The following is a 72,089-nucleotide window of genomic DNA, read 5'->3' as shown; positions in this document are numbered from 1 at the left end:
AAAAAAAAATCCTATAATAGGTTTTTTTTAATATATACAACACGACACGCCTTATAAAAGCTTAGAAGTAAAAAAAGAGTACTATTACGGGACTTGCCCGTTCTTACGTCCCTATGTGTTTTAATATTTAACCTATACTTATATTCGTCCCGTAATACCTATACACGTTTTTTTATAATCCTTATTTATACCTATACCTAACCTATTCTGTTTCTATATCTAAATGTCTTTATATTAATTATATATAATTACGCGTACATAGCCTTCTTTAATTACTACGCCGTTTAGTATATTGTATTCTAGCTTATACCTACTTCCGTAACAGTTTACCCTTATATTTTCTATTCCTTTAGTATACTAAATTATAAAATAGTATTCTATAAGTATCTCTACCTATCTAACCTATCTATAATTAAGTTCTTTTATTATTAGGAACTCCACTAGGTTTTTATAATCTATCTTAATTATAAATAGTTTTCCTATTCTTTAAATACTATAATTATACCTAATACCTCCTTATTATAGATGTTATAGTTTAGTTCTAGTAGTGTTATCTTTTAACTATAGTATATTATTAGGTGCTATATATTATAATATTTCTATAGTAAGTATACTCCTAATATAAAGTCTAATATATCCGTTTCTATAACCGCTTCTAATATTAGTTAATAGATTTTAAAAATTAGTTCTTAGATAAATAACTCCTTAAGTTCCTTAAATAACTTCTTTTATTTATTTCCCTATATCTATAGTTCCTCCTTTTTAGTAAGCCTAGTAAATGGTTTAATATTCTTTAACTACTATGCTATAAACCTTCTATAGTAGTTGCAACCCCCTAAAAATAACCTTAACTGCGTTATATTCTCTAGTTCTTACTAACTTACTATAGCTTTAATCTTCTTTAGGTCTATACTAATATAACCTAGTTTAATAATAAATTTAATAAAATCGGTCTTCCTAATAAAGAACTTATATTTTTTAATTACTACTAGTATCTGTTCTTTTTATAGTCTCTTTAAGACCTATTTAATGTGTTCTTTATACTCTTCCTTAGTTATTAAGTAGATAATAATATCGTTAAGGTATACTATAATAAACTTATTAAGGTGTTCTCCTAATACACTATTAATTTGTTTTTAAAACGTTACTAGTGTATTTATTAACCTAAACTGCATTACTAATAGTTTATATAGTCCTTCTTTTAACCTAAAGGCTGCTTTCTATTTATTGCCTTTCTTAATTCTAATGTAATAGTACGCCTATCTTAGATCTATCTTTATAAAGATTTACGCATTATCTATCTAATTCTAAATTTCGCTAATTAAGGGTAAAGAATACCTATTCTTTTAAGTAATGTTAACTATCTATAGTTAATATATAGCCTAAGTTTTCCGTTCTTCTTTAGTACGAACAATACTAGATATCCTACTAATAACTATAATAGTCTAATATATCCCTTTTATAAGTTCTCTTAGGTAATCTCTTTAAGTGCTCTTAACTCCTCTTAGGTAAGCTTATAGGTTAAAAAGAATTTTAGACTTATTCCTAGTTCTAACTCTATTTTATAGTCCTATACTATATAATCTGCCAGCTTTTTACTTTTTAGGCTCTATAGTTTCTTGCCACACTTATAGTATCTTTTTAGTATATAACTTAAGCCTCGCTTAGTCTCTTTATATATTACTCCGATTTAATACTATACTAACTTAGTCTATTATTATATTTTATGTTATTATATATCTCTAATATCGACCTACCCTATAATTTAATTAATCTTTAAATTATATTCCTGTAATCAAGGTATGCCTAATACTACCTTATCCTATCCCAATTGTAGGATATTAAAAGACATCTTAACTTGTCTCCCTTTAATAGTTATTTAAATAGGTCCTATTTTAAGGTTAATAATACCTCCTCTATAGGCTATTAGATCTCCTAAAATTATAACTAATAAATAAGGTTATTCCTTCTATCTATAAGGTAATCTTATTTTTTTTACTACTACTAGTAAGATATAGTTCCGCATTACTTTACTATCTATTAGTACTTTAAACTGCTAATTTTACTAATTAACTTATAAATTTAGGTATTGTCCTTAAATTCCTTTAAAGGTCTAAGGCTTTACTACTAGTTCCCTTTAGTCCCATAGGCCTTTACTTTTCCTAACTATTAGCTGTTTAATCCTTATATACTTAGCTTACTCTTTAGCTAATACCTAGTTCGCTTTTTGTCCTCTATATACTATAGACACGTATTCTCTAGGTATTCCTACTACTATTATCTATCTAACTATTCTTCTATAAGAAATCTTTTTAGTTAAAGTATTAAGTCTCCTAACTCCTAAACTTCTACTAGATGCCATCTATGCATATACTTAATATTTTTATACTATTACTTATCTGGCGCCTAATATATCCTTATAGGGTACTTCCGATTTTTCTCTTTTAGGTTTTTATATATTTTGTATATATTATCTATATATAATCTATGCCAATATATAATATACTAGGTGCTTTAGGTTAACTCTTAACTTATTTTTATCTTTAAGTTTAAACCTCTACCGTGTTAATCTAAATGTTATAACTTTGTTTATAAGTACTAAGATATATTTCTTACTTCTTTAGTCCTCTAATTATTCCTTTAGATCCTTTAATGTTATAATTAAGGCTCTCTTAATATAAGTTATAGCCTTCTCTATAATAGGGTAGTCCTAGATAACTCTTTCATCCAACTATATATAGAAATCTTCTTACTTATCGTTATATTATTACCTATATCACTTTTAGTACAGCTATTAGAGTATATACGGCTTATCCGTAAGGAAGTATCTTTTTATTACTATATTATAATAGCCTTTTATATATTATTCCTTAAACCTAGTTAGAATTCCTAAATCCTCTTTATTTTCTAGTTTAGTAAGCCACTTAGCTCTTAGCATACCTGCCCTAGGCCTATTAGTAATTCTTTATATAGGTGCTCTATCCCTTATACAACCTAGTATACTAGTCCTTTAATCTAGTTTTTGTTCTTACTATATAAGGATTCTCTATCTAAATTCCTCTTTAGTTTCTTTTGGTTTTCGCCTTATAAGTAGATCCTTAAAGTCTTCTTACTTCTTAATCTTAGTTTATTTAATAGTCTTTATTTATATCTAAAAATCTTAGTCCTATAGAATTCTTAATCCTAAGCTTGCTTCTGTCTTAAGCTTAGCTCTAGCCTTAGTCTAACTAGGCTTCTTTAGTATTCTTATCTCGTTTTAAGAGTCTTAAATCTTACTTATCTTGTCTTAATAGTCTTATACCTTTAGGAAACTTCGTCCTAAGCTTATTTATATATTACTAAACTAAGTTATTACTTTGCTCTATTGGTTATCGTCTATTATAGGTCCTTAAGCTTATCTTATCCCGTCTTAGAAACCTTAAGCGTCCTATATCCTATCTTAAGAATCTTAAGCTTATAGCCTTTTGCCTTTATTAAGTACTAAAGTAGTTCGCTATCCTACTTCTCTTACGTCTTATAAAGCGATAGATATTATATCTAGTGGGGTCTTAATCCCTACTAATATTCCCTATTTTATAGTAGAATTATTCTTTACCTCTTATATAATATCTCTAAAATCTATATACTCCTAGTAAGCTGCCTTTATTACCTTATTATTACTAAATATTTTACTTATATTTTACTTATCGTCCTTAATATCCAATCTATAAACTAGTTTGTTAGTTCCTTTAAACTTTAATAATTTTAGCTCCTATAGCTAATAGCTTACGCCATACTTAGCGTCCTTATAAATTTAGTATATGTTATTATAACAAAACGTAAAGCTTTTAGTTAAACATTCTTTTGTTCCTCGCAGTATACTATTATCCCTTTATATATATATATCTTCTACTAGTCTCATTCCTTTTACTACGTAGTAACTCTAACTACTTCTATAGTCTTTAATATAATAACCCTATTTTCCGTAATTTATATAAACTCCTTCTTTAAACCATTTTTCTTACTATAAAGTCCGCCTAAACGTCTTCTACTATTAAGATCCTTAATTTAGCCTCTGCTCCTTAGACCTTTAATTACTTAATTCTTATCCTCTAGGTTTCTATAGTTGTTTATTCCATTTTCTATTTTCTTTAATACTACTTAGGTCTATTAGCTCTACGCCATACTATAGTTTCTAACTTTAACTTTATTATTATATGCCTTGCGCCTTATATAACTATAAAACCCTATCCTAACCCTTCTTAGTCTACTCTCTTTGGTAGATCCTATTATTAATCTTAATTACTTAATTAATTAAATCCTTAAGAGTATCCGTATCTTCTATTAGGATAATTATATCTTAGACTTTTACTATAAGTCCCTATTTATACTATGCTATAAGCGCCTTATTATTCCATTTAACTTATATTACTAATATTTAAAACTATATTATATATTTAATTGCTAAAGTTCTTTATACTAGGTTTTAAAGTTTTTATTCTACCGTTATAGTTGCCTTTAGGTCCCTAATTATCTGCGTTAAGCATTTTATAAACCCGTTCTAACTTAAGAATATATATCGTACCTCCTAGTTAGTGGTTGTTATACTATACTCCTATACCTCTATAAGGTAAGGCTTAAACCACTTAAGTACTCTTCCTATTAAGAATAATCCTATATAAGCGACTTAATCTATAGGCGTTCCTAGTTTAACTTCTTCCTATATAACCTTAAAGTGCATTTATATAAGGAATCCTTTAAGTTTTAACTTCTACCCTAAGAATCGCTTAATTAAGGGTAACTTAACCTTAGCTACTCCAATCCCATTAATTCTTTCTTTAAATATCCTATTATGGCCGTTGAAACCGGACTCTGCACCTGTACGAGGTGACGGCTACGAACCTGCTGGTCTTCGGATTCAGCAGAGCCAACGCAGAGACGTTCGTACGACAGCGCAGCGTCGGCGCTGCGACGTCGTGGTGGTGGTGCGAAATTTTTTTTCCTGCTGGGAGGGTGAGCCCCAGCGGAGGGCTACGAACACGACTACCACGATTTCACGTACACGTCGAGCACACTCGAACCACGGCATTTATATACGGCAGCGACCCTCTTTTTCTTATGCGGTATAACAGTATACATACCGTACGGCACCTATACGCAGCTAAACCGTACCTCGCAGGCGGAAGGCCTGAGCCTCTTCCACTCGCCTCTACCCCTTTACACCTTAATCCACCCAGCGATCTTTGGGCCTTAACCGCAGAAGGTATGTAACCCGTCCAACTAGGGACGAAGCCACTAGGAAGCTAGGTAGAGGCCTAGAGTAGGAAGATAGAAAGGAATAAGGGATATATAAGGATGGGGCGGTAGGAGGAGCAGGAGGACTATAGGCGAGATACACGTACAGGGCAGTAAGAAGGAGCAAGGGTAGGACAACTTAACTTTACGGTATTTATAAACTTAAATGGAAGCATGGTACGAAAGGTAGACAGGGCAAGATAGGCAATTAGGGACCACGTCCCAGAACGGTGACCTAACGGTATTTTTCCTCCCGTTGACGTAGTACGGGCATGCTACCTGGAGGGGTTCATGCTGTATTACCTCTTACGTCTCCCTTGGAGGTTTTTTGTACCTAAAACTCAACGGCAATATATAGTCTGCATGGACTCAGAAGAGGACCGCATCGGACTTTAAATAAGAATCAATAATAATAAATATCCTATTATTATCTATTAATTAATTAACTATTTCCTATAGCTATCTAACGGTAACTAGCTAAGAGTTAGTGTTTACTATACTAGTATCATTACCTAATCCTAAGGTAGTCGCTGCCGTTAACGCTATTGTAGCTACTACTTTTAGTGGCATATTATTTAACTTTATTAATACTGTAACCTTAGTAGTAAATATATAACGAAGCCTTGTAGTAGGAACTATAGTAGACTTATTAATAGGCCGGGTATATAGGTAAATAAGAAGTTAATAACGTAATAATAATTAGTGGAGTAGTTGCCTAATAGATTAACTCTAATTATATTTTAAGATTTACTATAAGGAGAGAACTATCTAAGTAGGGACTATAGTCCTTTAAATACACAACCGTACTTCTAAGAAATCCTCCTTATATATAATATACGCGTGGTACATAAGGTACGTAAGTTCCTCCCGTTCCTCTTGTTTAATATATAGCATATTATATAACCTTAGCTACTATTCCTCGTTATATAGCTTAACCGGTTCCATCCTAGACTATACCTATATTAACCAACTAGCTTCTTCTAACTCCTCTCCTAGTAGTTATAACATTGTACTTAAAGCGTCCGTAATACTATAACTAAAGTATTTCTAGTACTGCCTTATCTCGTCCTAATAGTAGGATATTAAAAGACATTTTAATTAGTCTCCCTTTAATAGTTATCTAAATAGGTCCTATTTTAAGGTTAATAATACCTTCTCTATAGGCTATTAGATTTTCTAGAATTATAACTAACGGATATAGGTGCCTTTTCTACCTATATAGTAGTCCTATCCTTTTAACTACTGCTAATAATATATTATTGGGGAAATATTCGCAGGCTAAGATTTAAGTAGACTTTATTTAGCGCGTTTCGCGTATTAATACACAATTAACCAACTTAATATATTTAAAGGTTAAATAATACGTAGTTAGCCAATTTAATAACTTTAAAAGTTAACTATATATTCCTTAATATGTAATTTAGGTAATATAATATATTATTTTTAAGTTATATGCCAATTACCTAAATTAACTTTTACTGTTTTCTTAGCCTATAGTATACTAGCTTATAATATATTTAACTGTTATATATAATCTTATACAATCTTATATAGTTTTGTTACTTAAAGGCTCTATATAAAGCCTTATATAAAGCTCTATATAAAGCTCTATATTAGGTCCCCGCTATATTTCCAATAGTCTCTATATATACCTTTGCCCTTTTTTACCCTTCCTTTTTTATATCCTTTTTGCTTAGGGAAGTATTAAAACGGTAGCTAGTAGAGGACTATTACTAGAACTAGATAACTGTCGCTACCGCTAGACAATCGTTGCCAGAACTAAACAATCGTCGCTAAAACTAGACGACTATTACTAGAACTAGACGACCGTTGCTAGAGCTAGACAATAACAACTAGCCAGTAAATACTATAAACGATTTAATTAATTAATTAAATTAAGGTAGTATAGATAGGTAGGCAAATATAGATAAATAGGTAAATATAGATAGGTAAGTAAATATAGATAGGTAAGTAAATATAGATTGGTAAGCAAATATAGATTGGTAAGCAAATATAGATAGGCAAAAAGATGCTAATAGGTAGGTAGATATAAATAAGTAGTATATTCTTTCTTCCCGTTTTCCTACCTTTTTTCCTTACGCAACGTCTTGACCTTATTATATAGTTTATGTATATAGCTTAATAATATCTACCTCGTTATATATTATTGTTACTTATACTTACTCTATAACAGTAGGTTGCGCATAGGCTACGCGTAGGCTGCGTGTCAAAAAACACGACATAGGCTAGTCGGTCGAGTTGCTAAATGCCCTTAACTACGCGCCAATTGCGCTAACGACCGGCCATTAAGGCCATGAATAAAGGATAATATTTTGCCAATGATAGTTCCTTATTGCTCTATTGTCTATTAGTACTTTAAACTATTAATCTTACTACTTAACTTATAAATTTAGGTATTGTTTTTAAATTCCTTTAAGGGTCTAAGGCTCTACTACTAGCTCCCTTAGGTCCTATAGGCCTCTTATTTTCCTAACTATTAGCTACTAGATCCTATTTATATTTAGTCCGTTTTTAATTAATACTTAGTTTATTTCTTTTCCTTAATATACTATAGACACGTATTCTCTAGGCATTCCTACTACTATTATCCACCTAAGTATTCTTCTATAAGAAATCTTCCTAGTTAAAGGGTTAATTCTCCTTTCCCTTAGATTTCTACTAGATGCTAGCTATATATATACTTAGCATTCCTATATTATTGTTTATTTAGCGCCTAATATATATTTATAGGGTACTTCTTATTCTTTATCTTTAGTGCTTAGTATATACTATACTAGTTATCTATATATGCGATCTATGCCAATATATTATATACTAGACGCTTTAGGTTAACTCTTAGTTTATTTTTATTCTTAAGTTTAAACCTCTATCTAGTTAATCTATATATTAGTTCCTTATTTACTAGCACTAAAATTTACCTTTTACTTCTCTAGTCCTATAATCTTTCTTCTGGATTTCTAAACATTATAATTAATGCTCCTTTAATATAACTTATGCGTCTTTTAGCAATTATTTAGTCTTAGATAACTTTTTTATTTAGCTATATATAGAAATCTTCCTATTTGTTGTTATATCGCTATCTAGATCACTTTTAGTACAATTTTATAAGCGTATACGATATATCTATAAGAAAGTATCTTATTATTGCTATATTATAATAGCCCTTTAAATGCCGTTTTTTCAATCTAGTTAAAATCTCTAAGTCCTCTTCTTATTCTAGTTCTTTAAGTCACTTTACTCTTAGCGTGCCTGCCTTAGGCCTATTAATAATTTTATATAAAGGCGTTTTGTCCCTTAATCTACTCAGCATTTTTAATCTATAGTAACCCCTTTATTCTTGCCATGCTTTAATTTAATTCTTAAATTATATTTAGTCTTTTTCTAGTTTATATCTAGCTATCAAATTCTTTAGATCCTTAAACTTTATAATTTTAGTATTACTTACTTAACCCTAAGTCTAAAAACTTTATTTACCTTTTCCTGGAGTTTCTATCCCTATATTAGATTTTAAATCTTTCTTATTTTCTGCTTTAATCTATCTTCTTAAATAGCTTATTTACGTCCTTATCCTTTCTATAGAATCTTATATTTCTCTTATCTTATTTTAAGAATATTAAGTCTTTCTATCTACTCAGCGGCCTCGCCCTTTAGCTATATCCTCTATTTCTATAGGGATTAATACCTACTCTAAATTTAGGTTCTTATCTCTTTTCTATAAAAGTCTCTCTTATACTTCTAGTATGGGGAATTATTATCCTATACTTATTTATTTGTCTTTAAACTAAGCTTATTGGACTTACAAGGGGATATCACGTAGCTACGGTTCGTAGATAGTATGATGGTTGTTGTTCTTATTTTCATAGATAGGGGTAAGAGTCGAGGAACTTAAGGTTCCTCGCTACGGTAGTGCCGCGGCAATACGTGACGGCAACTTGCCTCACGTGACGGCAATTTGCCTTATATAGCGGTAATTTACCCTATTCCCAACACTAGCAACTCTTCTTTTTGTGGTTACTATTTATATATATATAAATAGACAGGATGCAACGATACTAGATAGTGTATAATAAGACCAAATACTATGCGATAATGCAGCAGTTAGCGAAAACGGGTAGGCCGCCAAGGCGCTAGCAGTAAGCAAGCCAATGGCGATTTTCCATCCCGGGGATGGAAAATCCTGATTGGCTGGATTAAGTTAGGGTCTGCAGAATATTATGCTCCAAAAAGTCTTAGTAAGAGAATCTAACTAATCAGACAACTTTAACCACTAGTTAAAGTTCCTAGACATCTCAAGACCTTATATAACTAAGAAATTTCTAGGGACTCTCTTTTAACCTAACCTTTAACTCATACACGTAGAGTATTTATATTAATAAACGTCTCTAGTGCCTTATTTAGGTTCGCCTTTATTATTATATCTGCCGGGTTATCTTAGCCATTAATCTATTAAATCTTAAAGAGTTTTTAACGCTTATAGGATTGCCGAAGTGCTATAATATTAATTATAAGGCGCTTCTCTTTTGTGGTACCAAGCTTAACTAAACACTTGTAGAGGGAATATAAGTTAGTGTATACGATTATAGGAATAACGGAAAGTTTGAGTTAATCTGTAATTATCTTTAGGGTAGTTCCAATTGCAATTGCTATATTAACTCCGCTAACTATTCTATATATCTCTAATGCCAAAACACTTTGGGTAACGCGCTTACTCTTAGTTGAGCTCTAATAGATAAGATTGCTATGGATTATAAAGTTATTCTCTCTAGTAAATTCGTTTGTGATAATAATCTTATATCCTAACTAGGAGCTAAAATCTTTATTATTTANNAACGATCTATTAANAAATATAAAGAGCTTAGCGGTAGGAAGATTAATAGGCACGTAGAGTAGTCCCCAATTAAGATAGTTTATTTGCTAGAAAAGACGCTTATTTAGGGTAAGGATATTATCCTTAGTTAGTTCCTGGTATTAGGCGGCAATAAAGAGATTAAATAAAGCCTTGGGTTAATAGATAGAAGCAATATAAGCTCCGCAAGCGCGTTGCTCTACGTATCCTTGCTTTAGAGAATTAGCGTTAATAACGTCGATCTTCTTACCTTAACCCTTTTAGCGTAGAGCAATAGAATCCTCGTTTAGGGAGAGGATGCATCTATTAAAGAGTAATAGTGTTGTTAAACTAAGCTTTTCCTTTAGCTTTGCTATAAGATTTGCTTTTACTAGCTCGTCTTCTTTAAGAGCTAAGAATTAGTCGTCTCCTAAGATAATTATATTGTTAGTTTGTATGCCGACAATTCTAAATGGAGTTTCTATAGTTATAATAAGGAAGTAGGGATTAAATGTAGAAGTAGTTATTAAAAGCTTTTCTTTATGGTGCTTGCTATAGGTAGCCCACCAATAAGTTCCTGCTTTTGTAATTCTATATAGTGGCTTAAGCACAACCATAATTGTATCTTCGGGATATTAGTGGCGAATTTACTCTAGAAGGTATGCTAGTATCAAGCACTAAAGGCGCATCTCTGATTGGGTATAGGCCTAAGTAATATCTCGTAAATAAACTACCATTCTGTTTTTCATTAAGGAGGAAGCTAGTGCAACAATAACTCGCTAACTAGCTCGTTATATCGTAGGAGATTGCGTAAGAATTACCTCCTTACTATTATTGTTATAACCTTAGATGACAAGCCTTGATTTCTTAAATGGGGCGTTAGTAGCTTTACCCTTAATCTTGTTAACTATTCTTAACTTAAAGATGCGAATTCTATTAAACTTAGTAGGGTTATACTTCTCGAATTTAAAGACTCCTCTTATAATAAGACCGTCGATCTCCTGCTTGTCGGATGCTTAGAAAGGAGCTCTTAGGGTTATAATACGACTTTCCTTTTGGAGCTGTTTTGCGAGCTTAAAGTTAGCCTTCTCTTTAGCTGTTATAAAGGCTATTAATAACTCAACTTTATTCTTAATGGCGGCAATAAATTGTTCTTTAAAATTAATAAGGTATTAGTGATTTTATAATCCCTTCGGGCGACCTCTACCGCGTCGTAGTTATGGCGTATCTACTATAATTGTATTAGGATTATAGTCGCCTTCTAGAGCATGTTGGTTGTGGTTCTCTTCTAAGGCATCTTCTAGGGTATCCTGTAAAGGCTTAGAATTGTCATCTTTATAGTAAGGCTTAATAACAGTTAAACGGAATTAGGTAGGTCCGTAAGGCATCTAAATAGTGCAAGTTTAACTATTAATTGTAATAAGTTAATATGGGCCTAACTATCCTCCCCTTTCACGTTATACACGTACTTTAGACTAGAGTGGTAGATTAAGCGCAGTTAAGGTATTTGGGCCATTTCTTATTCTTAGTACGTTATTAACCTGGCGTGTGGCATAGAGGCGTTATACCTCCTTTATTACCTTACGAATCGCCTTAGCTCGTTATATAATAGAGGGAGATAGTGGAGAATCGTTAGTTATTCGTGGGTAGGCGCTAAAGACTAGTAATGTAGGTACAAGTCCATCCGGGCTAGCGGAATTGTTAATAGCTTTAACAGCTATTTGCAAGGTAAGTTCTTCGCTAGCGTCCTTTAGTTTTAAAGAAATAATCTTATATGCGCGGCATAATGGCGTGTGATATCGCTTTACTTTTTTAATACTATTATATGCCTTAATAGGGACTTCCTTAACCTTAATTGCTATTGCCTTTATTTATTGTCGGAACTCTATAGATAAGAAGTTCTTTCCTATGTTGTGGATGATTTAATTAGGGGGTCCTAGGTAGATATTAATCTAGCATAACTGAAGGGTATCCCATGTATTCCTAGCTGATATATCCTTTAAGAATCGTGCGGCTTAGAAGGAGGTTAAGAAGTTAACAACTTAGAGTACTGGCTTGCCGCTAAGGTATATAACGTCGACGATAATATAGAAGTTAAAGTCGTAGTTATCTTTAAGGGTAAACTTAAATCGGCTAGGGGACCTCTGGTTTATTTGGTAGTGGTAGCAGTATTTTATAAGATGCTTAATTGCCTTAACCTTAACTTTATAGCCTACTCGCTAAAGAACCCTAAGTAATTGGTAAACTAATAGGTGACCAAAACGACGGTGTAGTTGGCGTAACTCTAACTTAGTTAAATAGCTTTAAGCAACACTCTTTTCTGGTTATTAAAGGAGCAGCTAAGGGTAACCCTACTTACGTATAATAGGCACCTAATTATCTCCCTGCACGAGTATATTCTTAAGGTTATTAAGCTTAACGCCCAGTTTATTTATATCTCTAATGCAAAATAGAAATGGGGTGTTTGTGGGAACAACGTAAAAAGTAATATACCCTAAAGGGGTTTAAACCCTAATTGTGCTAAGAGAGATTATAGTACCTTTGCTAAAACAAATCGTGTGTTAGCCTGCCGTTAAATAGTTAATCTAAACAGAGCTATTAAGCTGCTAAAGGGCTTGAACTTAAGGTTCTCCTACTATAGATACTCCTGCGGCTCTAGTATCCGGCATAATACTATAGAAGACATTCGCCGAGTATTTGTTGTTAAAGAAAAACGCGGAGCTCTTCTTTAGCTCGTTAAAGATATCTAACTTTATAATAAAATAGAGCGTAGATTAGTTATTAAGAACAGCAACGGTTTATGTGCCATTTACCTTACTATACTCAGTAAAGTATTGGTTAGGTAAGTAGTCCTCAATTTCTATATCTATAAGGAGCTGTTCGGTCTTATTAACCTTACCCTTAAGGTCTTCTACGCCTTTGTATTAAACTAGGAAGCTTTAAAAGTAGGCTGTAGTAACCTTACGATTTCTAACATTTCTTATACTTTAACGGAACTTGTTATATGCCTCTTTTTGCTTATTAAGGGAGTGTCTAGTTAACTAGCAATTTAGCTTCTTACAAATATAGTACTTCTTTTAGCAATTACTTCGAAATAAACCTCTATAAGGACCTCTATAATTACCTTATAGTCGACATTAATTATACCCTTTGCCGTATTCCCTACTACGGCCGCCATATATTTAATTAGTCTAGTTATAATCGTATTAGTTGGGAACGCTTGGTTGGGTAGGGCTTTTAATATAGAGCTGTTGAGATTCTTATGTTCGCATTGCAGTACCTACGGCGGAGCGTAGCTTGGTATATACTCCTTTAAACGTGTCTATAGGTTTATATAGCGCTAAGTTGCACTTAGGAACGCTACGGCATGCTAAGATAACCTAGTCCCTTAGGCTGTTCTTATTTTGGTAAGTTTTGGTAAGTCCGCGTTAGATTTTCTAGAGTTTATTAAAGAGTAGTTAAAGGCACTCTAGGCGAGTTATTATTGGGTTAAAAGCGATAACTTTCTAGAATATAGTCTCCCGCTATTTGGATATATAGAGTTAGCGGTTCTTATTAGTTTTAAAGTGGGCTTTAGTAAGCTAAAGCATTATATTAAAGCTATAGTTTTTACCTATAATATAGTCGTAATAGAACGTCGCCGCCCGTCCCTTTAATATAATAGAGAAAGTATAATAGAACTAGTGGCGTTAAATTCTGACCTTGTTACAGCAGTTATAAAAGACCTATAGTTTTGCTTTAAGCATATTATACAATTCTCCTTTAAACTTCTTCTCTTTGTTTAAATATACCTTTATTAAATTTATAACTTCTCAAAATAGAGGCTTATTGGTTGGCTGGGATAGAGGAGTTAAAGGTAGTAAAAATAGAGGAAAAGTACCTCTAGGTGGTAGAGTACCTCTAGGTGGGAGAGTAGTATTCTAGGGGTTTCGTTCCGAATTAAAGTTGCCTTCTAAAGAATATAGATTGGTTTTAGGTTTTTATAGTTAATATATAATCTTAGCTTCCGTCTATACTGGTTCTTCTATACTAGTAAGAACGGCGTAAATATTACTAGTAATTAGGTTACCGTCCTTAGTAATATACACCCTATTCCTTTGGAGGGAGTCTTAAAAATTCTAAATAATATTAATATTGCTAAGTGCCTAGGTGTCGGCGGTCTATCCTATAAAATCCTCCCTAGAGTATTCCCATAACTATAAATTGGCGTAGTAGCTATCTTGGTAGAATAAAATATGGTATAGGAGAAAGCTATTAACTTATTTTACGGTATAGGTTATTATATTAAAGGTAAATGCGTCCTAATCTTTATTAATAAGTTTCGCGTATATAGCTACCCCTAGTAATAAGGAGTCTCTCTAGTTGTTTAGAGTGGCCATAGTTATATCTTCGGAGGAAGGGAATATTAGTGGTATAGGGATTGTCGTTTAGTACGCGTTTGTAATATATATTTGCGATTATAGGGCTTAAAACCAGTTCTAGCCTTAAATCGCGAAGACTCGTAAAGCGTATTATTCTACGTGATAGACGCAAGAATCTATAATCTAGGGAAGGCTTAGGACTAGTTCTAGCCTTTAGATCCTTGGATTTATAGAAGAGTTCTATTTAAGGTTTAGGACCAGTTCTGACCTTAAAAAACAGCTTCCCTTAGCACAAGTAGCACTGGTACAGTGGCTCGTCTCTTCTTAGTAAATACCTAGCTGTTCTGTGGCATAACTGTAAAGTTAACCACTAATTAGTATTGGACTTATAAGGGGATATCACGTAGCTACGGTTCGTAGATAGTATGATGGTTGTTGTTCTTATTTTTATAGATAGGGGTAAGGGTCGAGGAACTTAAGGTTCCTCGCTACGGTAGTGCCGCGGCGACACGTGACGGCAACTTGCCTTACGTGACGGCAATTTGCCTTACATGGCGGCAATTTGCCCTATTCCCAACAAAGCTAGTACTCTTTTTTATTAGTTATCGTCCGTTATAGGCTCTTAAGCTATCTCGTCTTAAGAATCTTAGAGTTTTGGCCTTTTACCTTTATTAAATGCCAAAGTAACTTACTATCCTACTTTTCTTACGTCTTATAAAGCGATAGATACCGTATCTAATAGAGTTTTAACGCCTATTGCAAATCCCTTCTCTATAGTAGATTTAACCTCTACCTTTATTATTATGTCCTTAAGATCTACGTACTCCTAGTAAGTTACCTTTTTTTTAAATCGTCGCTACTAATAGTCTAATCGTCTTAATCCTTAGATTATATTACTTGGTAAAACTGGTATATAAAAACTTTCTCTGCTAACTACTAGCTAAATATACCATCTTAGTCCTAATTTAGTTTATAGAGTTAATATTAATCTTTATCTAACTCTTTTATGCTTTAGAGTCCTTTTAACTTAGGCTTTTATAGCTAATAGCTTACGCTATACTTAGCGTCTTTATAAACTTAGTATATGTTATTGTATTAAAACGCAAAACTTCTAATTAAATACTCTTTTGTTTCTTGTAGTATATTATCGTCCCTTTATATATATATATATTGTCTACTAGTCTAGTTCCCTTTACTATGTGGTTATTTTAACCACCTTTATAGTCTTTAGCGAAATAACCTTATTTTCCGCAATTTTTATAAGCTTTCTTTTTATACTACTTTTCTTGCTATAGAGTCCGCCTAAACGTCTTCTATTACTAAAATCCCTGGTTTAGCCTTTACTTCTTAAACCTTTAATTATTTAATTTTTGTTCTTTAGATTTTTATAGATTTTTATTTTATTATCTTACTTCTCTAATACTACTTAGGTCTTTTAACTCTGCGCTATACTATAGTTTAAACATCTATTATATCTTCTTTATATGCACTGGTCCTATCTATATTCTACTTAACTTCTTACTTTAATATAGCCGGTTATTAACCTTAATCGCTTACTTAATTAGTTCTCTTATATTGCTTAGGTTATATATTAGTATTATTATAGCCTAGACCTTAGCCTTTAGACCTTATCTATACTATACTATTAGCGCTCCTTAGCTCTACATAGTTTACGCTATTAGTATTTAGAACTGCGTTATATAGTCTTATTGCTAACCCCCTTCTATATAAGTTAATATAGCTTCCCTTTAGCTGTTACTATTAATTTTAGGTCTCTATATATTTATATAAGTCTACTAGTGAATACTTCTTAGCTTATAAATATATACTATACTTCTAGGTTAGTAGTTGCTAGTCTATTAGCTTATATCTCTATTAAATAGGGTTAAAACTACTTTAATGCCCTACCTATTAAGAATAGTCCTATATACGCTACTTAGTCTACTAATTTTACTAGTTTAGTTCCTTTATATTAAATCTTCAATTTTATTTACGCAAGGAATTCCTTAAGCTTATACTTTTCTCCTAAGAATCTTTTAATTAATAGTATCTTAATCCTTTCTTTTTTTTTATCCTAGAGCTACTATAGCAGTACTATATTATTAGCGTTATTCTACTCTATAACACTCCTAAGCTAATTTATTATAACTACTGCTAAGTTATTGTCCCGCATGCTAGTATCTCCTCTAAATCCTAAAGTAGTTACTACTATAAATGGCGTTATAACTAGTGCTTTAGGCAGCATGTTATTTAACTTCCTTTACTATAACCTTAGTAGTAAATATAGAATAAAGCCTTATAGGAAATACCACGGTAGACTTATTAATAGGCTAGGTATATAGGTATATAATAGTTAACAATATAAATATAACTAGTAGAGTAGGTTATCTAATAGAGTAACTCTAATTATATTCTAAGATTTACTATAAAGAAGAGAACTATCTAGGTAGGGACTATAGTCCTTTAAGTATTTAATACTACGTCTACGAAATATACTAAGTACGCTGTATGTTAGTATATCCTATATTTCTATATTCCCATATTCCTATATTTCTATATTCCCATATTCCTATATTTTTATATTCCTATATTCCTATATTTCTATATTTCCATATTCCTATATTTTTATATTCCCATATTCCTATATTTTTATATTCCTATATTTCTATATTTCTATATTTCCATATTCCTATATTTCTATATTCCCATATTCCTATATTTTTATATTCCCATATTTCTATATTTTTATATTCTAAACTTATAATATAACTAGCTATATAACTTAGCTACCCCTTATTTTATAACTTAATTAGTTCTAGCGCCTTCTGTACTATATCTTCTTAGTAGTTATACTACTGCTAATATAAGGTCCGTAATAAGGGTTAGCTAAAGTAGAAGTTAAAACTTAGTATTTATTATAGAATAAAGTATAAAGGATAGTATAGCTTTTTTTACTAATTAGCTAGCCTAGATTAATATATAATATATTAATCCCTTTTAATCCTAAACAGGAGTCTTTCTCTAAAGTTTTTCTTTTTCTAACTCTATGCCGTCCTCTTAAATTAATAGAATCTTATCTAATTTTACCTTTATCTAGTAGTCTTTAGTAAAATAGTCCTTTTAGCTATATAAAAAGCAAGCTCCTTAATTACTAAGAGTCTATTTATAGGGGTCGCTATATATAGGCTAAGTATACACTAGGCCTATAGTAGGACTAGCTATATAGCTAGCTACTAGATTAATAATAAGCTATATACCTAGTACTATAAAAGTTATAGATTATACTAGGGCACTATAGGCTGTTTTTAAAGTGCTTATAATTTAACTTAAAGAGTTTCTAGATTTATACCGCTTAGCTTATACCTTAATTTAATAAAGGCCTTAATTAATAGCTAGGTAGTAGTCCGTAAGTACCTTTAGCGTCTATATAGTAGTAAAAACTAGTAGTATAGCGCGCTATAGGTTTAGGGTAAGCTTATTAAAGAGGTTTAGTATTAGGTCTTTATAGGGAATTTAGACTTAGCTAGCTAGATATAAAAAGTAGGTCTAAAAGGCCAAAAAGATCTCTGTTATTTTTATATTTAGGCTTTTATAATTAAAATAGGCGTTTTATACCTTAAAGGGGTCTTTATTATTACAGACGCTTTAAGTATAATATTACGACTACTTGGAGAAGAGTTAGAAGAAGCTAGTTAGTTAATATAGGCACGGTCTAGAATGGAGCCGATAGAGCTATATAATGAGGAATAGTAACTAAGGTTATATAACGTTATACGCAGTGTATGTAGTATACATCTAAGCCAAAAGTCTGTGTGCACACCTAAAACCCCACCGAAATTAGCTAAAAGTTACCCTTTTTACCTTTTAATTTTTTTTCCTACTACACTATAATAATTAAAAATAAATTTTTTTTTTTTTTAAGAAATTAAAAAGTTATAGAAGCTAGAAGTTAAAAGACTTTAATTTTTTTAGTCTTGCTAAGAAATTTCTTGGCAAAAGAGTAAAATTATTAAAAGTTTAACTTCTAGCTTTTATAAATTTTTATTTTATATATAAATTAAATTTTATATATTTTATTATAGTATAGTAGTAAAGAAAATTAAAGGTAAAAAGGGTAACTTTTGGCTAGTTTTGGCGGGGTTTTAGGGTGTGCATACAGACTTTTGTCGTCTAACTGTATAAAGGGAACGTACGTATAATACGTACAACACGTACATTACGTATAAGAAGGATTTTATAGGAGTACGGTTGTGTATTTAAGGACCCTTAGTCCCTACCTAGATAGTTCCTTCCTTATAGTAATTCTTAGAATATAATTAGAGTTAATCTGTTAGGCAACTACTCTACTAGTTATTATTACGTTATTAACTTTAATTTACATTACCTATACACCTAGCCTATTAACGAGCCTATTGTAGTACTTGCTACAAGGTTCCGTTATATAATCACTACCTAGTTACGGTATTAAATATAGAAAGTTAAATAACATGCTACTAAAAGCAGCTACTATAACGCTATTAACGGCGGCAACTACTTTAAGGTTAGGAGGGGACACTAGTATAATAGACACTAACTTATAGCAACCTATAACGGTCGGACAACTATAAGAGATAGTTAACTAGTTAACAACAAACAATACGGCGCTGGAAGAAAGGGTTAATAGGATAGGAGCAGTAAAGATTAAGCTACTATTAATTAAGAGATACTTAGGAGAGAGATTAAAGCTTAAAGGATTTCTTATATAAATGCACTTTAAAGTTATATAAGAAGGGGTAAAGCTACTAATACTTATGGATCGAATAGTATATGCGGGACTATTCCTATTAAAAAGGGTACTTAAGTAGTTTAAGCCTTACCTTATAAAAATATAGGCAAACAGTATAACAACTACTAATTAAGAAGTATGGTTTATATTCTTAAGCTAGGAAGGGTTTACGGAGCGACTTATATAAATATTTGGAGATCTAGAGGCAGTAACTACAGCGGAAAAAAAACTCTAAGATATTACGTAATAAACCTTAGCAATTAAGTATATAACGCAGTTCTAGACGTTAGCTATATAAGTTAAGTGGAATAATAAGGCGCTTATAGCACAGTATAAGTAAGGACTTAAGGCTAAAGTCTAGGACGCGATTATTCTAATAGAAGATGCGGATACCCTATAGGAGCTAATAGATTAAGTAATTAAGATTAATAATTAGATTTACTAAAGGGAACAGGCTAAGAGAGGTTAAGATAGAGTTCTATAGTTGTATAAGGCGTAAAGCACGCAATAACTAAAGCTAAGTTAAAAACTATAGTATAGCGTAAAGCTAATAGACCTAAGTAGTACTAAAGAATCTATAAGATAGAATAAGAAACTATAGAAACTTAGAGGATAAGAATTAAGTAATTAAAGGTTTAAGGAGCAGAGGCTAAACTAGGAATCTTAGCAGTAGAGGACGTTTAGGCGGATTTTATAATAAGAAAAATAGTTTAAAGAGGAAGCTTATATAAATTATGGAAAATAAGGTTATTACGTTAAAGACTATAAAAGTAGTTAGAGTTACTATATAGTAAAAGAAATAAGACTAGTAGACAACATATATATATAATAATAATTTATTACTTAACGTCTAATTTGGATCCCTATTGGGCCCACGCGGACTACTCCTTATTTACATATGGGGAGAAAACTCTATTTAAGAAAAATGAGAAAACCCCATAATCTATCTCCCCGCCTTTTGGGACTCGCCTACTTAACGCCTATAAGTTGCCTATGGTGCTCTACTACCTTACTATTTAACCTCCTTAGGAACCACTGCTGCCGTAATAAGCCTATGGATGCGCTAGTATTATAAACTATTACTCTACTACTATAGAGTTACTAGGGGGCACCTACTNCTNNCCCCCTTNCCTTTTATTACNATTTCCCTTNNAACCCGGAACTNATTTAGCACATTTTAACTAATAAGCCACTAGGTGACCGCCTTAAGGCCTTTTTATATTAAGAGTAGTGTATTATAGTTCTCTATGCCAGCTGCTAAGAGTATTATTTCTTAATTGGTGTATAGGGGGCATAGCAGTATTACGTGTTTTAGTATCTGTTTTAGCTAGCTATATTTACATCTTAAGCTACCTACTAGGACTCCCACCTAGTAAAGCCAATCTTTTAGTCCTATTATTCCTGTTCTTAAGAGTATTACTATTATATTTTTTACCTTTATTAGGCCTTCTTAGAGCCCTTAGGTATTTACCCCCTATAGCGTTAACCATACTATAGCTTAGGTTTGTCTTGCCTAAGTCAGCCTCTATACCTTTAACTCCTATTCGCCTCTCTAGCGTTAGTCTAACCAGTATTATATTACGGTAGATGGTTTCCCGGCGTTCTTATATATTCTACTTTAGCTCCTTTCTCTATCTTACTATTATCTTTACTAACCTCTTATACGTCTCCCTTTCTCCTCTATATAGGCCTAGGCCCTAAAGCGGCACTATCCTTCTTCTGCTTTCTTTACCTGTTTCTCTAATATCTCTTCCCTACTTTAGGGTTATTAGTTTATTCTCCTATAGGGCACCCTAGGGTCCCTCTATAGTTTACTTAGGCGTGTCTTAATATACTTTATAACATTAGAGTTACGTTTATTTTGCGTCCTTTATATTATAGCGGCTTTAATATATAACTATAGGGGGGGAATATTGAATTCCTTCTTAAGCAGTACTGTGGCCGTTCGCTTATACCCACCTATAATACTTTAAAGGCAGGCTGTCTAGACCTTTTAAAGTAGTTTAAGGAGTAATTTAGGGGGGCCCTTCTTAGTTTCTCTAATAGCCTAAATACTAGATTTATATATCATAGTTAGCCAGACAACTGCTATATATAGTAGGCGTGACCTCTAAAAGCATAGACCCTATATAGAATTAACAATCCTAGATAAAGCGATAAACTATACTTAGCCTTTATGGGCCGCTTACGCCGCATATACGCTCCACTAGAGCTTACTATCTACCTATACTCCTAATACCCTTAGGCTCTAAACTGGTTAACCCCTAAAGTCTTAAATATAAATTATATGCTAGAGATCTGTAGATTGGTTGCGTTTTCTTATAAAATAGATTAGCTGGTATTTCTCTAGTGAGAATTAGACTCTATAATGTTTTGCCTATTCTATATAAGTGTTATAGGCTTTCTCTAGTGTTCTGCAATTTTCTGCGGCTGTTAGCCCATATATAATTAAGTTTGTGTCGTTAACAAAGCCTATCCCCTAGGTCGCCCCTTCCTTAAAGGAGTTAAGCAAGTTGCTTATAAAGAAAAGGCAGGTAGTTATATATTAGCTAGTAATATAGTAGAGTTTAACATACCTACTTATCTAGGCCTCTACCCCAGTTTTCTAGTGCTTTAGTCCCAAACTATAAGCAGTTGGCTGCCACCACCAATTGCGGGGAATTTCACCAGTTCTTTTAGATATCTTATAACGGTATTACCCAAGTACTAGTCTACCCCCTAGTAGTCTGTATAAGAGTTTCCTCCTAAAGTTAGTATACTTTTGCATAGCTTGGGAGCCTTCTATAGCCTCTAGTTTTACGCCTTCTTTATTATTTCCACTGGCGTGGGCATAAGCTGCCGTTTCTAGGGGTTGTAACTCCCATCTTTACGCCTACTAACATAATCCTATAGAGGTGTTATAGCTGCATCCTATAATATAGTTGGGTATACCTTCTACGGACAAGGCCGAGCCACTGCCTCTCCCGCCTAAGTAACTCCTATTTACTTCTTAAGCATATCTTACTGGCGAGCCGCCCTAAAGGTGAACGGTTCCGTCTATTAATATACCAACACACATATCCGTTCTCTTAAGCTACGTAGTAGTCTCTTTAGCTAGGGTATAATCCTATCTACCTACTAGGTGCACTAAAGGTTAGAGCCTAGTTAAGGAATAAGGTCCTTAGAGCCAGTAGTAGCTACTACATACTATACCCTATAGGAAGCCAGTAGTAATATAGGGGCGCAACACCCTATATACTACTAGTTCCCGTTTTACGTTGCCTATAAAAGTCTCCTTATAATAGGCCAACCGTGTCTTATAAGAGGGGGGCCGTAGAAACCAGGTCCCGCACCAGGCGACCTACTCTCCCCCCTCCTACTAACTAAGCTTGTGTCCCCCCTTTTTATAAGCTGGCCTATATCTCTAACTATTAAGTCCTCGTCCAACTAGCCTATGTTTCCCCTATAGCCTCCCCCATATATATACATCAGGTTATATACACTACGCCTATTAAGACCCTCCTGTAAGTCGCCTTATGCATATATATATTAGGTTACATACACTACGCCTATTAAGACCCTCCTATAAGTCGCCTATAAGTTAACCATAAGTTAACTGTAAGTTAACTGTAAGTCGAACGCTATAGGGCCGTTAAAGCTAGCCTATATTTCCACTGCCTAGAGCTTTACCCGTATTTCCACCTTATTAAGCCGTCTAGTCGCTATTCAGTTGCCGTTACGTTGCCGTTATATTGCCGGCGTATTACCGTCGTCCAGGTCGCGCGTACTACGCCTATTAAGACCCTCTTCTAAGTTACCTAGGTGTACTAAATACCAGATAGGCCCTTATAAAGGGGCCTTAATAAGTTCTTTAGGTAGGGCCTTAATAAGTTCTTCGTGGTAGCCTTAGGGCCTTAATAAGTTTCGTATAAAGTATCTATAACGCATTAACCTTAACAAGTTCTTATAAAAAGAGGTTCCCTACACCCTCGCTATATCCTCTTAGTCTTAGAGCTAGTGCAAGCCTAAGGGTGTCCTGTCGTACGCCTAGGGCGCGTTTATATTAACTGGCTAAATAAGGCTAGTTTCGGGCCTAGCTGCGAGCCAGGTAGTTATACGTCGGGCGGTTTTCGTATCCCAGTTTCCCTTAATGGCCCCCCTGGATGGTATAGTAGGAGCCCTAAGTGGGGGCAGTAGGACTCCTGGTGTTATTAAGGGCGATATACGCGTCGCAGGCTTAACACCATAGAGTCGCAACACCAGCGCGCTGCGCGCGCTGCGACGGCTCTCCTCTATCGCCTCTGCACTTAGCCATCATAAGGAATGATTTCCCGATGATGTTTCCACCCGCGGCGACGTGGACGCGTGCAGTAGGGCTTTGCGGGCCAATATATATATATAGAGGGATAATAATATACTACGAGGAACAAAAGAATGTTTAATTAAAAGTTTTGCGTTTTATTATAATAACGTATACCAAATTTATAAGGACACTAAATACGGCGCAAGCTATTAGCTATAAGAGCTATATTTAACGGAATATAAAGGAACCAATAAACTAGTTCGCAGATTGGATATTAAGGATAATAAATTTAATATAGGTAAAACATTTTATAACGATAAGGCGATAAAGGCGGTTTACTAGGAATACGTAAACCTTAAAGATATTATATAAGAGGTAAAGGATAATTCCACTATAGAATAGGGAACATTAGTAGGGATTAAGACCTCACTAGATATAATGTCTATTGCTTTATAAGACGTAAAAGAAGTAGGACAGCGAGCTACTTTAGCACTTAATAAAGGCAAAAGGCTAAAAGCTTAAGATTCTTAAGACAAGATAAGAGATAATTAAGATTCTTAAGATAAGATAAGGTAAGCTTAAGGACCTATAATAAACAATAACTAATAGAGCAGAGTAACGGCTTAGTTTAGTAATATACGAATAAGCTTAGGATAAAGTTTCCTAAAAGTATAAGATTCTTAAGACGAGATAAGTAAGATTTAAGACTCTTAAGATAAGATAAGAACACTAAGTAAGCCTAGTTAGACTAAGGCTAGAGTAAAACTTAAAACAGAAGCAAGCTTAGGATTAAGAATTCTATAGAACTAAGATTTTTAGATACAAATAAAGACTATTAAAGAATACGACACTAAGATTAAGAAGTAAGAAGACTTTAAGGATCTATCTATAAGACGTAAACCAAAAGAAACTATAGAAGAATTTAGGTAAAGAATTATTGTATAGTAAAAACAGAAACTAGATAAGAGATCTAGCATATTGGGACGTATAAGGGATAGAGTACTAGTATAAAGAATTACTAATAGGCTTAGGGTAGGTATACTAAGAGCTAAATAGCTTACTAAACTAGAAAACGAAGAGGATTTAGGGATCTCTATTAGGTTTAAAGAATGATATATAAAGGGCTATTACAATATAGTAATAAGAAGATACTTCCTTACAGATAAGCCATATATACTCTAACAGCTATACTAGAAGTAGTATAAACAGCGACATAATAATAAGTGGGAAGATTTTTATATATAGTTGGATAAACGAGTTATCTAAGACCACCCGATTATAGAGAAGGCTATAACTTATATTAAAGGAGTCTTAATTATAATATTAAAGGATTTAAAGGAATAGTTAGAGGACTAGAGAAGTAAAAAACGCATCTTAGTACCTACAAACAAAGTTATAATGTTTAGATTAGTATAGTAGAGGTTTAAACTTAAAGATAAAGATAAGTTAAGAGTTAACCTAAAACACCTAGCATACTATACGCTATTATAGATTGCATATATAGACAATATATATAAAATATATAAGAATCTAAAGGAAAAGAATCGGAAATACTCTATAAGGATATATTAGGCGCTAGATAAGCAATAGTACAGAAATGCTAAGTATATATATAGCTAGTATCTAATAAAAGTTTAAGAGTTAGGAGACTTAATACTTTAACTAGGAAGATTTCTTACGGAAAAATGCTTAGACGGATAATAGTAGTAGAAATACCTAAAGAATACGTATTTATGACATATTAAAGATAAAAAGCGAACTAGGTATTAGCCGAAGAGTAAGCTAAGTATAACAGGATTAAGCAGCTAATAGTTAGGAAAAGTAGAGGCCTATAAAACTAGAGGGAGCTAGTAATAGAGCCTTAGACCCTTAAAGGAATTTAAGGATAATACCTAAATTTATAAGTAAAATGGTAAGATTAGCAGTTTAAAGCGCTAATAGATAGTAGAGTAACGCAAAACTATATTTTATTAGTAGTAGTTAAAAGAATAGGATTACCCCATAGATAAAAGAAGCAACCTTACCTATTAGTTATAATTTTAGGAGATCTAATAGCCTACGGAGGAGGGATTATTAATCTTAAAATAGGACCTATTTAGATAACCATTAAAGGAAAGCAAATTAAGATATCTTTTAATATCCTACCGTTAGGACGGGATAAGGCAGTATTAAGTATACCTTAGTTATAGGAATATAATCTAAAGATCGATTAGATTATAGGTTAGGTTAATATTAGAGATACTTAATACTATAAGATACGATAGTAAACTAAGTTAACACAGTACCAAGCTAGAGCGATATATAAAGAGACTAAGCGAGGCTTAAGTTATATACTAAAAAGATACTATAAGTATAGCAAGAAGCTATAAAGCCTAAAAAGTAAAAAGCTAGTAGATTATATAGTATAGGATTATAAGATAAAGTTAGAACTAGAAACAAGTCTAAGGTTTTTCCTAATCTATAAGCTTATAGAAAAAGAGTCTAAAGCACTTAAAGAGTTTATCTAAGAAAACTTATAAAAGAGATATATTAGACCATTATAGTTATTAACGGGTTATTTAGTACTATTTGTACTAAAGAAGAATAGAAAGCTTAGGTTATGTATTAACTATAAGTAATTAAATAGCATTACCCAGAAGGATAGGTATTCTTTACCCTTAATTAGCGAAATTTAAGATAGGATAGGTAATGTATAAATCTTTATAAAGATAGATCTAAGATAGGCGTATTATTAGATTAGGATTAAGGAAGGCAATAAATAAAAGGCAGCCTTTAGATTAAAGGAAGAACTATATAAACTATTAGTTATGCAATTTAGGCTTATAAATATACTAGCAGCGTTCTAGAAGCGTATTAATAATATATTAGAAGAACACTTGGATGAATTTATTATAGTATACCTTAATATTATTATTATCTACTTAATAATTAAGGAAGAGTACGGGGAATACGTTAAATAGGTTTTAAAGAGACTATAAGAAAAACAGATGCTAGTAGTAATTAAGAAATGCGAGTTCTTTATAAGGAAGACCGATTTTGTTAGATTTATTATTAAACTAGGCCAACTTAATATAAATCTAAAGAAGATTAAGGCTATAGTAAATTAGTAAGAACTAGAGAACGTTATATAGTTAAGATTGTTTTTAGAGTTTTGCAATTACTATAGAAGGTTTATAGCGCAGTAGTTAAAAGATATTAAACTATTTACGCGGTTAATAAAAAAAGAAGAACTATAGATATAGGGAAAGGATGTGAGGTGATAAGCTCCGCACCACTCAGCCACACAAACCCGCAAAAGGTAAACGAGTGACTGGCTTGATGCCAGACACGGCTATGCGGAACAATATATATAGGCGAGGTGACTTCGTCACCTGACAAAGGAATAGTAAGAATTATTTAAGAAAATTAAAGAGTTATTTACCTAGGAGCTAGTTCTTAAGATCTATTAACTAAAACTAGAGACGGTTATAGAAACGGATATATTAGACTTTATATTAGGGGTATACTTTATATAGAAATATTAAGATAGATAGCACCTAGTGGTATATTATAGTTAGAAGATAATACTACTAGAGTTAAACTATAATATCTATAATAAGGAGTTGTTAGGTATAATTATAGTACTAAAGGAATAAAGGGCATTCTTATAAGGTATAGAGAAACTATTTATAGTTAAGACGGATTATAAGAACTTAACAGGATTCCTAATAATAAAGGAACTTAACTAAAAATAGGTTAGATGGGTAGAGATACTTATAGAGTACTATTTTAAGATTTAGTATACTAAAGGCACGGATAATATGTGAGTAGATACTCTAAGTTAAAAAGCTAAACTATAAAATAACGAAAAGCCATTAGGGGCTTTACTGCAAAAAGACATAGACGGATTAATTAGGTATAATTATCTAAAAATTATAGTAACTTAAGAGGATAACAAACTAAAAAAAGTCTATAAGATACTAGAAAGCTTTTAGGTATAAAGGATCTTTAAGGTATAGCTAGAAGAATAGTTAGAACATCTAGAAGAAGAAATATTATATAAATACTAAGAAGCAAAGTACATCCTAAAGAGCATAGTAGAGTATTTTATGAAAGATTTCTATAAGGGAATAACTTAAGGACATAATAGAGCCATGGGCTTAGTGTTAAGACTCTAAGAGGAGTATATTATTAATAGAATCTAGGGCTTAGTGTAAAGAGTTATAAAAGAATATCTAGATTGCTAAAGGAATAAACTAATAAGGCATAAGCTATATAGAGGGCTATAACCTATTAAAATACTGGAAAGACTATAGGAGGTTATATTATAGGACTTTATTATTAAGTTACTAAAGTTAAGAGACCCTATTACTAGATAAGATTATAATATAATCTTAGTAATAGTAGACAAGCTTATAAAGTAGGGATACTTTATAGCATATATAAAAGAAATCTTAGTAGAAGATATCGCTAGAATTTATATTAAAGAAGTATTTATAAGATACAGAGCACTAAATAAAATTATATTAGATAAAGATCTAAGATTTATAGCAGTATTCTAGGAGGTATTCTTAGCGGAGTAAGGGGTTAAAGTAGTAACTTTTACTATATATTATCCGCAGACAGATAGTTAAATAGAAAGATTAAATTAGACGCTAGAGCAGTATCTAAGGTATTATATTAATTATATATAGAATAATTAGGTATTACTATTACTAGTTATACAGTTTACATATAATATAACACCTTAAGAAGGAATAGGTATATTACTATTTAAGGCAAATTATGGATATAAGCTAAGAATATCATTATTACTATAGTAAGCAAAGAAAATAAGTAGCACAGCTAAAGAAAGGATAAAAACGTTAATAAATCTTTATATAAACCTTATAGAATTAGTAAAGAAAGTATAAAAGAGAATAAAAAGGTACTATAATACTAAGAGATCTAAGGGACTAGATCTTAAGGAGGGAGATAAAGTATGGCTACTATATAAAAATTTTAAGAGTTAACAACTAAGTAAAAAGTTAAACTATGTTAGGCTAGGACCTTTTAAAATTATATAGAGGATTTTACCAGTTATATTTAAGTTAAACCTACTAGTTAAGATAAAGATCTACCCTATATAGTATATTATAATGCTAAAACTAGTATATAGGAATATTAAGCTACTGTTTATAAAGCAGACACGTATAGAGGATAAGAAGAAGATAAATAGTAAGTTTTAAAGATTATTAGTTATAAGGACATTAACAATAAAATATAGTATAAGGTTAAGTAGATAGGCTACACTAAGACTACCTAGGAACTACTAAAGAATTTAAAAAATACTATAAGAAAGGTATAGGAGTATTAAAAGAAATTAGGTTAGGCAGTATTAATAAAAAAGGATTACTAAAGAATAAGTTACCTAAGGGGGACCTAAGAAGAGTAGTTGCCAAACTATTTAAATCTATTTCCTTCTCTATTAGAAAAGAATCCGTTCTTTTATCGCTAAGTTCCTATAAACCTTATTCTATAAGTTTTTACTCCTTAAAATAGACCTTCTTATAAACCTTCTTAAGACGGAGTAACTAAGTAGACGCCGTAATATAAGCCTTTAAGGCTTTTTACTCTATATTACGGGAACGTTTTAACTTAGCAAGAGTAACAAACAGTTTACTATCTAGCTGTGCAGTAGTAGATTAAATATAAAACCCTAAGACAAATTAATTAGGGAACTAGACAACTATTAAGAGTAATAGGTTGCATATATTTAGTATTAGAGATAGAGTAAATATTATAAGACGAATAAATATTTGCTTTAGTATACTTTAAGCAAAAGAACGGTTATTGCGAAGATGGGTTCGCCAATATAATATAAACTAACCCCTCTTTTAAACAACAAAAATACAAAGACGGTATAATCTTACTAAGAGATAATATCGCAGTAACAGTACGAGCACGACGTTGCGCCTACGAAGAAGAAGGAGCCTTAGGTATAATAAGTAATAATATTAACCAAATTAATTAAACGGTATTATACCTCTAGTAAACAACTTAGAGATATTTAGAATCTTTAAGGACAAAGATAAAAAGGAGGGAGATGGTGTTACGGACGCTTTAAATACGATATTATAACTACTTAGAGAAAAGTTAGAAGAAGCTAGTTAGTTAATATAGGCACAGTTTAGGATAGAGCCGATAGAGCTATATAATAAGGAATGGTAACTAAGGTTATATAACGTTATACACAGTATACGCAGTATATAAAGGGAATGTACGTACAATATATATAACACGTATATTATATATAAGAAGGATTTTATAGGAGTACGGTTATGTATTTAAGGACCCTTAATCCCTACCTAGATAGTTCCTTCCTTGTAGTAATTCTTAGAATATAATTAGAGTTAATCTATTAGGCAACCACTCTACTAGTTATTATTACGTTATTAACTTTAATTTGTATCACCTATACACCTAGTATTAGGTAAAACCTAAGTAGATAGCTATATAGCTACGAGGTGCAGGCGACCCGCAGGCGACTCGCCTGTGAGGCACGTACGCTGCACGTGCCTATGGAAACCCCTTACCTCGCACCTTAGACTCCTCCTTCTCCCTTAAGGATTCGTCTCTATCTATACAATATACCTATTGTTCTATTATTGGACTCCCTATCCACATTCTTACCTTACATTTGAATCCTTACTAATCCCTTTAGGAGGATAGCCGGTTTAATTTTCTACGATCTACAATACCTCCGAAGATAAGATCGACGCCTATACTTGACGGCGACACGCTAGCAACACGACTGCAAAATGCCTTAGGATCTAGTGCTAAAAGCATATTAGTAGAATCTACGCGACCTTCCGAATCTTAAGACGATTAAATATCTACGAACGCTGGAGACTAGTTTGACTTATATACCTGGGCTTAATAGGAGCTTAGCAAGGTTACTAGCGTCCTACCGAATACTGCTGACCTAAAGGAGCTAGATAAGCTAGCTAAGAAAATAGCCAACTTATAAAGCATCATCAATTTAACCTCCCGTTACCCCTCTAGTAAAGAGTATAAGTTGCGCAGCGAACGCATATAATAAACGAATCTCGACGCCCTAGTTAAGAAGTCACCGCCTAATATTAGTGGCACTACTTAACAGAAGTTTAACTAATAGATTGCCGCAATCGAGAATCAATTTAAGATTAATAACGCTAACTACGACTGCGAGCGACGTACGCGCTAGGCCATTAAAGGTCTTATAAAAGAGAAGATAGTTACCTAACTAGTACATCGCCGCCTAGGCGCTAAAGATAAGGGTCCTCTACTATAGGACAAACTTAAGACTATAGTCTAAGACTAGATTAAGAACCCTATAGTAAGACACTTTAAAAATGCTACTGTGTATTATATAACTATAATAAAGGAGAACCAGAGGTTTAACACCTTCTTAGCCCGTATATATAGCTTAGAGGACCTCTTCTTATACACCCCTTTTATCAACCCTAATTAGCAGGTAGACTTTTAGTTCTTATATCTCCTAACCTACCTATAGGCAGAGCTCTTCCGCTAGAACTTCGCTATACGGGTGAAAACTACTAAGGACCTCTTTACAGAAATCCGCTATATAGAGTAATTGCTTAATACTACAAAGCTCGCGGAAGACCGCGCAGCTAATAATAGCAGATCCTCGCGCCTGAAGCGCGGTCGTAGCATAGGCTCCGTAGGGTTAGGTTTAGAGAACGGAACCCTAGGAAGGCGACGCTTTCCTAACTAAGCTCTAGGGGAGACTACTTAACAGCTAGATGGCTTAGAGGACCCCCTAGACGCCGGCAATACGCCTGCGCATCGTAAGAAGAACGTAGGTAGTAATCGCAAAGAACACTAGCGGTAAACCGCTACAAATAATGCCTAACTATTAGGTAGTAGGTCCGTCTATAACCGGGGTCCTTTAACTAGGGCCCTTTAACCCACTGGTGACCTACTAGTAGTGACCTATACTGACGACTTATACTAGATAGGTCCGTCTATAACTAGGGTCCTTTAACTAGGGTCCTTTAACCCACTAGTAACCTGCTAGTAGTAACCTATACTAACAACGTATATTAGCAGACAGGTCCGTCTGTAACTAGGGTCCTTTAACCGGGGTCTACGACCCGCTAGTGACCCGCTAGTAGTGACTTATACTAATAACCTATATATAAGCCTAAAGATTCGGATACTATATACCCCTAAATACATACCTTACGCAGGCGCATCGCGACCCGACGCTAGATAGGGAGAAAGGGAACGCATTATGGTATATATTGCGATAGATACGCCCTAGGGTAAAGTCCGCCTACGTATTTAATATAATAATAGGTGCCAAATTAACCCTTAACGCTATATAAAAGTTGCGGGTTATAGACCTTATAGGCGGTTTTGGTGCTACTACACCAATAACCTAGCGCCGGCGGACTAGAGTGTCCTGCTATTTTTATTAAAACTTTAACTAACCTAATAGCGCTAGACCCTTAGCCCAGGCAACGGTCCCCCGTAATAACCTTATAAGTTACCTTACTAGCACTAACTTCGCGCAGAGTCTCGTGCTATAGTAATAGTAGTAGTAGCTACTGTAGCCGAAACGGCTTATGGAATACCCCTAAGTTACTAGTCTATCTATAGAGTATAAGGGACGCCTTTATACGCTCTATACGCGACTACCTAGGGGTGAGTTCCTGCTGGCAACACTTAAGGACTCTTAAGGTATGATAAGGTCTGGCCTTACTAAGGACCTCCGTAAATACCTAGGTACTATAATACCTGCTAACGCTTAAATCGCACCGCTATACACCTTATAGTAAGCTATAGCCCTTAAGGCCCCCACATAAGCCTAGCGGTATTACTTACTTAACTTTACTACGGATCTCCCTAAGTTTAAGACACCTCCTTATCCTTATAGACCATTTTATAAAGCTAATGTGCTACCACCTAGCCTTATAGCTAAAGCGTAAGCAAAAGGTAAGCACTGCTACTGCTAAGATATAGCCTATATTAAAGAAAGGCAGAGGATATCCTAAGGGATTAAGGAATAAGCTAACGCTTATAGTAAGAGTTGCGGTATATATATGGGGTGAAGCTTAATTCATTAATATTCTATATAAGCTATACTCTACCACAACCCGGCGACTTATAGGCGACTTATAGGCGAGGCTATAGCGCACCGCTAATGACCCTAAAGTAATTAAAAAGTACTCTCCTAGGCCTAAACCTAGTCCGTTACTCTATACCACCTTTATAGACTATTTATACGTTAGGTAATAAGTCCGTTTAAGACTAGGGTCCTTTAACCGGGGTCTATAACCCACTAGTAACCTACTAGTAGTAACCTATACCGATAACTTATACTAGATAGGTCCGTCTGTAATTAAGGTCCTTTAACTAGGGTCTTTAACCCGCTAGTGACCTACTAGTAGTAACCTATACTGACGACTTATATTATCCTATACCCGTCCAAGACCGGGGTCCTTTAACTGGGGTCTATAACCTGCTAGTGACCTACTAGTAGGGACCTATATAGACAACTTATACACTATTCTACGCATATACTATATAGATAACGCGTAAGGCTAAAGCAAGGGTTAGTGGCGGATTTAATGGGTATATAGCCTTACTGTCCTAATCTAGCTGTATATAAGTAACCTATAACCTACCCGCAAAGTATATACGGCGCTACGCCGGTATAACGTAAGGCTAAAGCAAGGGTTAGCGGTGGGTTTAATGGGTATACAGCCTTACCGTCTATAAATCTAGCTGCATGTAAGTAACCTACGACTTACCCGCGAGGTACTAGCGACCTACTTACGTAAGCAAGCTTTTAGAATATTTTATATCTACTAAATTCGGGCGACAGCATTAAGCTACTAGCTCTACCTATTAAACGGACTAATTAGGATTTTCCATGCCAGGTATACAAAATCGCTATTAGCTTAGTAAAATATAGGGAAGTTTTAGTAAGCCAAATCTAACTAATTAGATAACTTTAACCGGCGGTCAAAGTTCCTTAATATCTTCGCGTAAGTATACCACCTATCTCTCTATACGTAAAATTAGGACGCTCTTTCCCTTCTAATTTTTTCCTTATTAAGGTTTTTATAGGGTTTTATCAAGGCCTAAGCATATAAAGGATCGGGGACGACCCTTTTTAAAGGGGGGGGCATTGTTAGGTGAAACCTGAGTAGATAGCTATATAGCTGCGAGGTGCAGGCGACCCGCAGGCGACTCGCCTGTGAGGCACGTGCGCTGCACGTGCCTATGGAAACCCCTTACCTCGCACCTTAGACTCCTCCTTCTCCCTTAAGGATTCGTCTCTATCTATACAATATACCTATTGTTCTATCATTGGACTCCCTATCCACATCCTCACCTCACACCTAGCCCATTAACGAGCCTATTATAGTACTTGCTATAAGGTTCCGTTACACTTATAGATAAAAGATAGGTAGTTAATTATTTCTTTTTTAGAGAGGAAGGGGTCTACTAAGTCCTAGGCGTATTATAGACAGATATATTTATACGTTCCTTCCAGTACGGCTAAAGACATAGGCTATTTTAGCTTAAATAGTAGGGAAGTAATCCTCGTTAACTTTAAGCTTATTTTATAATTAAAGCTTCTAATTATTAAATCTAGGGTTAGTTTTATCTATAAGTAATAGGGGGTCCGCGACCTTTACGGTCCGTAATAATACTAATACTATATATTAGGCTAAGGTTTTAAGGACTATAGTAAGCCTTTAGGTATCTAATAACTCCTTATTAGGTATAGGGGTATTTCTAGTTTTAAGCTGCTCTTAAAGTTATTTAATTTTAGTATTAGCTGCCGCAAGCTCCCCTTAAAAGTTTAAGTTAGTTAATATTTTACTATTAAAGGTAGTTAAGGGTTCTACAGCTACTTTACTAGCTACTATATTTCTTAGCATAGTAATAGGGGTATTAGGTAATTTCTAATAGTTTCTTTAAGGGTTCTATTCTATATAGGTTTTTTAGGCTATATTATACGTATCCCTTTAGTCCTATCCTATCCTTAAGGTCCTATTCTATTCTTATTAGATTAGTAATATTCTTTAAGTCTAGTTTTATATCCTTATCCTATTTATAGTCTATAGATATATTTAAGTTCCTTTTTATTACAGCGACTTAGTCAATCAAGGCATGAGCGCCGTAAAGAACGTATATAAGCCTATACAATTAGTAGTTTATGGACTTAGATATTAAGATAAGGAGTAAAAGGAGGAAAAGGACACGTCTATATACATATACTAAGGCTTAAGCGAGCCCCCTAACTAGATCCGTTACGGTGCCGTAACACTTTTTAGGAAAAAGAGTAGATAAGCTTTAGATAATATTAATAACTTTATTAATCGAGGTATAAGCACGGTAAGAGGGACGCGTAAGCCTATATAATTGGATTGTCTATAAACGAGGATCTAAAGCTAAAGAAAGGAAAGGAGAAGAAGAATAGCGTAGTATTCTTTTATGCGGTTCTCTAGTCACATAACCGCAAAGTTCTGCCAAGTTCTGCTATATTTTATTAGTGCTATAATATCCTAGCTCCGCTACTAACTCTATAAAGTCCTTTAATTAAGTAGTAATATCTTATAACCACCTTCTTTCTACTTTTTAGCAATTATTTATATAGATATTTAGTGTTTTAAATATAAGTTTTAAGCCTTTAGTAATAAAATATATAATATTCTACCGGGGGGTAAGTTAAATCTTCTTAATCGGGAAGGTGTAAAGACTTTAGATAGCGACCTCTACACTATATAAAATTTAAATCGCGTCCCAGACCATCTGTTGGTAGGGGGTTAAGGCATCCACAGGAGCTTCCTGGGATCACGTAATGCCCGCTTAGATAGTATACAGTCGTTCTTCGTAACACCATGCATCTGTCCCCCCGAAGGTTTTCTTAATGCGGTTTAGCGCTATAGATAAACTTCGGTAGAAGCTCTGGGTACGAGATAAAATATTCTTAAGACCCCACCACCCTCCAATTAAGCTCCGAACTAAGAACCCAGGGGTGATTCTTTTCTATATTATTATACTATTCTTACGCCTACCCTATACGGACACTGTCACGTTAGCCAAGTTGAGAACGGGAAGATGGAGACGGCAGAGGTGGAAGGAGGCTCGACGCGTCAACTGCGTCAGGGACGCGCCAAGACAACCAAGGCCCTTAAAGTCGACAGCTATAAAAGCAATACAGAAGATACGGTTCACGTGGCAGCAGTGGCCCCTAGTACACCACGATCAAAGCGTATAGGGAAAAACTTACGCTCCAAGGATCAAATACTGTTAATAAGAAACCTTATAATGGCTAAAAAGAGAATAGAGTAATTAGTAATAACAGCTACTATAGCAAATTAATTAACAACTAAGAAGATAAATGTAATATTAAATAAGTATATTAAGGTGCTAACTAACCTAGTTATATCACTACTAGGGGCAATAGAGGAGTAGAAAGAGACATAAGCGAACTAAATTAAAGCTCTTACCGAAATATTTATAGAGCAGATTAACGCGCTTAGAGTAGAGGTTATAGAAAAGATAGAGGTGATCTAGACCTAATTGTTTAATATTTAAGCACCACTAAGTGCGGATCTGTTGTACGCGGAGGTTGCCTATATGCCGCTAAACAGTTAACTAAGCAACCTAACATCCTTCCCTTTAAGGAATACTATGCTATCGACTATCACTAATACGCTATACTACATATTTAATACATTTAGAGTTAAAGAAGAAAATAAGAATAAAGCATAACTAGGGGTAATTAGGCAAGTAATTAAAAGTAGTATACGCTTAACGGAAGGCTATAAGAGCTAGCGCTGTGTAGCAGTAATTAAAGACCCTAGGAACCCCGTATGTATTAGGATAACTTATAGAAATAAAGCCGAGCTCTAATATATAAAAGAAGCGGCCTAAAAGACCTTAGTACTTAGTATTTGGGTGCTGCAAGACCAGCTCTACCTAGTAAAAATTAACAACGCTAATTAAACAGTAGTTCTTAACTAGGAAGGAAAGATTTAAGATAAAGCAGTGGAGGTACTAGAAAAAGAGAACAATGTATATATAGCCCAGATAGGATGGCTTAGTAAAAAAGATATAGGAAAGGTATATAGATTAATGGTTATATACGTTACCAAAAGTAGTAAAGCAGCACGGTTGCTGCAGGACTAATACTTTTATATTATAGGGGAATTAGCCTATATTAGAACCTATAAACCTAAAAGCGGTCTAACGCAATACTATTAGTATTAGACATTAGAACATAAAGTATTTATATATATAAGACCGCAAGTATATGCTAGATGCGCTTAAGAAGGATATTATTATAACGACTGCTAAGGATAGATCCTAAAGTATATACTATACAGAGGACTATATAAATCGTTTAGTAAAAACTATTAAGTGCTTTATCCTACCCGCTATATATAAGACACTTTAGATACTTTAACTAAATATTTAAAAGTAGAGTATGGTATAGCAGAGCTTAATAAACGATAAATAACTAAAAGACTTTAGAGTATTAGCGATATTAGAGCCATATGCATAGAAAACGGATAATATAGTCGTAACAGTCCCTATAGGACACTTAAATTAAACTAAGGTAATACCCACGGTCTAACGTAAAGAGAGGTGGGCGGTATAGAGTATGCTATAGGTTTAAAAAGACATCGAGGCCGTATAGGTGCCAGTATAATCAGCAGACCTTACCGCGGCAGTGCTGCGCCTTCCCGACCAATTAGTACTAGTAGTGTTAGTATACGTTAAGGGAAAGAATATAGAGGCACTATAGGATATAACCGGTAAACTATATTAACTAATCCAGGAAATATAGAATAAGATAGGTATATAAACCGATATAATACTCGTAGGAGACTTTAATCGGCATAATTAGCTATAGGGAGAAAATAATATATTATAGGCGAGATAGGGAGAAGCTAACCCGATTATTAATCTTATAGTAGATCACTCCCTACGTAGCCTACTACCTAGGGGTACGAAAATATAGTAAAATGGTAACTACGAGATAATAATTAACCTAATCCTAGTATTAGACGAACTAGCATCTATAATAGTAAAGTATATAGTATATGGGACAGAACACGGATCTAATTATAAGGTAATTAAGACGGCATTTAATATTACGGTCCCTAAACGCGCTATAGAATAGAGAATACTCTTTAAGAATATACTATAGAATGAAATTAGGAATAGGGTCACTACCGCCCTCTATATTATCCTAGTAGGTAGTAAAGTATAGTAGTAAACAGACTGGCTTATAGATATAGTGCTAGAGGTAGTCTACACATTAACTCTAAAAGCTAGACCGTTACTATATATAAAAAGGTAGTAAATAACAGACCTTATAAAGCTCTGCTGGGTATACACTTACTAAAGAAACCGGGTAAAGAACTAACGCTAAGCAGGCTAGATATTACTAGAACTAAAGTAATAAGCAAAGGAGGCCTTAAAAAATACTACAATGCAATACGGAAACAGAAAAGGACATATTAGAATAACTTCCTGGCTAATAACGTAAATATTTAGTAAGTAGTAAAATACCTTAACCTAAGCGGCAACTTAGCGTTTAATAAGATACCACTATTAGTAAGGGCGGATGGATTTACTATAGAAGGTAAAGATAAGTAAGCAGCAAAGCTATTAACTATATTCTTTCCCCTGCTGCTAACAGGAATAGAGAATAAGGGCCCGCGGCCTTAATAAACGCTAATACTAATGCCGTGTCTTACAATGGAAGAGGTAGAACGGAAAATATTTATAGTAAAGCTATAGAAAGCGCCAGAGGATAACGGACTACTAGCGATAGTATAGAGGCAGATATAGCCAGTAATAAAAGATAGGGTCCTGTTCCTCTTTTAGACCTCACTAGATAAAGGCAACCTTCCCAACTAATAAAGAAATGCTAAGATTATACCGCTTAAGAAGCCGAATAAAGGAGACTATATAAAGGCAAGGGCATAGAGGCCTATCTCCCTACTGTCTACGCTAGGTAAGGTACTAGAGTCTATAGTTACTAAGAGAATATCGCATATAGTAGAGACCTTCGGTCTACTACCTATAAATTACTTTAAGGTAAAAAAGAAGCGTTCCACTAAATAGGCGCTGCTATTACTATAAGAACATATCTATAACGCGTAAAGGTCTAAGAAGGTACTTAGCCTTATTAGCTTTAATATAAAGGGTGTATATAACGGAGTATATAAAGAGAGGCTATTATAGAGGCTTATAGTAAGAGGTATACCACTAGTACTAGTATAGTGGATTAATACATTCTGCTTTAATCAGATAACGACTATCTTAGTTAGCGGCTATACCTTTAACTAGTAATAGTTACTATAAGCAGAACTACTATAAGGATCGCCGCTCTCACTAATACTATTCCTCTTTTTTAACGCTAACCTAGTTTAGCACCAGCTTAATATAAATAGAGGCTTAATAGCGTTTGTGGACGACTATAATATATAGGTTATAGAACTATTAGCAGCAGCAAACCGTAAAGGTATTTAGGCTATTATTAATAGAGCAATAAACTAGGAGAAATAAAGCGGCGCAACGTTTAAAGGTAAAAAGACTATATTAGTGCACTTTATAAGAAACATGGAGCGGACCAATACTACTCTGTTTATAATTAAGGGAAAAACAGTTACACTAGGGCATATAGCTAAGATTTTAGGGGTAGTTATAGATGTGGAGCTTTAGTATAAGTAATATATCACAAAAGCAGCCACCAAGGGCCTTATCGCAGTAATGGCATTAAAGAGACTCCGGATGGTATCCCCTTTAACTATAAGATAACTATTTAGGGCAACGGTAGCGCCGGTAGTAGACTACGCCTTAAATATCTAAATATACGCCTATAGGGGTTCCGCGTCAGCCATAATAAATAGGGTATAAAGAATTAGAGCGTAGGCAATTATAGGAACTTTCTATATAGTAGCTATAGTTATTAGGGAGGCTGAAGTAAGTATATAGTTAGTACGCAAGCGGCACTTAGAGAGGGCTATAAAGCTATAGGTTAACCTCCGCACACTATATAAGACAAACCCACTATTAAGGCTCCGCACTAAGGTACTTTAGAGGTTTACGTCCCTACTGTAGAAGATAGCCTATATATACTAATATACACCAACAGATAAGATAGAGGTTACACAACCCTATATAGTACTACTATAGGAGGACCGACTGCTTATAAGCATTAACCTAGATAAAGATAAGGTAACTAAAACAGCTAACTCTACCTAAGGAATACAGATCGCAACAAGCTCGTCTAGGAGGAGAGGCATAGTAGGGATAGAAGGTGTTATCTATAACACCCTTAGTAATAGGGAAGCAGTTATATACTTAATTATATTAGGACTAAGAGTAGAACAAAACCTATATACGGCTAAACTAGTAGCAATATTAATGGTAATAAGATACTTACTACCGGATCTACAGGGGAGATAGATTACTATATTTACCAGTAATTAGGCAGCACTATTAGCGCTTAGCTAACCTAAGTAATAGTCTAGCCAAATAAGTATTATATAGATCTATAATATAGCCTACACACTAAGGTAAAGAAGTAACCGCTTTCTTATTATATAGGTCCTATAAGGGGAGTTTAAACTAGGCAAGAAGGCAAAAATAGCAGCATAATAAGCCACTATATAAGGACGCCTACTATAAGGACAACAATACTAGGCTAAGGCTATAATAATAAACACTACAAGAATAAAATAGTAGGGTAGGAAAACACTACTAGAAGAAGTAGAAAGGTACTTAAGAAAAATAGATATAGCACTACTAGGTAAATATACCCGCAGGCTATATAACTCCCTTAAGTAAGGAGAGGTAAATATATTGGCCTAGTTATGGATAGAAATAATACAACTTAATAGGTATCTATATTACATTAGGGCGGCAGAATCAGATTAATGTAATTACGGTTAGGTAAGAGAAACAGTTAAATACTTCCTCTTTAGGTGTATAAAATAGATAGTATACTAAGAGTAAATGCTATAGTAAACAGATATAAGAAGAGGCAGCTTATCCTTTTATCTTAGGGGGAAGGCACCAACTAACCCTAGACAGTAGACACTAAACATAGACGCGGTCCGAGCGATAGTAAAATATATAATAGCTACTAGACGACTTAAGGCAGAATTGGATTAATAACCCGTTTACTACAGTTAGAAACTCCCCCCCCTCCCCCCCTTTACGCTTTAACCAACCTACACTATATACCCTTGTGCTACTAGCAGATCTCGCTTTAATCGCCGAAGATAGGACACTAAATACTTGGAGGAACACCCCCCCCCTAAGACTACCTGCTATTAACCACCTATAAGATCTCGTAAAATAAGGCATAAGTAATACTAGGGAATACTAAACAAGGCATATGTACGGGCTTGTACGAGAATATGGCGAGACTAAAGGAAGCGTAATTATGTAATATAGTACTAGTGCCCTTTAGGCTTAGTGCCTCCGGGCGGAATAAACTTTATTATCACCAATTAAGCTCCACCAAAAAAGATATCGCGAAGCAGTTCAATCTTCAAACATCTCACAACACTGCTTCGGCATTGGTAGTACCACTCAATCTTATATTACTATATTTTGCACTGAACACCAAGAGACCTACAGGACTTGAATACCTGCCTCCCGTCCACATTTTCAAATTTTCATACAAGTAGTATGATCATTCCTCATTCATTGCATCTAATCGTCTCAGCAAAGGCCTCCACCATGTCTGAACCCACCTACAAGCTCACAGTCCTCATATCCGGCAACGGCACAAACCTACAAGCCCTCATCAACGCCTGCGCCTCCTCCGCCCTCCCCTCCACCCGCATAATCCGCGTAATATCAAAGTAACACCCTACCCCCCCTTCCCATCCCTCCAAACCACCCTCCGCTAACCTCTCCCTCCCAGCCGGAAATCCGCCTACGGCCTGACCCGCGCCGCGGCGGCCTCCATCCCTACAACCTACCACAACCTGATCCCGTACAAAAAGCAGCACCCCGACACGCCCGCGGGGATCAGCGCCGCCCGCAGCGCCTACGACGCGGACCTGGCGGCGCTAATCCTCGCCGACGCGCCCTCCCTGGCCGTCTGCGCCGGCTGGATGCACATCCTGGCGCCCTCGTTCCTGGCGCCCCTCGCCGCCGCCGGCGTCCCCGTTATAAACTTGCACCCCGCGCTGCCCGGGGAGTTTGCGGGCGCGGGCGCGATCGAGCGGGCGTGGGAGGCTTTTCGGAAGGGCGAGATCAAGAGGACCGGCATTATGATTCATGAGGTCATTGCGGAGGTGGATGCGGGGCGCGCGATTGTGGTGGAGGAGGTGGAGATGAGGGAGGGGGAGACACTGGAGGAGTTGGAGAAGAGGATGCACAAGGTGGAGCATGGATTGATTGTTGAGGGGACAAGGAGGGCCTTGAAGGAGATAGGGGAGAGGAGGGAGAAGGAAAGAGGGGAAGGGGAGGGGGAGGGGGAGGGGGAGGGACGGTGATGTAGGAGTGCTAGGGTGTTTCTGAGCAGTGGATGGTTGATTTGTTAGGCTTTGCGTGAAAACCACAGCCTTGGAAGGCTGGCAAGTCGTTTTGAGTAGATTGGGGGTAAAAAGCATGAGCATGATTTTAGATTGTTGGAGATCTAAAACGCATAGATGGTAAATATTTGTACATTTTCAAAGATACCCATAAAGAAATGGCCTATGCCCTTTCCGCATATTTTCCAAGACATTCCCTCGATGCTAATTCAAAGGGCTTAAGAAAATCATAAATGACATTCAAAATTAAACAAACCGCGTACACAAAAGCTCGAGGGTAGGAGAAATGACAGAGCCCTGACCCCTGATTATCGCATCCAGGTACGTACGAATTACCAACATTCAAGTCGGCTCTCATTATCATCCATCAACCCTCAATCTTTAACCCTTAGTCATTAGCAACCTACCTTAAATAAACATCCGCATTCCAGGAATTAATCAGCGCAATCCCAGCGGCCCTCCACTTATCCGGCTCCGGATAGCCCAACCCGGTAACATTCGCATCAAACACATAATTCTCCCCCTTCCCTCCGGCCTCATACTTCGGCCACCATGCCGCCGGCACCCCATCATGCACAAAGCTCACCCACGCCGCACTCATCTTATCACTCAAATCGAAATAACTCTGCGGCTCCCCCCCAAACGGGTCCACCGACACCGGCGGATACCCAACGCCCTCCTTGTTGTTGAACACGAACGCGACTTCCTGGAAATGGGTCGCGCCGATGAATGCGGAGACGCCGTTCGGGATTGTGTTGAAGCGGTAGCAGAAAGCGGGGACGCCGTTGGCCGCCCACGTCTCGCACGTCAGGCGGCGGTGCGCGANCATGACCACATCGCCACCGTAGGCCGCAGAGCGGCGCCACGAGGCACCGAAGGGTTCTGAAGGGATGTAAGACGGTGGCAGGCCCGTGGGCACGGCACCGTAGGTGATTGTGGCGGGGTAGGCAGAAAGGACGGGCGTCACGGAGGCAGCAGGCAGGGTCACCGGGGAGGGGTCGTCTAGTGAGCCGTGAGATCTGGGCAATGGGAGAGCTGGAAGAAGAATTGGAGCTTACTTTCAAGGTAGTTTATAAAGTCTTGTGTGCTGTTGATGCCTATGGGGCCGAACGCGCTTCCTTCATCGGAGTTTGCACCTGATATTACTGGAACATGGACGAATTTGCCCTTGGCGAGCTGCATGCTTGTATACCCCTGTATGAAGTCCCCATCGACTATTGGTTGCCAGCCTATTGAAGATCCTGTACCGTTGATCCATGCGTTGAGTGTATCAAAGGGAAGCTCCCTCAAGCACTGTAGTTTATCTGAGGCGGAGCCGCATCCTAGTGTGTTGGTGGCGTTTGTGAAGGCCGTTTTGTCCCAATGACCGAACGAGCCGTAGAAGACTGGGTTGCCGGACTCCATGATTCCACCGCGGAAGATATGATCGTCGCGGCCGCCATAAGCCATAAGATGCATACCAACAGAAACGGCACCAGCAGATTCGCCCCAGATGGTGACCGTGCTTGGGTCTCCTATAGTAGTGAGATGTTTAGCATTATACGTTCAAACGAGCTAAACATAAGAACGAGTGCTTGTGAACCAGGCAAGATGGGAAGCGCGCTGGAAATACAGGAATCGCAACTCACCTCCAAAGGCTCTAATGTTCTCCTGCACCCAATGCAGCGCCAACCTTTGATCTCTAAAACCGATATTCGCATTCCCTGCCTCAATCACCTCTTCGCCCGTGATGAAGCCCCACATGCTCAATCGATAATTTGTACTCACACCTATAATTGGTTTCCCAATTTTCACAGACCTCTCCACGATGAACGAGAGGTTATATCTCTGGTCAATGCTGGAACCCTCAGTGAGCCCACCTCCATGGATCCAAAATGCCACAGGAAGCTCCTGGTTTTCATACCCAGATGGCCTGATCACATTGAGGTAGAGGCAGTCCTCAGAGAGCTTCGGGTAGGGCCAATCATCGCTGCCATAACCGATACAGGCAGCAGAGTAGGAGGTTACTGGTTTTGTACCCTCCCAGGAAGAAGTTAGAGGCTGAGGTGCTCGGAAGCGAAGGTTCCCAACGGGCGGCTGTGCAAAGGGGACACCAAGAAAGAAGTCCTGGTCATATTCCGCGGAATAAACACCAGTATAGGTACCATTTTTCACGGTAGCCGTTGGCGCCTTGCTACCCCACTCTGCCGTGGGAACAGCTACGACGCCGCAGGCCCAGGCCAGGGCAGCTGCTTTCCAATTGAGGGGCAACATAGAAAAACTGACTGGTATAATTCCAAATGGAGAGATTGGGAGGATCTGAAGAACGGCTGCGTGAAGCGCAACCATGATTTGCGGCAGGGTTTATAGCGGTATTTATTCATACTTTTTTGAACGCGGAAGAAACAACATGAAGGAAACAGCACCATGAGGGCGGCACTAAGCAGTAAGAAATGACTCTAGGGATTCGACTCTGCAGAGACTAGGGTTACGATGCCAAGACATTACTCTATGCACATGCGAGCCAACACCACACGGTCGCAATATTGTCGCCAAATTTAATTATTTACTACATTACAATGTAACGCTTGTTTGGCACGGGAATTAGTAGAAATTAAAGGTCTAGAGCAGAGCTTTTAGATATACAAAGAGCTAGAATTCTTGATATGGTAGAAGTATAAGAGAAGAAGACTAAAATCTCCGCTAGATACTATATTAGTAGCATAATTAATCGACGGAATAACCACTATACGCTTAAGTCTCTACTAAGGCCTAAACAGCCCGAAAAGCTTACTTAATACTATAAGCGTCTACTTATTTGAGTTATACGTAAGAACCCTTAAACCAACTATATAGCTCCTAAGTGCTAAGTTATAAAGATTACTATTAAGTATAAAACTTTATACTATCTCCTTAAAAAGCACTATATTACAAACTAGCGCGCTAAGGAAAGACTAAAGTTAACGCTATTAGTAGCTTAATTAAGGCTTCACTAGGCCCGGAAGTATAAAAACCTCTTTTAGAAATAAGTTAAGTTTTTTAATAAATATTTCTATAAACGTAGTCCTAAAAAGGAGCCTATTTAGGTCTTCCAAATATCTTTATAAAAGTAGGACTATAAATATATTAAAGAAGTATCTAACGGAAAGAACCTTAAGTAGATATTTATTGACCCGAGGTACGAGTGGTCTATTATATTCGGGTCCTGGAATTCAAACTCTCGCCAAGCCGGCTTCTGATTGGTTAGATGAAAAAGCACGCGCGGTAAGTTGTGGCAGAATCCACATAACGAACATCAAAATATTATAAACATCAAAATATCCTAGTATTGCGCCTTCCTTTTTATTAACACCTCTATTAATACTACTATATACATTATAAATATAGCAGATCCTACTATAATTCAGTACAGCAAGTACCATATTCACAAGCCCCGCCTTAGCTTTATTAAAGACAGCCCTTTAAAGAAGCTTTTAAAGCTATANCAGTTATNTCGGTTAAAGGCGCGTNTTCCCTATATANTACTTNTACNTCTNCTTACTTTTCTANNNCTCNAAATATANTTTAAATAAGCGGAGAGCTCTTATAGAGTTAGGTTCTACTACTAAGACTTGTCCTATAAAGCGCTAGCGAACTGCTCTACCTAAAAACGATACTAAGAACGCCTTCCTACCTCGCGGCCAGAATAGCTAAGATACCCCTAAGATAGCTTAACAGCGGAAGACAATTAGGGCAATATAATAGAAGTACCGCATTCTTAATCAGCGGGGTAAAGCTCACTCGCCTACCCCTCCGCTATATACTATAGATAAAGCTCCATACAGCAAAGGCACTCTAAATAGCCTAAATACGTCCTTGCCGGAACTAGCTCCTATACCTACTCTACCGCTAATACCTACCCTTCCGCCAATACCTACCCTTCCGCCAATACCTACCCTTCCGCCAATACCTACCCTACCGCTAATACTACCTTTCTTGCGGCAAGCTCTAACTACGGCCACACTACTACCCGTTTCGGCTATCAATTAAAAGCGAATTAAGAAGTTTAGGAGTATACTATAGGCTAAATGTATAGAGACATATAGTCGTTATAAGAAGCGGTAGTTCTAAATAGGCCTAGCTATAGAGGGTGATAATATAGGTGTATATAAAGCCTGTATTAAGGACGCTAATAGTCTTAAAAATCCAACCCTTTTACCCTTATTTAGTGAAAGCAACGGGCTTAATCTGGGGCCTGTTCCTAGCTTCCTACCTATACTTACCGTAGTAGAGGAGCTTCTAATTACGCGCGTATACGTTTATCTACAAGTCATACGTGTACGCGGCCAGTAATATCGCTATACTAGCTATGTCTGCTGCTTTGGCCAAAACATACTAAAGACTTAGAGGTAGCTACTACGGCTACCTACTAAACTTGATATACTAGTTGTGAGGCCTACAGCAGTAGAGGGTAATAAATACCTAAGTTGGCGGTTTACCAAGCGGTATACTATAAGGCGCTCTACTATAGTATAGTGGCTTTACTTTCTAAAGGTTAATTATCCTAATTATTATAACGTTAAAATATATAGCACCCAGCTTATAAGCTTACCTAAAAATAGCTCTATATTAGACTAGCTACCTTATATTAATAAGTTAAAGTCTAATTCTAGTGGCCTAATAGCTTACCTTACTACTCCTATATAACATCCTTATGCTATTAATCCTCTACCTACTAAGCTTGGCAGTAATATACTAGATAGCGAATTTAATAATAATATATTAGATACTTTAGTTCCTAATCTAGTACCTAACCTTAATAAATTAGAGCTTTTAGGTTGCGAGGTTTAATACTAATAAGACCTATAAGTAGGCCTAGAGGTTCCTACTATGCAATAGACACCTCTCTCTAAGCAATCAGCTAGTTTTATTATATATAGCGCCTTTCCTACTCTATTTCCTTATAGTAAAGCCGATTTTAATATACTATAAAGCTATATAGTTACCCTAGCTGCGTACGCTAAGTATATACTTAAGTATTAGGACGGTCGGTTTAGCCGCTACCCCTTATTTCGCTACTACGTGTTTAATCGGATTATAAGAGAGCAAGCCCTTAGCGCTACCCACTTCCTTTACGGCCGATTAAATAAAAATAGTCTATCTTTAGATAAGCTTAGTAATCTTATAAATAGTAATAGGGGTAGCTAGTTACTAAATAAGATTGTATGGTATATATGAAACCTTAAGGGCACTAGACCTTACTAGAGGTAGAAGAGAAATAAGCTTATAGCTTATGCTGAGAATATTAAGAGCGGGTCTCTATTTTTTACACTTAGCGCTACTAATCTATATTGGTATGATTTACACTCTTATATACCTCTATTTAACAAATATAAGGCTACTAATAAGGCTTAGCGCTACCGGATTGCTTCTTAAAATCTTAACAATAATCCGTATATTGCTGCTTACTAGCTATATCGCCGCTTTAATCTATTTAGGAAGTATATACTTATAGGCCTATTTAATGGTATAGACTTTTAGTCCTAGTATAAGTGGTAGGTATAAGGTAGCGGCTATATATATAGCTTTTTATGGAGTTTAATAGCCCTAAAGCTAGATCCGTTAGCTAGTAAATTAAGGGCGGCTTTTACTAAGTACTAGACTACTTTTATATTTATAGTTAATCCTAATTAATCTAGGCCTCCTAATCTCTAATATCCTTCTACTCTTAGCTATAAAGAACAGCTTAATACTAGTAAGCTTCTTACTACCTACCTTAATTAATTTCAACGGCACTATAATTGCACTAAATCTTACTGCTTAAGATTAAAGAAAGGCTCCACTAGAGCAAAGAAGTGCCGCTTCTATTTTCCACGCTCTCTCCGCAATAAGGCCGCTATATTAAAGGATTAAAATCTATATCACTAGACGTTCTGTCCATAGCGTAATAATAAGCTTCTTAATAGTTACAATATAGCTATAATATTAGCGTAGATGGCGAATATTAATATATTACCCGCTATAAGTATATTAATAATAGTTAACTATATAGGCAAATATTGCAGTAAGGAAGAGAAGAAGTTAACTTCCTACTAGGAGTTACTCTAATTAGTATAGCCGCACGCCAATAGCCTTTATGCCTTTAGTTCGGTCGTGGCTAGGTTTATAAATAAGCTTATTACTAAATGCAATTAGTTAGTATAGGAGGTATACTATCTACTTCTTAATATTCCCCTTTGCGAAGGCTTTAGGAATATAGTAACTTTAAACTACTACTAGGAGGACAATTAAAGCGCTACGTATAAGCTTAATAATGGGCAACTAAGAGAGTGCGGACTATCTAACTATAAGAAATATAAGCGCCGCCTAAATAGGGTAGAGGACGTTACTTTCCTCGATTTTCTACTCTATTTTAATTACTCTACTTATAAGCGTCGGCTAAGAGTAAGGCCTTAAGTTATATCGTACTTTTTATAATATAATAGTAATTGTTTCTATTTATAGTATCCTAAGTTCTATTATATAAAGCTTATTCTTTATTACCCATAGAGGGAGTATAAGGAAGTGGCTACTTATACTAATAGATTCGGGGCCCCTAATTATATAGCTTCCTATTAGGCTTATATTAACTCTTATTAGTACCTACCTAACTACTTCTATAATTAGAAACTAGAGGAAGGTTGTAAAACTACTAATAATATTAATGAGTTTAAGGACGATTTCGTAGACGACTTAGAGCTATACTAGTCCTTTAAGGCCCTATATACCCGCGTTTAAAATACTAATAGAGTTAAAATTAAGGATCCTAATAGGCTTAGTAATAGGGAGCTTAATTATAACTACAACTAGAGTATATATTAGGGTACGTACCCGCAGCTTAATAAGAGGACTTATTAGTAGGAAGTATGGCTATAGCCTCTACCGTAGAGCCGCCTATCCTAAATAGTAACTTCATCCTCCTTATAACTAGGTTAGCGTTATATCTATAATGTTATAGTTAATTACTATAGGCAGATCTAAATAGGCCTTAGCCCCCCCCCCTACTGCGGATTAATATTAATAGAGAGGCAGGAACCGGTAAATTATATCTTATTACTATTCTCTCTACCACGCTCTATAATATAGTAAGGGCTAATAGTAAGCCATCGCCATTAGCTCGAGCGGCCCCTACTAGGGTAGCTACCTTTAATATTAACGGCAGAACTATATACAATCTATTAAGGTTACTAGTAAACCATCTATTTAATAAATTGCCTGCTACTAGTCTTACGCCTCTATAATAAGCTTTTAAGGATATTTACTATCTTATCCTTAATAAGAAATCTATAATCGGGTAAGTATATCTGGCCTAGATTAATTACCGCCTCCGTTAGATCTACCCTGCGCGTAATAATAACTACTTTAGAGGCTTAAATATCTTGCTAGTAGGCGATTTTTATCAGCTTCCCCCTATAGGTTAGGCGGCGTTATATAGCAATTTACCCGCTAGGCAGTTAGAGCTCGCTAGCTATAGAAATGGAGCCTATAAGGTAATTAACTAAATAGCTATTCTAGATTAAGTTATATGGCAGGGCGGTAATAACGCTAAGAGCTTTGCATTTAGGACCGCCCTTATAGAGCTACGTAGTAATTCTATAAGTAATTCGACCTAGAAGCTTCTTTTAACTAAGTATAAGTAGGACCTATCCATTAATAAGATTGCGGGCTTTAATAATATAATTCGGCTATATAGTATACGCGCTACTATAGGTAAATATAACACTATTTAGCTTCGCGACCTTTTACAGCTAGTAGTAGCTATTAAGTCAGTTAACACTGGTGTAGGTACGCAGAAAGTTACTCCTAATTAGTGCGATACTATAGAGAATCTAGCCCTATATATTAGCGCGAAAGTAATACTAATATAAAATATCTAGGTTAAACTAGGCTTAGTAAACGGTACTACTAGTATAATTAAAGATATCGTATAAAAGGGACACGTGGATATTAAAAAGGATCAGCCTTAGTCACTACTAATTATAGTAGATAGGTATAACGGACCTACCCTATTCACTTAGCAGGATAGTAAGAAAGTTATCCCTATATTTTCCGTGCTTTATAAGTAAGAGGGTATAAGAGGCTCTTACTTACGGCGTTAATTTCCAATTACTCTAGCTTTTGCTCTTACTATATATAAAAGCTAGGGCCTAATACTTAACCGGGTGGTTCTAGATATTAAGGAAAAGAATAAGACAGCTAGGCTAACCTATATAGCAATCTTATAAGTTAAGAAGCTTTTAGGGCTTATATTTAAATATAGGTTTAATATAAAATAATTTTAGTTATCTATAAGTAAGACTAAAGAGGTATAATAAGAAGATTTTATATAGAGGTAGTAGCAACTACTTATAAACGAATTTTCCTAAATAGGAAATTATGTACTAGCTTAAAGGTAAGCGGAGAATATAGTATTTATCTTAGTTTCCTAATTTTTAAATAGCTTAACTATAAAATCTAATTTTCTAAATTTTAACCCCCCTATTTATCCTACCTTCTTACCGCTTCTAGAGCTATTAGATATACATATAATGGTATATAAAGAGAATTAGCAGTATTACTGGATCAATATTGCTGCTATCTATAGCGTTAATTAATTTTTAGAATTTTTCAATTTTTTTTTAAAGGGCGGAAATGTCGCTTATATAAGGAGTTACGTGACCTCTAAGAATATATGCTACTTGGGACCGTATATTAGCAGCCACGACTTCTCTATACTATAGTTAAGATTTTATATATACCGCACCTGGAGCTGCTTAAAATAACTATTACCTATAAGTCTACCGATTTATAAATTAAAAATTAGACGTAGTTAGAGCTATTAGTAGGGGTTATTAATTGCGCTCCCTATAATAAAATCTAACTAATAAACGAACTAATGAATTAAATTAAAAGTTCGGAACGTCTAAATAAGGTTCTGCTAAGACGCTAGCTAGACCCTAACCTAGACCCTTCCTAACCTATTAAATTCTAAAAATAATAACCTTTACTAAATTAAAAATTAACCTTATCCTTAATAAGCCATCTAATTAGATTTAATGGTTCTTATTATCTAAGACATAGCCAAAACTAACGAGGTATGGCAGTATATTAACCCATCTAAGAAGAAAGACGATCTTCTAAAGCTAGAACTACTAAGTCGGCCTATACTAAGGGACATACTACCTATAGCTATATTAATAGTAAAGCTAGACCCAAATTAGCTTACTACCTATAACTAGCTCTACGCTAAATATAAGGATAATCTACGCGTATACTAGAAGCAAAAACAGGCTATAAACGATATTAATAACTACATCATTTACACTATATTAGTAGCCTACCTTTTACTTATTAATAGCCTTAGTAGTTAGTTATATTAAATATTTAAGGCGTCTCTACTACTATAGTAGCCACTATAGTGATAGAGACACCCCGTATTTTAGTAAGTAATTAAGCCCATCTTATACGAGAATCTTATGCTTATTAGTACTTACCAAATTACGTACTTATAGGGCCTCCTCCCGTCTATAAATACTCCCTTCTCTATACCTTTCTTTCCTCTTTTCTTCTTCCTTATAAGAGCTAGAGGTGCTCCAATACTCCTCCCTAGTCCCCACTAAGAGATTTATTGGTTAACGTAGTGATATAGACAGCATCTAACGAGGAGATAGGTAAGAGAGGAGATAGGAAGGACGGAGGGGCGTCCGGTAGGTATTAGCTAAGTAATATTAACGTCTATATTATAGCTGCCTAATCTCCCGTTTATAGGCCTCCTCCCATTTATAAATACTTCCTCCTCTATACCTTTCTCTCTTTTTTTCTTCTTCCTTATAAGAGCTAGAGGTGCTCTAATACTCCTCTTTAGTCCCCACTAAGGGATCTATTAGTTAACGTGGTGATATAAACAGTATCTAACAAGGAGACGGGTAAGAGAGGAGATAGAAAGGACAGAGGGGCGTCTAGTAGGTGTTAGCTGAGCAACGTTAATATCTATATTATAGCTGCCTAATCTCTAGTTCGCAGGCCTCCTCCCGTCTATAAATACTCCCTCCTCTATATCTTCCTCTCTTCTTCTTTCTTCTTCCTTATAAGAGGTGCTCTAATATCCCTCTCTAGTCCCCACTAAGGGATCTATTGGTTAACGTGGTGATATAGACAGCATCTAATAAGGAGATAGGTAAAAGAGGAGATAGAAAGGACGGAGGGGCGTCTAGTAGGTGTTAGTTAAGCAATATTAATATCTATATTATAGCTGCCTAATCTCCCGTTTGCAGGCCTCCTCCTATTTATAAATACTCCCTCTTTTATACCTTCCTCTCTTCTTCTTTTTTCTTCCTTATAAGAGCTAGAGGCGCTCTAATACTCCTCCCTAGTCTCTACTAAGGGATTTATTAGTTAATATAGTGATATAGATAGTATTAGATAAGGAGATAGGTAAGAAAGAAGATAAAAAGGACGGAGGAACCTCTAGTAGGTATTAGTTAAGCAACATTAATGGCGGTTTTTATTACCCAAAAATTATATTATATAACGATATTTGGGAACGTAAATACGTACCCCCGTCCTATACTTATACCACTACTAAATATTTTAAATTTTATACTTGGAGCTACTTATAATAGGTATTCCTAAAAGATCTACCGGTTTAAAGCTCTATAATTAAATATTGTTAACGTTTTATATAGGGGTTATTAATTAAGCTCCCGGGATATAATTTTTAAAGTTTAATACTATACTAATATTACAACCTTCTTGCAGTAGCTAAGCCACCCCTAATCTCCTCCCCCTCCTCCCCCTTTCTATTACTCAGCGCTAAGCTATTACGTTATCGCCGAGCTATTGCGTTATTATACGTCCGAACTGGGTAGGCAATAACGTAGTTAATAGTTATTAGGCATTAAAAATATTTAGTATATAAAGCTTTAAATTAGAATTACAATTTACTATATTATATCCTATATAGAGGGCTCTGTATTAAAGCTCTATAGTCCAAATATATGCTATATTCGTAACCAATATAATCTTTAAACCTAGCTTAAGTAGGGTACCTTAGTTACTGTAATAGATCCTTACCTAGCGGTAACCAAGGCGCCTTAATCTTACTACTACTTCTAAATTAAGCAAAAGCTCTATATAGGGGGGTCCCAGGGGGTCTCCCCCTGGAAAACCTCATCTCTATATATATTAATTAAAGTCTATATAATAAAGCTCTAAGTTAAAGCTTTGGGTTATAAACTCGGGTCAAAATTTGCGTTGGGGGACCAACGTTCCGCATGTTACCACTTTTTAATATAATAGTCGTTCGGGACTAATTACGATAGAAAGTGACCCCTTAATGTAGAAAAACGGCTACAGCAGCCAAAGTTACGTCCAGGCCTTAGAAGAAGGCCTTATACCGATCTATAAGTCTCTAAATATCTACTAAATAGGTAACGCTCTAATCTATACGTCAAATCTCGTAAAGGAGCAGTTAGAAACATACGGAGTTTTATACGGCATAATGCTAGGTAAACGGTCGAGGGTAGGCAGGCCGAGCAAGAGTTATAGGAGAGTCGATATAGGAGGATGATATAGCAAAGAGTATGGGCAATAGCCTCGTACAGAGACGAACCGATAAAGAGAGGAAGAGGCTGCAAGCCTGAGGTGTGTTACGGCACTGGCAGAACTTGGCAGAACTTGGCAGAACTACGCACCGGCAAGTTGCCACAGATTGCCGCATATTGCGATCACGTGACGCGAAGATCTTATAAAACATCGAACGGCGCTGCTCTTCTTCTCCTTTCCTTTCCCTAGCTTTAGATTCTCGTTTATAGACAATCCAATCGTACAGGCTTGCGCGACCCTTTTGCCGTGCTTATGTCTCGATTGACTGAGTCGCTAACAAGGTGCTTACGAAGGCGCACTTTTTTGAAAACCGTCCACCCGCTAAGCGAGAGTTTTGAAATTGTTTCCTTCTGTTTAAAAAATTATAACAAAACTCCCTAAAACTTTAGAATCGCGAAACTGTACCAAAAGATACTTTGACTTCTTCTCTGTCGCATAAAGCTTGATTTAAAGTATTCGGACTTAGTAGTGCTACGGTACGCCATTTTTAGAACCTAGAGATTTTGATGTTCGGATTTCAAAAAAGTGCGCCTTTGTATAAGGAAGTGCCAAGCCTAGCCTTCGGCTAGGCTGCCCCTAAGTAGCACTCGGGCGATGCCCAGTAAGGGATAAAATATCCCTTATACGTTTGGACTCTAAATTCCCTCTATACTTACCTGACCTTAATCTAATTAAGGACCTTTAGGTGGCACTAAAAAGGAAGATTCTTAAGCTTTATCTAGAGCTTAAATAGATAGGATAAAGTAAGAAGGTTTAGAGCGGTTAATTAAGTGTAAGGACGCGTGGCTAGCTGTCGACCTGAATCAGGTCGTCCTACCACCCTGACTCGGTTACCTACCCTTTGACTCAGTCATCTACCCCTTGACTCGACCACCTACCCCCTGTTTCTGCTGCTATCCCCCTCCTTATTGCCTACACCTTCCTCATGTATATATATAAAGGCCCTAGCCACATTCAATAGACAGAGTCCTCATTCTTCGATATTCCGATCGACACTAGCTTTCGATTAAAGCCTTATGCGGCGCTTAATCGAAAGTATAGGCAAAAGGCTAAAGGCAATAAGAAAAGCATATGGCTGGCAGACAAAATATTAACTGCAATTAAATTACCTGCATACTAGCTGCATTTGATTGCTACGGCATTATGCATGTGTTCAAAGTCGTGTCGATTTTAGTGAGAATTCGTGTGTGCACAGACGAATGTCTTATAGCACTGTACCTCAACGTTTGGTTGTCAAGCTCTGTGTGCTCGAAAGGCTCATGGAAGACGCAGGAAGCGGAAAGTCTTCTCCACAAGGCATAGCTTTTGCGGGGTGCGGTCACGATCAGCGGAGTGCAGGGTTCAGTTGATGGTCTTGAAGTGCCGGGCTTGAGTGACGGGAGCGTGCCGGCCATGCTGAGAGATCGCTAGGGTAAACTTCGCATGTCACGCATGTCAAGGCTAACCCGCTAACCAAATTTTCCCTGGCAAGGAGGAGAAATTCATGTTGTGATCAGGACAATCCTTATTTCCTAGCTTCAGCCGGGTATTACATTGGCCATCTTGGAAACATACCTTAATCCGCCCCAGGAATCCATCGGAAACGCCTCGTGATGCTGCAAATCATACTTGGAAACCCCAAACCTCCACTGCACGAACTGCCGAGCCTGCCAGCCCAACGAACCTTCTAGTCTATTAGATGTCAAATACCATCTTGGAGGGAGCACAGCACCAACTCTTTGTAACATACTGGCGTCCCACTTTGCTTAATCTGGGCTTCGCTTCGAGCTGTAGTCTTTCAGTGTCCTCCAGTAGTTGGTAACTAAGGGGCATCATATCAGCGCGGCACTTCTCACGGAACAATTGCGGATGAAAGCTTACTCCCAGATAAACCTTGAAAGAATCATAAATAAACCATTGGAATGCCTGTGAGAAGGGTGAGTCACAGTTCTGCGCACTGCATTGTCTCCTCTTACAGTTAAAGTTCCAATCATGACAATCCTCACTGGGAGGCCGTTCCACAAACCCCTGAATCCGATGTTGCTATATATCCTCGCCATGGCCTGTCCAGCACCTTCCCCCGCTATGAAAACACGGCAGTTAGTACGGCAAGTCTCATCACCTCTAGAAGATTGCTTGTCGACTCACGTTTTCGGTCACTGTTTAGTTTCGAGACCATCACGTCTGGGATCAAGTCAGCGTATGCTATCAAAGCCCCTGAAGGGTGGTTCTCATACCAGCAGGATGGGACACAACTGCAGCTCCAATGCCAGCGATGTAACCACCAAGGAACGCAACCCCAGTCTGCTGCAGCGCGTTGTAATGTTCTTTCGGCTTCCCTAGAGTCTTGTAAATCTGCGACACAGCACTTTCAAAAGTCGCAAATTTGACCATCGTATACGGTACTTGTCGTCCCCATAGTGGGTACAGGCCCTTATACAAGCTAATTCTGGTCAGCCGCACGTCACACAGGTCTGAATATCTTCTGGACTTACCCTGCATAACCCTCCTGCACGACGATTTTATTCCACCCTTCTCTTAGAGTGGTTGCATACGGTGGTAGGGTCGTCTGCATGCGCACTTTGATCGCCTCGAATGGGCAGAGGGCAATATCCGCTAGGAACTCTGCACTGGCGCTTGCGGCTAGATACACAATGGTTCTGTTCGCGTTCGGAGCCAATTTATCTCCATACAAGTATTTGAAGACTTCGTAAAACCCATATTTCCCAGCGCCTTGAAAGGAGTAGGCAACGAAGGTAGGAGTCCAACCGAAGAATATGCCACGGATGCCTTCAGATGAATAGATTGTGCGCCAGGCTTGCAAGTTGGAGGAGTATGATTTAGGGTCCACTTGACGGCGGCATTTTACCTGGTAGTATGTGTTAGGAACACGTCCTCCTCACGTGTCAATCATAAAGTTCTAGATTTGCTTGCTCCAGAATGAATTGAGAGTAGTTGCAGGAGATAGCCTTACGAGGTCGAGGGGCGTGACGGCTGTATGTGTTGGCCCGCAAGCTGCATTGGTGTGTAAACAGATGCAATTCAGCAGGTCATTCAGAGATGTGCTCACCCACGATACCACCAAGCGTGCATGCGGCAAAATAGGTGCCTGAAAACATTTCAATCTTGCGTTGAGGCCTCATTGCTTCTATTTTCGAAGACATTGTTTGCGCGTCGAGTGCCTGTCGATCGTGAAGCTTGGATTGCCGGATGTGAGGGGAGTGGAGGAGTCAGAAGCGAGGGTCCAGTTGCGGGAACGGGGGAGTATATAACCAAAGCAATGGACAGGGGAGACAGCGAGGAAATTGACGGCCGAGGGAATTGCGACAATGGTTGCTTACTGAGGGAGAGTCGCGATTTTGTTGCAGCTCGCTCGCCTTGGAATCCGCGTCTTCCGTTATCTCCAGTGCTGGTGACGTATTGGGAGCCCATAAATTCTGCCAAGATGGCTTACATGCTGGCAGTGGCTAGCAAGGTTCTCGCACAAACCCACCCGTTCCCGTGAGCCAGTGCTTACCCAAAAGGCTTGACTTATGGGGCCAGCCAACCGCTCAGCGCACGCCAAAGCATACGACTCTTCGCCCATCCGGGCACGCATGTGGAATCAACTACACCAGTCAAATCTTCAATGCTATTTCCTATTGGTAAATGTTCTTCAAAATGTATTCTCCAAAAATTGTCCCCAACATGAAAGTCCTAATCGCAGCCAACAAGGCAAAATCAGCCGGGTTAAAAATAGCCAAGCTACACGCCTCGTAGCCGCCCAGTGGATGCAGAAAACGCCCACAAATGCTTGAGTGTCGTCCCGAATATTTCCCATACGCAGTTCCCAATCGCAAAAACAATTCCTATCAAAGGATTCCTACTCTTAGAACCCAACTGTGCAATGCCGAGAGATTATGCCAAACCTCTCCAAAAGCCAATGAGCCCTATGCTGTTATTTCGCTGGAGGACCAAAAGTCTACCTCATGCACCCATAGCCGCGAAATCAAAGGGCAGAGGCTCGTGGCTTTGTGCAATCGAAGCCTGTTTGCAAATATCGACAAAGGAAAATAATTCTGCATGAGGTCTCCGTAATCGACATCCTGACTAAGGAAAAGGAGCAGTCGCTGCGCGAGTTCAACTCGCATTCTAATAAAGTGCTGTATGGATGAGAGACGATTGCGCATTGTAATAGTCTCGCGGAGAGTAAAACCGGCTGCTCAGCAGTTCTCTGCGGCATCTGTCATGTTGATATCCGTTGATGCGGATTCGGAAGCGCTTCGCGCATTGTAATCGTCTGTCGAGTGATCCAGCATGCTTACAGGGCTACTTGAACGGTAGCCATCCATGTATTCATCTTCAGGAGGCGAAAACGACCAGACCTATATAGTCCATTAGTCATATGCAAAGTAAATTTGGCGCTGTCATATCTTTGCACTGCAAACCTGCGCATACTCACCTCCATGATGGTCTTGCCCCCACGACTAGCCATGATGACTGCCTTCTCCTCTTCGAATACCACCCTCCAGACTGCTTCTGCTGGGGAACTGAGTTCCCTTACCAACGTCCCTTTCTTCAAGTCCCAGACCTTGACACGCCCATCGCTGCCGCCGCTGACAATCCGCGTGTTATCAAACTGCAGGCTGGTAACGCTGTTGTCATGAGCTGCCAACCGATGGATAGGTTGGTAGTCTGTCAATGACCAAACTCGCACCGAGCCGTCGGAGCCTCCGGTGACAAGGATATCTTCTCTCATCTGGAGTTGTCCAACCAAAGATGTATGGCCTTGCAGCACGGCCAAGCATTTCCTAAAACATTGCATGTCGGCAATTGTTACACGTCATGGATTTCACACTAACATACCCGTCTGTAGGATCCCAAATTCGCACACTGGTGTCAAGACTCCCCGTAGCGATCTTTTTCCCGTCGAAAGCAATGGCGTAAATCTGGCTGAAATGGCCTGTGAGACTCCGTAGACACCTACCCTCGGAGATACTCCAAATTCTAGCTGTGGTATCGTAGCTCCCAGATACAATCAAATCACCGTATATCTCAAGGCAGCGTACACTAGCTTGATGTCCAACGAGGACATGCTTGCAAATACCCTTCTTGAGATCCCAAATTCGTAGAGTCGTGTCTCTCGAGCCGGAAATGGCCGTGTTAGCATCAGACATCTTGAGACACCTCACAGTAGAGGTGTGGCCGCGGAGAGTGTGTACGGGGAGACTGCATAGAAGGATACCCTGTTAGTGCACGCATATTGCTACTGGGAAATGACACCAAGGAACATACCCTGTGAGAAGATTCCAAACCCGGACATCCCTATCGCAACCACCACTCACTAGGAGATCGCCCCACGGAACCATGGCCCATACTCCCATGACGTGCCCCTGGAGTGTCTTCTGGTGATAGCCGTCGACATCAAAAACATGGATTTTCGCATTATCCAAGGCTACGACAATATGCTTGGGTGTTAAGTGCAGGCTAGTCACGACACCTTGATCAGGAGTAATTTGACGTGAGTCGCATTTGCCTCCTGATCGCCAGGCTGTCTCCACCATATACCGCTGCTTGAAATGTGACTTGTATGTCATGGCCTTCGGTCTACGATGTTGTCTCTTTTTACCAGCTCTGTCTAGACTTTGAGTTCTCAGATACTCCGTTACGCGCGCACCGTTGCTCTGGCCTGTGTGGTCCCCAGTAGACTTGCTAAGTTCCATGGTGTGTGAAGGCTCCCCGGTTGTGCCTCGCGCCCAGGACGGATTGAAGGAGTCATCATCGTCGTCTGGCATGTCCCTATCGTAAGGCTCGTCCTCATCATCTTTTGACAGTTTGCGGTACGAATGTTTTTCGCAAAGTGATTTCCAGGCCATGTCATCACTGACTAGTTCGCGCCACCGCTTTGAGACTTGCGAGGAACGAACGAGAGTCGTAGGCTCGTCAAAGAACTTCAGGATCTATATATAGTAATGTCAGAAACTGCCTGTTACCATCGAGCGTGTTGAATACGTACACGTAAGCAGAGCTCCGTTGGAAGTGTCATGAAGGGGTCCTTCTTCAACCTTGGGCTGACAAATTCGGCCACGAAGCTGAGCTGGTGGCTATTGCACATGTTCAGGAGCTCGCCTAACAGCCGCTGCTGCTCTGCTTCATTCATGTCGCTGAACAAGGCCCGAATATCTCTGACTTGCGAATCTTCATGTTCCGCTGCTGTGCTCCAGTCCGGCGCTCTCTGTGTGGGTGTCGGGCTTGGAGCCGGCGTCGGCGGTGATGCAGGCGCGGACGGTAGAAGATTATGTGGTATGCTGGAAGAAGGGAGTGGACTGGGAGTATGGATCGGTCGTGGTGCTGAGCGCGACATCATGCCTCGCTTTCGTGTGCGCGAAGTCGGTGAAGAAAACATGGTTGGCGTTCCGGTTAGTGTAGAAGGGGAGACAACCATGGCCCCGTCAATATCGAGGTGGAGATCCGGGCTAGTACGCCCACTGTCGTCGAGTCTGGAGTAGTTTTCGTCCATCATGGAAGATTGCTGATCCAATTTGAGGTATGCGCTGAGTGGGGGCCCGAACGCAGCGCTCGCTGCTCTGGACCGTCAACGCCTCTATGTATTGTGAGCGGCAGGAACAGCGCTGTGCTGGGGCATTCGAGCCGGCCAGACGGTCCTGAAAGAGTGTGCAAGATAGATGTTTTCGGGTATGTTGAGGAGGTGAGCTAGTGTTTCGAAGTGTGAAGAGTGAACTGCGAGACCTTCTGGAGTCGCGGCCAGCCAGCCGCGCTTTGGTTACGAGCTGAAGGCGCTTGTGTTCGCAGAAACACTGGCTCGAGGAAGGAGGGGGGGAGTAGGAATTTGAACTATATGTTGGTGGTGTTGATGTTGGTGTGAACGACAGACAAGTCAGGGTATGGTATGGTCGGCGGTTCTGGCAGAAGTTGTAAGGCCAACTTCAATAAACGCCCAGCAAGCGGATGACCAAGGGAACGCCTCATCTGCACCAGCACACGACCGCATTATTCCCCTGCATTGTACTGATGCGGTCTGAATCTTGCACAAAGTTTGAGGCTACTTATTAATAGGTAACTCTTGGTTCCTGGGCTGAAGGACGGCGATTCTGTGGGAGCTTCGATTCTGTATTGCGATGTCAAACCCTTCGCCTCCCTTTTCAGCCCGCCACCCGCGCTTTTCCGCATTTGCGAATCTACGTGCGCCCAAGGTTTCTTTCAACTCTGTAAAAGAAGCGTAGTGCTCAGTTGTTCTCTGCAGTGAAGCGTCATTACGAATCCTGCAGAGTGATGGGTGGCTAATAAGGGGCTGTTCGGTTGCAACCTCCATATTCAATATTTGTAACCGATATGAAGCTCAAATCTGAATATGAGGTGGTCGTTCGGTAGATCTGAGTCTGAAGCTCCTCCATATCGGTAAGCGCGTCAAATTTGCAGGCTATACTGTATATAGTAGTTGAAATGAGGTTCTTGGCACCATTTTAATATGTAGCGTCGAGTTCCTGTTCTATTCCGTATTAATCTGGAGCTCTCGTTTACGCGCCAAAGTGACGACTTCTCGTGATGTGGCGGCTCCACACGCCCCGATCGCGATACTGCTATTGCATTTGCAAGCCTTATATAATGTTATTATCTTAGCCTTCGTGATCGCGATAAGCTTGTTTCCGGGGGGCGCTCATACGGGAGGTGGGCGAAGGCGTAGAAAATGTCGATCGCAGAGAGGGCGTTGGCCGAGGAGGAGTTTCTATTACTACGCCAAGTAGGGAGTCGCAATAGAGGCCTGGTGGCAGAGAGGGGCTCACTCGAATCGCTCACCGACGTCAGTCACGCATTGTGCGAAGTCAAATCTGGGGCCTCATCTGGAGCCTTACCGAACAATCGATTCAATTACAGATTCAAATGAGCCACGGTAGTAGCCGCCACTAATTACAAAATGGGCGACAGATTGAACAGATTGTGATATGGAGGCGATTTGCCCCTAAATTTACTATATATGATCGTGCGTGATCGACGGGCAAGCGTGTCGTGTCCTTGCATTTACCATCAAAAATTGGTTACTCTATTCTAAAAGTTGCTTTCTCCTGGCCAGTTCTTTTAGAATTTGCAGGGTTTTAGTCGCTATAGTACTTGGGATCCTCATCAAATGCGATAAGCAGAGGGCATGCTTGCGAAACTTTGTAAAATCAAGGCTTTAGAGCAGTCTAGCCAAGCTTTACCATCAGCTCTTCTGTGTACTGAGGAGAGTCTTCGCGCCACGAGAAATCTTGGCCGAGCCGACAACGACGTATAGCAGAAGCTGAAATAAGCTTTGGTCATATAAGTTCTTGATCGAACGGGTAATTTCCAACGCAATCCCCGTAAACAAAGGAAAGCGTAACGCATGCGCTCGTTCCAAAACCGTGAAATCATATACCCTGGACGACATGACCAATTTCCCAGCTTACGTGTTCGCTGAAATCATTTATATTGTTGGTATATAAATACAAAGAATTCTGCACAGAATATGAATTTGTCACTCTAGTATCGCATGATACCAACTATAGCATCTCCCCTTAGCATGTCCATACTACAGGGCCAGGAACAGTATAAATGTTGAAGCTATTATAGATATAAATAGTGTATCCAGGATATGTATCTTTGAATGCTCCTAGAATGCTCACGCCGGACGGGCTTGATGAGTAGGCTTAACCTGAGCGCAAGAGATAAAACTAAGGGATGCCGGCAGGCCATGGGTTGTGAATAGCCGATTGCTCTATCCGGAGGAGGTAATCACCTGCAGCTAAACATGAGGGAACGATGACACTGTAGCTCTCTATTTGAAGATCAGCTCAAGTCAGTTCACAGCAGAGTCAGTTCTTACTCTCTAGATCCCAGGTGCCACCCCTACGCAACAGTTAGAATGTTTGTAGAGCTTGGATGCGTTGCACTTCCGGAAAGGTTGGCCCAATGTCTTTGATCTTGAACCACGGCGTACTGCCATTAGCAATAGTTGTGTCGGCAACTTTTGTCGTGTAGCTGTTCGACCGTAATCGGCGTAGTCTGACTGCTGGAAACGCTTTATAGAGATTCTCACAAAGAAACTGGCCCTTGGTGGTACACTGCGGCTACGGGGGGTCGGTCCCCGCTAATCGTCCTTGGTTCCGGTTTAGGGGAATCCGTCGTCGGCTGTGGGGGTTACGGGTGGCCCTGCGGCGGTGGGTGCTGTCATAGTCCCGTTGCTGGTTCACCATCAGAATTACATCTGAGATCATTGGAAGTAAGGTCTGGAGGCCAAGTTAGACTCGAACAACTTTTATCAAAATATCTTCATGGTGAGAATGTGGCTGGGCGTCGGTAGGCTTCTTAGAACTTCATGTGTTCGCTACAAGGAGTTATCAGATGTCCAATTACCGACAACTGACATGTAGCCTAGCGACCAGATGGAAAGCGACGAGACCGGTGTGGGTAGAGGTGGCGTCGGAAGTTTTCCATATTATCGGTAATAAGAAACATGTCTCAGGAGAGGAGCAGCCGACATGGGGGGATTAGATCCGCCGAAAAGCACCGTTTATATTACCAGGATTGACAAGCTTAATTGCGCCACCCCACCACATCGGGGAACATGTGGGGTTTAGCATTGATCGGCATCGAGTTTATAGGGCGCTGTATGGAGAAGGTAAGACGTGACTTGTTTGAAAAGTTGAACGACACCATCAGATAAATTAATACTCTCGGCATCCGGCCCGCACCATAGCCAAGCCGGCGGCACTGGTTCTCTTGACTTCTTTTGGTTATATTGAACATGGAGAAGTGGAAATCGATTGGTAAAAAAAAGGTCTCTGCAGCTTTCTGTGGTAAACACTCATGCCATGAAATTTTAATATCCCTTCGGCTGGTAGATTTGGTCCTAGGTTATCGATAAGAGCCAGCCAATAGAATCAATAGGATCAAGGCTCCGTGACCATACGCATATTTTTGATTCTGGTGTTCGCGCACGGTCGTAGAACCTTACCAGCCGAAGGGATAAGCATCCAGGGCAGTAGAAATAAGGTTATGAGCAATGCGTTAGCATGTCAAGCAGAAAGGAGAAGAATACAAATTCGGTATGATGATTATCGCAAGCCGCAGGTGATTACAAGTTTGAATATTTTGAGATTTATCATCGTTGTGTCTAGAGCAAATGGTGTAAGCCCAAGAAACAGAAGTGTCTTATCCCTTCCGCTGGTGTATTTCGTCCTACCGTTATCGATAAGAGCTGGCCAATAGGATCAATATGATTAAGGCTTCGTGATCATACGCGTACTTTTGATTCTGGTGTTCGCGCACGGTCCACTTCAACTGCGGGTGTCGATCACGCTAATCAAAATGCGTAGATTTGTACCCAAAACAAGGTAAAATGGCCGTGCTTATTACTCTAAAAGGTATAAATTCTGCCGCTTGATTACCAAGATCAACACGCGCTTTCAACCGGATGTGCCAGATGGTGTAGGACGTCACTAGCGGAAGGGATATCCAGAGAAGATAGTTCTTCGTAAATGCCGGCAGTCTTGGCAGTTTTACTGCCATGCATAGTGGTATGTTGCGTGTAGTCTAGGAATTACATGGCAATTTTTCTTTCGTCTTTAAGATACGTGTAGAGTTGTTCATGGTGTTGAAGTTGGGCCAAGGGGAGGAGGGCAAAGACCCGGCGGAAAATTGCTTTCAATGTTCCGAAGCAACGCAATTCTTATCTAAGAAGATTTCGTTGGGCGCAGCTCGTCCGTGCACGCCAACGAAGGATTTGGTTTATGGGATAACGCAATTCAATCTAACGCTGAATGGCTGGATCAGTGCCATTTGGCTGACCAGACACCGAAATGGCGTCAACCATGAGAGTATTACCCCAACTTCTATCTCCAGAGGATGCGGTAGTATTTCTCCTACTGTCCAAGAGTCATGAACCTCCCCCGTAGCGTGGTAGCTGCTGCGCGGCCAGCATTTCGTCCTCCTACCCAACCCATACGCAACATTGTGCATCGACTCACTCCGTCCTCTTCCTCGGCCCGATGGCAATCAACTCAAGCTTCGAGGAATTTACATCAACGAGCGCCTCTCAAAGCCCAAAGTGCAACCGCAACCGCCACGGAATCACAAGCATACGAATCTACGAACCCTGCACTCTCATTTCCCTGTCTTGACGCTGTAGAATCTAGGTCCGCTTCATTATCCCGCCGCTCCCTCTCAGGCCCCGAACCTTCGTATACCACTGGAAATCACCAGAGTTTCTACTCGCGTCAGCCTTTACTTTTAGATTGGGGTGGTGTACTCCCGGAATTTAACGTAGCATACGAGACCTGGGGCACCTTGAACAAAGAGAAGAGCAATGCAATACTTCTGCACACTGGACTGTCGGCATCCAGCCATGCGCACAGCACAGAAGCGAATCCCAAGCCAGGGTGGTGGGAGAAATTTATTGGCTCCGGGAAGCCTTTAGACACGGACAAATACTTCGTCATCTGTACGAACGTCATAGGAGGCTGCTATGGCTCGACTGGACCCTCGTCTATCGACCCCGCAAACGGGGAACGGTACGCTACTCGGTTTCCCATTCTAACTATGGAGGACATGGTCCGGGCCCAGTTTAGGCTACTCGATGCGCTGGGGATTGAGAAGCTTTATGCCAGCGTTGGATCTAGTATGGGTGGCATGCAGAGTCTCGCTGCCGGTGTCCTTTTCTCCGAGCGAGTAGGGCGTATAGTTAGCATAAGCGGCTGCGCACGTAGCCATCCGTACAGTATCGCTATGAGACATACGCAACGGCAAGGTAGGTCCTCTGCCCATCCATGAGCAGGACTTTTGCTAACGCTTCCGTGCTTGTAGTGCTCATGATGGACCCTAACTGGTCTCGAGGGTTCTACTATGACGGGGTACCACCTCATGGAGGCATGAAACTTGCACGTGAAATTGCTACTGTTACATACCGAAGTGGTCCGGAATGGGAGCAACGTTTTGGACGTCGGCGTGCTGACCCTTCACGTCCTCCCGCGCTTTGTCCAGACTTCCTCATCGAAACATACCTTGATCATGCAGGCGAAAAGTGGTGCCTGGAATATGATCCTAACAGCTTACTCTACGTTTCAAAAGCCATGGACCTCTTTGATCTTGGCCAGGAGCATCGGAATCGAATAAACAAACTCAGAGCAAAGAACGAAGGGAAACTGCAAGCATTCGTGGCAGGTCAGAATATCAATGCTAATGCAAATGGCGACTTATGCAACCTTACACTTCCCGACAACCCATATGAGGAGCAAGACCAGTCTGCCGACGCTACAGCAAATCCTGAGAACGAGCTCATTGCTGCAATTGATCCCCACGAACCACCACCAGATCTAGTGGCTGGTTTGAAGCCGCTCGTGGTCACTCCAACGTTAGTCCTAGGAGTCGCCAGCGACATCCTATTTCCAGCGTGGCAGCAGCGAGAGATTGCCACGACAATAAGGCGCACGGGGAACAGAAATGTCACTCACATCGAGCTTGGCGAAGAGAAAAGTTTGTTTGGACATGATACCTTCCTCCTGGACTTAGAAAACGTGGGAGGAAGCGTCAAAGACTTCCTAGGCTGAGGATTACGGTACCGTAAAATATATGGTCTAGCGTTCGTGCATCGCGTTGGCATCCAGGCAGGGCAAGTAAGATAATGGCGGGCGGCTCGCTTTTGTACTTAAAAAGGCCAGATAAGCGGGCCCGGCGGCCGTTGAAGTACTATCCAATCTTGAATCTTATATAGAGTAATGAACACCACTACCCCAGATCCATGCCGCTCGACCTTAATTCCTACTTCGATTGTTAGCCATAAATGTAGCTGGTTTGATGCAAGTCAATTTTATCTATTCATTACCACATATTATCACGAGCTTGCAGCTCCAATCACCCTCAGTTCAACCCACCAACACCGTGTTGGCAAGAAAGACGTGGTTATTGTTAGCTCCTCAAAGCTCGCCGCAGATAACGTGGCGCCAGTCAAAATCCCGAGAAGAACTCCGAAAAGCGTTCGAGTTCATTTGAATACGCAGTGAACTGCTGTTGCCCTGTTTCTGGACGCCGTCTTTAGGGTCACGTTCGTTTCTAACTTGTTAGCAGTCTTCCAAGGAACCATTGATAATACATTTGAATCTGCCAAAATAGAAAAATGTTGCTTTCCTACCTCACATTTGTGCGCGTGATGTATGTTCGGGGAATTCCGTATCAGCACCACTACGTCTCGCTTGTGCTCCTGATGCAGATGAAGATTGAGTTGGCAATTTCTGTTTAAATCGGGCACTACAACAGTCACGGAGGCACTGCCAAATCTGTAGTGTCGGTGAGAATATATCGGAAACAGGCTGGAGTGGCAAGCATAGGTTCCACAAAGTTGCGCATGCTCATCAGCAGTGATAGGCTCAGGCAGAGGACGTGAAGATTCATTTCACTGCGGCATTTCAACGAGATCCGCCCGGCTGCCGCGCTTTTCTATTCCAAACAACATGAGGACTAGTATAAGCTTTGAGTATTTGTGATCTTTCAAGCTAGCAGGGTAATAGCCTACCATACCGTCTAACCAGGTCTCTACATGACAAGCCCAATTACACATTCCCAGGGGTCCCAGTGATGAATGAACGAATATTTCGGGCGAATATTCGTTCATAAGGAGCACTAGGACTTTTTATTACTAGTATATTTATTAATATAGATATTTTTATATATAAATATATAAAAAGCCTAATAAAAATATCCTAAAGATATCTTTAAAGAGTAGTAGTAAAATAATACTTTCTAATCTTAGCAATATTTATAAGCGATAAGAGATATCAGTGGGAGCCCTGCTGACGTTCCCTCTCAGTGTTATAGTGCATCGCAAGACAGTATATAAAAGTTGTTGTCTTTGTTATATAGGAGGTATTTCTCAATACTAGGTAGAGAATAGTAAGCTAGTATAAATATTTTTCTTCGTATAAAGCTTCGTTAGGCTATATATCTAATATACTAGGGGTGTAAATACATAGTATAAGTCGGAATATTATATATGTATACTATATAATATACTATATAATATACCGTGTAGTATAAGCTTATATAATATATAATATATTATAATTCTTAACGTCCTCCTAATTATTAACCTTATTATTACTAAATTTATATATATCTAACTATTAAACGGACAATTAGGAATAAGAACTCTATCTATTAAAGAGGGCTCTAGAAGCTCTTTATATATATTAAATAGGTAGCTATAGGGGCAGCTGTAGGTATAGGGGAGGAAGCTATAAAGGAGGAAGGGGAGATATAGGACAAGGAGGCCCTAAACGCCTTATTTAACAAAATAGTCTAATACTTAGTTATAAAAGGCTACGTCTCCGCTATTACTAAGCTTTACGCGTAGTAGTTAAAAGGTAAGACCTTATAGCCGCTATAGGGGGTAAAGCTCTTAATAGTACTAGATAGCGTCCGCCGTAATAAGGACTAGATTTAACGCGTTAACTTTATTAATTAAGGCCTATTTATAATTACTAGCGGCTATAACGTTAAAGGGCTTAAAAAGGCGATTACTTAGTACTAGGAGACGAGCTCTAAGATACTAGGTTTAGTTAAGTTTTACCTTTAAACTACAGCCGAGCATTTATTAGGTTTATATATACCCTACTATTAGGTAAAACCTGAGTAGATAGTTATATAGCCGCAAGGTACGGGCGACCCTAGGGCAACCCAGGGGTGACTCGCCCGTGAGGCACGTGCGCTGCACGTGCCTAGGGAAAACCCTTCCTACCTCGCACACAGACTCCTCCTTTCCCCTTAAGGATTCGTCTCTGTCTATACAATATACCTATTGTTCTATTATTAGACTCCCTATCTATATCCTTACCTTACCTTTAAATCCTTACTAATCCCCTTGGGAGGATAGCCGGTTTAATTTTTCTATAATGCCTTTAAAAAGAAAACCGACGCCTATACCTAATGGTAATATGCTGGCGATGCGACCGTAGAATGCCTTAGGATCTAGTGTAGACGAAACCGCTAGAAGTATACTAGTAGAATCTAAGCCACCTCCGGAATCTTAAAATAATTAGATATTTACGAACGCTAAAGACTAGTTTAACTTATATACCTGGGCTTAAGAAGAGCTTAGTAAGGTTACTAGTGTCCTACTAAATACTACTAACCTAAAGGAGCTAGATAAGCTAGCTAAGAAAATAGCTAACTTATAGAGTATTATTAATTTAATAAAGCCCTCCTGTTAACTCTCTAGTAAGGAGTATAAGTTATATAGCGAACGCATACACCGAGCAAATTGTTAGCAACTCAGTCAATCGAGGCATAAGCACAGCAAGAGGGACGCGCAAGCCTGTACGATTGGTAGTCTATAAACGAGGATCTAAAGCTAGAGAAAGGAAAGGAGAAGAGTAGCAGCGCCGCTCGAAGTTATGTACAATCCTCTGGTCACGTGACGGCAATTTGCGGCAATCTGACGGCAGTTTGCCAGTGCCGTAACACAAATCTTAACGCCTTGGTTAAGAAGTTACTACCCAATATTAGCGGTATAACTTAATAGTATTTTAACTAGTGGATTGCCGCAGTTAAGAACCGATTTAAGGTTAATAACGCTAACTATAACTGTAAATAACGCACGCGCTAGGCTATTAAAGGTCTTATAAAAGAAAAGACAATCGCTTAACTAGTATATTAACGGCTAGGCACTAAGGATAAAAGTCCTTTACTATAAGATAAGTTTAAGACTATGGTTTAAGACTAGATTAGGAACCCTATAGTTAGGCGCTTTAATAATACTACTGCGTACTATATAGCTATTATAAAGGAGAACTAGAGGTTTAACGTCTTCCTAGCCTATATATATAGCCTAAAGGACCGCTTCTTATATACCCCTTTTGTTAATCCTAAGCAATAGGTAGACTTTTAGTTCTTGTGCCTTTTAGCCTACCTATAAGTAGAGCTCTTCCGCCAAAACTTTATTAAACGGGTAAGAACCGTTAAAGACCTCTTTGCCGAAATCTGCTGTATAGAGCAACTGCTTAACACTATAAAGCTTGTAGAAGACCGCGTAGGGGGTAACGGTAGATCCTCGCGCTTAAAGCGCGGTCGTAGTATAGGCTTTATAGACTTAGGTTTAGGGAATAGAACCTAAAAAGGGCGACGCTTTTTTAAGTAAACTCCTAGGGAGACTACCTAAAAGCTAGATGGCTTAGGGGACCCCCTAGACGCTAGTGCTACGCAGGCGAGTTAAAGGACCGTAGGTGGCCACTATAAGGAATACTAGAAGTAGGCTAATAAAGAGAAGTTAGCTCGGCCTTTGGAAAACCTAAAGCCCTAGTAGCGTATCTCTTTTAACTGTAACTAGGGCCTAATATAGAGAGAGAGAAGAAATGTATTATAATATATATTGTAATAGATACGCCCTAGGGTAAAGTCCGCCTACGTGCTTTATATAATAATAGGTGCTAAATTAACCTTATTAATTAAGATGTTGTCTATAGGTTTAACCTACCTATACGCTACGCGCTATATTTACGTAAACCTATTATATGTTTCCTTAATAGCAACCAGATAACAATCTAGGATACTTATAATTTAACAGTTACTACTAGCGACTCTTAGGGTACCTCTCGTACTATTAGCCCGTAGACCTTTTAGGGCGGCTTATTTAATAGTTATAATATAGTTCTTAAATAGGATTGGCTTGCGGAAGTAAATCTATTAATTAGCTTCTGTTTTAAATAGTTTATCTAGGGTACTTTAGACCTTAGACGCCTCTAAATAGTTACCCTTAACGCTCTCCTAGCAGATATTAAGGCTGGCGAAATAGTCTATTCGCTATAGCTAGAAGACTCTTTCTCTACGCCGGTTATAAATATAATAGAGAACCTATTATTACTAGCAGCGAGTACCTGTGCAGACCCTCTAAATGTAGAGATACCGGTTATAAATATAGTAAAGGACCTGCCGTTACTGGCAGCGAGTACCCGTAGAGACCCTCCGGTGCCGGCGCAGATTACCTATACGTAAGGGGGAGGTAATTAAAACCCTAAAACTATCGAGTATACTATAGTAGAGCTATATATATTCTTAGTGCGAGTACACCTATAAAATATATATTAGCCGCACCCTTCTCTTTACTAGCTCCCGGAAACATACTATTATATAATAGTCGCTTTAACCTCTATAGCCCCTAGCCTACTAGATGTATATAAGGAGGAAATTAATATCTTCTCTAATAAGCTAGCAAGCATACTACCGTAGAACTCTAAGTATAACTATATAATCGACTTAAAAGAAGGTAAAACGCCACCGTAAATTCCCCTCTATAACCTCTTATAGAAAGAGTTATAGATCTTATAAGAGTACCTGGATAGTGCTCTTAAAAAGGGCTAGATTAGGCCCAGTAAGTTGCCTACTAGAGCGCCCATCCTCTTCGTGCCGAAAGTAGACGGTATAATACGGCTATGCGTTAACTATAGACGCCTAAATAAGATCACAATTAAGAACTAGTACCCCCTACCGCTAGTTAGCGAACTCTTTAATAGGCTTAGCTATGCGAAGATATTTATAAAGCTAAATCTTCGTAATGGGTACTATAGGATTTATATTAAAAAGGGAGACGAATAAAAGACCGTATTTAAGATATGCTATAGTCACTTTAAGTACCTAGTAATGCCCTTTAGTCTTGCTAATACCCTTATAATATTCTAGAGCTATATTTATAAAGCTCTAAAAACCCTAGTAGATACTATTTATATAGTTTACTTAAATAATAAGGATAAGTACGTTAAGTATATTAAGTAGGTACTATAACAGCTCCGCGCTTAGGGCCTATACACTAAACTGTTAAAATGTATCTTTTATACTAAGAACGTTGAGTTCCTAGGCTTTATTGTTACCCCTAGGGGTATTATAATAGACCCTGACCGCGTAAAAGCTATTAAGGAATAGCCTAAGCCTAAGTCCTATAGGGATATCTAGGTCTTCCTTAGCTTCGCTAACTTCTATAAGCGATTTATTTAGAACTATTCGGATACCGTATACCCCCTATACGTATATCTTATATAGGTATATCGCGACCTAAGGTTAGATAGGGAGAAGAAGAAGAAGCGTAAGTTAAAAGGGCCTACTAAATGGTATTAACCTTGGTCCTAGCCCGACGACGCTTAGTAGGCGTTCCGTAAGCTATATGCTGCGTTTATATAGGCTCCGCTACTTTATTACTTCGACCTAAATCTACCCTTAATAGTGATTACTAACGCTTTAGATTATGCCTATGGCGGTATACTTCTGCAGTCTTTAGGATAGGGAGATTAACTCTACTGGTACCTAATCACTTATTATAGCCAGAAGCTTATTGGCCTAAAAGTATAGTATAATACGTATAATAAAGAACTGCTCGCTATAGTGTAATGCTTTAAGACGTGGCGCTATTACCTTAAATACGCCGCGCATATAACGCGCGTGCTCTGTGATTATA

At 38.0% G+C, this 72,089-nt stretch overlaps 7 protein-coding genes across 7 annotated transcripts; 4 read left to right on the top strand and 3 right to left on the bottom strand.

Annotated features, from left to right (window-relative positions):
• Positions 1-16,986: 16,986 nt before the first annotated feature.
• On the top strand, positions 16,987-17,250 carry K441DRAFT_541245 (uncharacterized protein; the record flags this gene model as incomplete). Its single annotated transcript, XM_067642637.1, has 1 exon — positions 16,987-17,250. A coding segment is annotated over one exon (264 nt), but the record flags the coding sequence as incomplete, so codon positions are not given.
• A 24,026-nt stretch (positions 17,251-41,276) lies between these two features.
• On the top strand, positions 41,277-42,040 carry K441DRAFT_540188 (phosphoribosylglycinamide formyltransferase; the record flags this gene model as incomplete). The annotated part of the gene is made up of 2 exons (XM_067642586.1): positions 41,277-41,401; positions 41,464-42,040. The coding sequence occupies 2 exons, from the start codon at positions 41,277-41,279 to the stop codon at positions 42,038-42,040; spliced, it is 702 nt and encodes a 233-aa protein (XP_067508579.1).
• A 442-nt stretch (positions 42,041-42,482) lies between these two features.
• Positions 42,483-44,332, bottom strand: K441DRAFT_684552 (alpha/beta-hydrolase; the record flags this gene model as incomplete). Its single annotated transcript, XM_067651792.1, has 3 exons — positions 42,483-43,081; positions 43,138-43,593; positions 43,708-44,332. The coding sequence occupies 3 exons, from the start codon at positions 44,330-44,332 to the stop codon at positions 42,483-42,485; spliced, it is 1,680 nt and encodes a 559-aa protein (XP_067508578.1).
• An 11,104-nt stretch (positions 44,333-55,436) lies between these two features.
• Positions 55,437-56,802, bottom strand: K441DRAFT_541341 (mitochondrial carrier; the record flags this gene model as incomplete). Its single annotated transcript, XM_067642641.1, has 8 exons — positions 55,437-55,460; positions 55,520-55,564; positions 55,615-55,721; positions 55,787-55,822; positions 55,876-56,081; positions 56,134-56,507; positions 56,613-56,653; positions 56,709-56,802. The coding sequence occupies 8 exons, from the start codon at positions 56,800-56,802 to the stop codon at positions 55,437-55,439; spliced, it is 927 nt and encodes a 308-aa protein (XP_067508577.1).
• Positions 56,803-57,767: 965 nt separating this feature from the next.
• On the bottom strand, positions 57,768-60,410 carry K441DRAFT_257244 (F-box/WD repeat-containing protein pof1). The gene is made up of 5 exons (XM_067640807.1): positions 59,634-60,410; positions 58,913-59,577; positions 58,484-58,846; positions 58,080-58,428; positions 57,768-58,002 (listed from the first exon to the last, which is right to left on the bottom strand). Exons 1-5 carry the CDS (start codon positions 60,138-60,140, stop codon positions 57,841-57,843), a joined length of 2,046 nt encoding a protein of 681 aa, XP_067508576.1. The 5' UTR covers positions 60,141-60,410; the 3' UTR covers positions 57,768-57,840.
• Positions 60,411-64,534: 4,124 nt separating this feature from the next.
• On the top strand, positions 64,535-66,484 carry K441DRAFT_693250 (homoserine acetyltransferase; the record flags this gene model as incomplete). The annotated part of the gene is made up of 3 exons (XM_067652634.1): positions 64,535-65,402; positions 65,459-66,412; positions 66,477-66,484. The coding sequence occupies 2 exons, from the start codon at positions 64,535-64,537 to the stop codon at positions 66,199-66,201; spliced, it is 1,611 nt and encodes a 536-aa protein (XP_067508575.1). The 3' UTR covers positions 66,202-66,412; positions 66,477-66,484.
• On the top strand, positions 66,286-66,795 carry K441DRAFT_257209 (uncharacterized protein). Its single transcript, XM_067640806.1, has one exon. It carries the CDS (start codon positions 66,370-66,372, stop codon positions 66,652-66,654), a length of 285 nt encoding a protein of 94 aa, XP_067508574.1. The 5' UTR covers positions 66,286-66,369; the 3' UTR covers positions 66,655-66,795.
• The last annotated feature ends 5,294 nt before the right edge of the window (positions 66,796-72,089 follow it).

The sequence above is a fragment of the Cenococcum geophilum genome (genome assembly GCF_001692895.1).
Source record: "Cenococcum geophilum 1.58 unplaced genomic scaffold K441scaffold_5, whole genome shotgun sequence".
NCBI lineage: Eukaryota > Fungi > Ascomycota > Dothideomycetes > Gloniales > Gloniaceae > Cenococcum > Cenococcum geophilum.
This window is presented reverse-complemented; position numbering and strand designations above follow the sequence as displayed.

Bases quoted from the DNA above. Each gene is read 5' to 3' on its own strand.
- K441DRAFT_257209 (XM_067640806.1), top strand. From the start codon at position 66,370: ATGAACACCACTACCCCAGATCCATGCCGCTCGACCTTAATTCCTACT.
- K441DRAFT_257244 (XM_067640807.1), bottom strand. From the start codon at position 60,140: ATGATGGACGAAAACTACTCCAGACTCGACGACAGTGGGCGTACTAGC. The intron at 59,578-59,633 runs GTACGTATTCAA...TACTATATATAG, and splicing joins CAACGGAGCTCTGCTTACGT to ATCCTGAAGTTCTTTGACGA. The intron at 58,003-58,079 runs GTGAGTATGCGC...TGGACTATATAG, and splicing joins GGGGCAAGACCATCATGGAG to GTCTGGTCGTTTTCGCCTCC.